We start from the raw sequence: 72,089 nt of genomic DNA, 5'->3' as shown, positions 1-72,089 counted from the left end.
AGTGATTTAAATTATCCAACTACACCATTTAATCAATGAATTCCTCAATTTCATGAATTTAACCAAATTCCCCAATTTCCTTAAATTAATTATACAAATTAATTTATTAATACAACTAGGGTTTTTCCCAAAATTACCAAAGTAACCCCAACATATCAAAATACCAAAACTTCGAACAAAACTTATAAAATGGAGTAGGAAATCCCTACCTCGAAGAAAATAACCCGAATGGAGAAGACGAAGATGAAGACCCAAATTCCAAAGTGCTCCAAACCACCAAACGTTCAAATTAAATGGAAGCCCTCGACTCACACTATCTTTTTAATAAAGGATCTGGGGTAGAAACACACTCTAAATAGATCAAACCTAAGAGAGAAGGTGAGTAGAGGGAGAGAAAAGTCGGACCTAGGGCTTTGGAATCAAAAAGAGGATAAAAAACTGATTAAAAACCCGCTGCTGCCTATTTAAACTGGACAGGCTCGCTCGAGCGAAGACTTGGTCGCTCGAGCGACCAGACACAAGAAAGCCTCGCTCGAGCGAAGAAAATCTCGCTCGAGCCAAGAATGCAATGCTTCAGGTCTGCAACCCAGAAGCACGCTCGAGCGAAGAAAATCTCGCTCGAGCGAAGAAACACTGCTCTCAGGTCTCTACTAGACGCAATCTCTCGCTCGATCGAAGAAAATCTAGATCGAGCCACCAGACACAAAATACAACCCCTGCTCGAGCGACCAAGCCCTCGCTCGAGCGACCAACCCAAAAACCGGACAGCAACACTTGGTTTACGAACCCAACCAACCTGAAACAAACCTGCCCAACACATCCTATAACTCCAAATGAGAAAAAAAAAAAGACGACAACAACAATTATACAATGATAGAATATACGGAACCTAAGTCCGGATACAATAATCAAATGGGAAAAGACCGGGGTCGCTATATGTGTCAATGGAATTACAATCCTTGAGAAATCCTTCACGAACTTTCTGTAATAACCTGCCAATCCCAGAAAGCTACGAATCTCGAACACATTAGCCGGCCTCGGCCAATTTACAACGGCTTCAATTTTACTAGGATCGACCGAAACACCCTCTTCATCAATTACATGACCCAAAAATGAAATAGTAGAAAGCCAAAACTCACACTTGTTAAATTTAGCATACAATTTCCGATCCCTCGAAGTCTGTAAGGTAAGTCTCAAATGCTCCTCGTGTTCAGCTTTACTCTTAGAGTAGATCAATATATCATCGATGAAGACAACCACAAACTCATCTAGATATGGCTTAAAGACTCTGTTCATCAAATCCATAAATGCCGCAGGGGCAATGGTCACTCCAAAAGGCATTACTAAAAACTCGTAGTGGCCATACCTCGTCCGAAAAGCGGTCTTCTCAACATCCTCGGCTTTGACTTTAAGCTGATGGTAGCCCGACCTAAGGTCAATTTTGGAAAAGACTCGTGCTCCTTGCAACTGATCAAACAAATCATCTATCCTTGGTAACGGGTACTTATTCTTAATGGTTACCTTATTCAGTTCCCGGTAATCAATACAAAGACGAAGTGTACCATCCTTCTTCTTAACAAACAAGACGGGTGCTCCCCAGGGTGAAGTGCTCAGCCTAATAAAACCCTTATCTAGCAACTCTTGCAGTTGAAGTTTCAATTCCTTAAGCTCGGCGGGGGCCATCCTATAGGGCGCTTTAGAGATGTGCTGGGTTCCCGACATGATGTCAACAGTAAACTCTACCTCTCTATCAACTAAGTGACCAGGCAAATCATTCAAAAAGACGTCGGGGAATTCATTAACAACTGGGACGTCGGCTAACTCAACACTTCCATTCGATTTACTTAGTACACTACATAAATAACCCTGACACCCTTTTTGGACCAACCTATAGGCTTTCATGGATGAAATTAAGTAAGGTGGGGATACTACCCCTTTTCCCTGAAACGTGACCTCGGCTAGGTTTGGGGGTTTTAACGTGACACTCTTAGAAACACAATTTATGGATGCGTGATTTGCCACTAACCAATCCATCCCCAATATAACATCAAATTGAGTTATGTCCAATGGCATTAAATCAGCTAACAGTTCAACATTCCCAATCACAACAACACATGCTCGATAGATGGATGCAACAGTCATAGATCTCCCAGATAGAGTAGATACAGATAACACATAATCAAGGGGTTCTAGTTTCCAATTAATCTTCTCGGCAAACTTAGCAGAAATGAACGAATGCGTAGAACCCAAATCAATCAATACATATGCATTTTGAGAGCAAATTTGGAGTATACCTGACACCACTGTCTCCGCATTCTGAGTGTCTCCTGGTACCAGTGCAAAAACTCTGCCTTGCCTCATCTGTCTTTTCCCATCGTTATCTTTCTGTAAAGAACCCGAAGTATTTTCCTCTTTCTTACCTTCATCAGCCCTTGTTTTTGGACAGTCCCACACAAAATGACCTATTTCGCCACATTCGTAACAAGCTCCAGACGCCCGACGACAGGCTCCGAAATGTGGCTTCCCACAACTTGAACATACCGGCTTAGTACCACTTTCTTGCCTTGGGTTGCTTAAACTGCCAATGTTCGCTTTCTTCTTGGTACCAAATTGTGCTAGATGATTGTCATAATTTTACGTCTTCCTTTGGCTCTCTCCTGAACTCTGATATCTGCTCAAGTTAGCTTCGGCCAGAATGGCTTTGTCCAGTACTCCAGCGTAAGTCAGCATGTTGAGCATATTAACTCAGTCTTGTATCGGTCCACAAAGCCCACTTTCGAATTTCCTTGCCTTCATATATTCATCATTGACAATGTGGGGCGCATACCTCGCCAACTCGGTAAAGGTACGGTCATATTCAGCTACTGTTCTATTGCCTTGTGTCAAAGTCTGGAATTTGGTAGCCTTGCGATTTTGAACACTTAGGGGAAAGTGCTTGGTGTAAAGCAACTCCAAAAACGGGGTCCAGGTCAAGTCTGGATTGCTTTCCCGAACCATCATCCACCATCTACGAGCGTCATCATCGAGTGTAAAGGCTGCTAAGGTCACCTTCTGGGTGTCGGTGCTGGGAAAGATCTCGAACAGTTTCTCCATTTCCAAAATCCACGCTTTGGCTTTCATCGGCTCTATACCCCCTTGGAATCTCTGTGGTTTCATTTTCTTAAACTCTCTGATCAAAGCTATCGTGCCGTCCTCATATAAAGCTGGTTGTGGGGGCACTTGTGGTACTGGAGGAGGTGGAGGTGGAACTGCATATCGGCCGTTTGTCTGCTCGACCTGAGTTGATGTAGCACTAGCATACTGCTGTCTTGTTTGCCTTAACTCGCGGGCCAAACCTTCAACTAACCTTTCCAGTCTGTCTAATCTGTCCTCGAACTGATCTCGGCCAACTGGAGGTCTACCTCTCCTCATGATGCTATGAGTACGCAAAATGTGGCTTTAAAACAAAATGAACAAATAAACATGTAGGCAAGTAACAATTAAGCATGCCGAGACGATGCACACCTTGTTCACATAGCAAACAATATGATGTAATCCTAACATCCTTCTAGGGGAAATCTTATGCTCTTTAGGACTCAGAGTGTGTGAATAACGTATACTAAGGAACTTGTGCTCGGATACCATTCTGTCACGACCCCAAACCGCCCCTAGTAGGATGGTGCCGTGATGGCCAGTAATCCGAGATTACCGAAGGCCGACTTCCAAAAATCCACACACAGCAGAGTATAAATATCAGGGGCTCACAAGTACGGAAGCAATACATACAAATCAAATTAGTCCATAAGAGCTGTGCGTAAGTCAAATGAAATGGCAAACATCTTCACATAGGTTACAACTTAATTACAAATGAAGCAAAGTAAAAATTACATCTTGATCAAAAGGCTTCTCAAGCCGACGTGTGCAAAATACAAGTACTACAAATTGAGAAGCATAATTTTCAAGACTGCCGACGTAAATACAAGTCAAACCGACAAAATCAAAAAAATCCAAAACAAGCTCGTGAATCACATCTAGGCGTCATCGCCTTCTTGCTCATCACCTACATATATTTAGAGAGGGTGAGCTTGGACACTCAGTGAATGATATAAATAATAAAGGGTTTGCATAAATAATAGCCGAAGTCTTTTCAAAACAATACATGTCAAAACTTTATATAACAAGGGGTGGACCTCGTCCATCTAACAAATCTTCAAAGCTTTAGGGATGCTTACTAGCATCAACATATTACAATTCATGACGTTCAGGCAAACAAACCCACGCGGTAAACCGTCAGTGGAAAAACAAAACAAAGCGAGGGAGATATCTCGAACAAGGGTGCTACAAAAGTTTAGAGTCCTCTAGCACAAAGGACCTATGTTACGAAGGCCCGTAGCCCCCTAACACGAGAGTACTGCGAAAGTTTAGAGTCCTCCAGCACAAGGGACTTTCAAAACGAGATGTGCTGCGAAAATTTAGAGTCCTCCAGCACAAGGGACTTTCAAAACAAGATGTGCTGCGAAAGTTTAGAGTCCTCCAGCACAAGGGACTTTCAAAGCAAGATGTGCAGTTGCATTATAGTCCCCTGGGACTAAGGACTTTCCGAGAAGGTCGTCAAAACAAGATAATGCTTGATATACAAAATAGGGACAATTATTCATGCTTAACAAATACTTTCAAAACAAAGCAAAGCAAAATTTTTATCAAAACATATAACATAGCTTTATTAAAAATATCACTCCCATAGTTCTTCAAATGTCGGGGTCAAGGCAAGTCCCAGTCCTACAAACACATGGCAAAGTCTATTGAATGCACTACTCAAAACAAGTCTAGCATGCATGCAAATGACCTCGGCATTCTTCAAAAACTAAGTCAAATCAAATCAAAACACTGTTTCTTATCTTTGGAAAAACATGCTGGGCAACTACCAGGTCTAGGCTGAGGTCCCACACCTCCTTGCCGAGGTGTGGCCTCGATGGCCACATTCAAGGAAATGAAGTCGGGAAAATCTGGGTTTCCCTCTCTTGAAGAACATGACGAACATGAAGAACATGAACATGAGGAAGATGAATGCGGAGATTAAAACCTGCTATTACAAAATCTAAGATTTCATGCTAAGAATCCGAAATCATGGACCTGGGTACCCAGACTCGAAAATTTTATGAAAACAAACACAAAACATGAACCTTAATGCAAACTTTCGGATCAAACGAGGCTTCTCTTCAAGAACACATGAAAACCATTTTTCTCTTTCTAAAACCAACTTTAAATCAATGCATGACGTGCAGAACAGGCTTGATCGTGCAATGCAGCTAGATGATCAATAAGAACAACAAGAGTAGGTTAAGATTCTAACCTCAAAACTCGAATCTAACGGTTCAAGCTCCAACGATCAGGCTTGGAAGTTCACTCTATTACTCAAAGGCTTCCCTTCCTTCTTCTTAGAGTTTCTCTCACTAAAAGGCAAGATTTGATACAAAAATGATATGTTTCTCTCTACAGTCACTGACTTAATCCCTCTGCTGGGACACGTGGCATTAGCTAGTTGGCTCTACCCGAAAAAGTGACTGACTGATAAGACGAGACCATGACAAAGTGTATACAACAAGCTAGACGGCAAGAGCACTCCGGCAAGTGATGATCTCGGCTAAGGGCAAAGCTTCGGTAAGCAGGGTAACAATGACATCGGCTTGGAAGGACAACACTTGACTAAGCTGTGCCACACCTTGGCCTAATGTGCCACACCTCGATCTAGGTCATACCATTCCAAGAACAAAATCACTAAGTGCAAGGGTCAAGGATCTAGAACGCCTAGATAAAAACATCTCGGCCTAGATGAAGCACAACTCGGCCTAGGCGACGCGCACCTCGGCCTAGATGGTGACATCTCGGCCAATATGCCAGGGTGGAGATGGAGGTCAGCCGAAGGGATTCCACGACAGTTCTAAGTGGAAAAGGTTTCGAAGGTGTCTAGGCTTAAGATGACCTCAGCAACACACCAGGCAAGAACAAAGCATGCAAGCAACATTCGAGTAAAACAAGACAAGATTTGCAAATGCACATATCAAAACAAGATCATACATAAATGTATGCAAGTATGACTAAGTTGAAATGAGGGTTGTTACATCCTACCCCCCTTAAAGAAGTTTGGTCCCCAAACTTGAGTTACCTTGTTCCAAAAACAATTCTGGATGTCAAACTTTCATTTCCTCTTCCATTTCCCATGTAGCATCCGCACCGTAATGTTCCTTCCATTCAACTTTCGCCAATGGTATCGACTTACTTCTCAACTGTTTCACCTGCCTATCGACAATCCGTATCGGCTTCTCTTCGTAGCCTAAATCTTCATTAATTACAATCCTGAAATAGTCGATCACATGCAGCGGATCTCGAATATACTTCTTCAACATCGAAATATGAAACACATTATGGACATGGCTCAATCCTGGCGGCAAAGCAAGTCTGTAGGCAGCGAGGTTAACCTTCTCAAGAATTTCAAAAGGCCCGATTTAACGGGGTGCTAACTTACCCTTCTTCCCAAATCTTATAACTCCTTTCATCGGTGAAATCTTTAGGAATACAAGGTCCCCGACTTCAAATTCCAACTCTCTTCTTCTCTGGTCGGCATAACTTTTCTGCCGACTCTGTGCGGTTTTGATTCTTTGCTGAACGAGCTTAATCTTCTCGGTTGTTACTTGAATTAACTCAGGACCAAGCAGAGCTTTGTCTCCTACCCGGTCCAACATATCGGCGACCTGCACTTTCTTCCATACAATGGTTCATACGGCGCCATGCCAATGCTAGCTTGATAACTGTTGTTGTAAGTAAATTCCACCAATGGAAAATGTACTCCCCAACTTCCTTGGAGATCCAATACACATAGTCTAAGCATATCTTCAAGTGTCTGAATCGTCCTCTCTGTTTGCCCATCAGTCTGGGGATGAAAAGCTGTGCTAAACCTCAACTCGGCTCCGAAAGCTCTTTGTAGGCTCTGCCAAAATCTGGAAACCAACTTCAGATCTCGGTCTGACACAATTGACCTCGGCACTCCATGAAGTCTAACAATCTCATTCACATACAACAAAGCAAGTTTATCGGCGTTGAAGGTGGTCTTAACAGGCAAGAAGTGTGCTGACTTAGTTAGTCTATCCACAATAGCCCAAATCGAATCCATACCCTTTTGTGTCTTTGGCAAACCCACCACAAAGTCCATGGAGATGTGCTCCCATTTCCACTCAGGAATCGGTAAAGGTTGAAGAAGTCCTGCTGGCCTTTGATGTTCTGCTTTCACTTGCTGACAATACAGACACTGCGACACGAACTCGGCTATTTCTCCTTTCATATTCGGCCACCAAAACGTCTGCTTCACATCCTGGTACATATTGGTGTTCCCGGGGTGAACAGCAAACTTGGAACCATGAGCTTCCTGCAAAATTTTCCTTTTCCACTCTGGAATGTCGGCCACACACAATCTTCCCTCAAACTTGAGCACTTGATTTTCTATGGTGTACCCTGATCTCGGCCTTGTGATAATCTCATCGGCCACCTTCTTGAAGAATTCATCCTCCATCTGTCTTGTCTTTACTTCCTCAACAATAGTCGGCTCCACTAAGATCGTGGTTAGACATGCCAGATTTCCAACCATCTTTCTGCTCAAAGCGTCGGCTACGGTGTTAGCTTTACCTGGATGATATTGAATCTGCATATCGTAATCTTTTAACAACTCAAGCCATCTTCTCTGCCTCATATTCAATTCCTTCTGAGTGAACAAGTACTTTAAACTTTTATGATTTGTAAAAACCTGACAAGAAGCTCCATACAAGTAGTGGCGCCAAATCTTCAAAGCAAATACCATGGCTGCTAATTCTAAATCTTGGGTGGGATAGTTCCTTTCATGTGGCTTCAACTGACGAGATGCATATGCTATAACCCTACCTTTTTGCATTAATACACAACCCAGACCCTTATGCGAAGCATCACTGTAAACATGAAACTCTTCATTACCTGATGGTAGTACAAGAACTGGTGCTGCGACTAACCTCGTCTTCAACTCCTGGAAGGCTGCTTCTCTATCCTTAGTCCATTCGTAAGCCACTCCCTTCTTAGTCAGTTGTGTCAATGGAATTGCAATCCTTGAGAAATCCTTCACGAACTTTCTGTAATAACCTGCCAATCCCAGAAAGCTACGAACCTCGGACACATTAGCCGGCCTCGGCCAATTCACAACGGCTTCAATTTTACTAGGATCGACCGAAACACCCTCTTCATCAATTACATGACCCAAAAATGAAATAGTGGAAAGCCAAAACTCACACTTGTTAAATTTAGCATACAATTTCTGATCCCTCAAAGTCTGTAAGGTAAGTCTCAAATGCTCCTCGTGTTCAGCTTTACTCTTAGAGTAGATCAATATATCATCGATGAAGACAACCACAAACTCATCTAGATATGGCTTAAAGACTCTGTTCATCAAATCCATAAATGCCGCAGGGGCATTGGTCACTCCAAAAGGCATTACTAAAAACTCGTAGTGGCCATACCTCGTCCGAAAAGCGGTCTTCTCAACATCCTCGGCTTTGACTTTAAGCTGATGATAGCCCGACCTAAGGTCAATTTTGGAAAAGACTCGTGCTCCTTGCAACTGATCAAACAAATCATCTATCCTTGGTAACGGGTACTTATTCTTAATGGTTACCTTATTCAGTTCCCGGTAATCAATACAAAGACGAAGTGTACCATCCTTCTTCTTAACAAACAAGACGGGTGCTCCCCAGGGTGAAGTGCTCAGCCTAATAAAACCCTTATCTAGCAACTCTTGCAGTTGAAGTTTCAATTCCTTAAGCTCGGCGGGGGCCATCCTATAGGGCGCTTTAGAGATGTGCTGGGTTCCCGACATGATGTCAACAGTAAACTCTACCTCTCTATCAACTAAGTGACCAGGCAAATCATTCGAAAAGACATCGGGGAATTCATTAACAACTGGGACGTCGGCTAACTCAACACTTCCATTCAATTTACTTAGTACACTACACAAATAACCCTGACACCCTTTTTGGACCAACCTATAAGCTTTCATGGATGAAATTAAGTAAGGTGGGGATACTACCCCTTTCGCTGAAACGTGACCTCGGTTAGGTTTGGGGGTTTTAACGTGACACTCTTAGAAACACAATTTATGGATGCGTGATTTGCCACTAACCAATCCATCCCCAATATAACATCAAAATGAGTTATGTCCAATGGCATTAAATCAGCTAACAGTTCAACATTCCCAATCACAACAACACATGCTCGATAGATGGATACAACAGTCATAGATCTCCCAGATGGAGTAGATACAGATACAGATAACACATAATCAAGGGGTTCTAGTTTCCTATTAATCTTCTCGGCAAACTTAGCAGAAATGAACGAATGCGTAGAACCTGAATCAATCAATACAAATGCATTTTGAGAGCAAATTGGGAGTATACCTGACACCACTGTCTCCGCATTTTGAGTGTCTCCTGGTACCAGTGCAAAAACTCTGCCTTGCCTCATCTGTCCTTTCCCAGCGTTACCTTTTTGTACGGAACCCGAAGCATTCTCATCTTTCTTACCTTCATCAGCCCTTGTTTTTGGACAGTCCCTCACAAAATGACCTATTTCGCCACATTCATAACAAGCTCCAGACGCCTGACGACAGGCTCCGAAATGTGGCTTCCCATAACTTGAACATGTCGGCTTAGTACCACTTACCTGCCTTGGATTGCTTGAACTGCCAACGTTCGCTTTCTTCTTGGTACCAAATTGTGCTCGGCGATTGTCATAATTTTGCCTCTTCCTTTGGCTCTCTCCTGAACTCTGATATCAACTCAAGTTAGCTTCGGCCAGAATGGCTTTGTCTAGTACTCTAGTGTAAGTCAGCATATTGAGCATATTAGCTCGGTCTTGTATCGGTCGATGAAGCCCACTTTCGAATATCTTAGCCTTCATATATTCATCATTGACAATGTGGGGCGCATACCTCGCCAACTCGGTAAAGGCACGGTCATATTTAGCTACTGTTCTATTGCCTTGTGTCAAAGTCTGGAATTCGGTAGCCTTGCGATTTCGAACACTTAGGGGAAAGTGCTTGGTGTAAAACAACTCCAAAAACAGGGTCCAGGTCAAGTCTGGATTGCCTTCCCGAACCATCATCCACCATCCGCGAGCGTCATCATCGAGTGTAAAGGCTGCTAAGGTCACCTTCTGGGTGTCGGTGCTGGGAAAGATCTCGAACAGCTTCTCCATTTCCAAAATCCACGCTTCGGCTTTCATCGGCTCTATACCCCCTTGGAATCTCGGTGGTTTCATTTTCTTAAACTCTCTGATCAAAGCTATCGTGCCTTCCCCATATAAATCAGGTTGTGGGGGCACTTGTGGTACTGGAGGAGGTGGAGGTGGAACTGCATTTCGGCCATTTGTCTGCTCGGCCTGAGTCGATGTAACACTAGCGTACTGCTGTCTTGTCTGCCTTAACTTGCGGGCCAAACCTTCAGCTAACCTTTCCAGTCTGTCTAATCTGTCCTCGGACTGATCTCGGCCAACTGGAGGTCTACCTCTCCTCATGATGCTATGAGTACGCAAAATGTGGCTTTAAAACAAAATGAACAAATAAACACGTAGGCAAGTAACAATTAAGCATGCCGAGACGATGCACACCTTGTTCACATAGCAAGCAATATGATGTAATCCTAACATCCTTCTAGGGGAAATCCTATGCTCTTTAGGACTCAGAGTGTGTGAATAACTTATACTAAGGAACTTGTGCTCTGATACCATTCTGTCACGACCCCAAACCGCCCCTAGTAGGATGGTGCCGTGATGGCCAGTAATCCGAGATTACCGAAGTCTGACTTCAAAAAATCCACACACAACAGAGTATAAATATCTGGTGCTCACAAGTACAGAAGCAATACATACAAATCGAATTAGTCCATAAGAGCTGTGCGTAAGTTAAATGAAATGGCAAACATCTTCACATAGGTTACAACTTAATTACAAATGAAGCAAAGTACAAATTACATCTTGATCAAAAGGCTTCTCAAGCTGACGTGTGCAAAATACAAGTACTACAAATCGAGAAGCATAATTTTCAAGACTGCCGACGTAAATAGAAGTCAAGCCGACCAAAGCAAAAAAATCCAAAACAAGCTCGTGAATCACATCTAGGCGTCATCACCTTCTTGCTCATCACCTACATATATATAGAGAGGGTGAGCTTGGATACTAAGTGAATGATATAAATAATAAAGGGTTTGCATGAATAATAGCCGAAGTCTTTTCAAAACAATACATGTCAAAACTTTATATAACAAGGGGTGGACCTCGTCCATCTAACAAATCTTCAAAGCTTCAAGGGATGCTTACTAGCATCAACATATTACAATTCATGACATTCAGGCAAACAAGCCCACGCGGTAAACCGTCAGTGGCAAAACAAAACAAAGCAAGGGAGATATCTCGAACAAGGGTGCTACAAAAGTTTAGAGTCCTCTAGCACAAAGGACCTATGTTACGAAGGCCCGTAGCCCCCTAACATGAGAGTACTGCGAAAGTTTAGAGTCCTCCAACACAAAGGACTTTCAAAACGAGATGTGCTGTGAAAGTTTAGAGTCCTCCAGCACAAGGGACTTTCAAAACAAGATGTGCTGCGAAAGTTTAGAGTCCTCTAGCGCAAGGGACTTTCAAAGCAAGATGTGCAGTTGTATTATAGTCCCCTGGCACTAAGGACTTTCTGAGAAGGTCGTCAAAACAAGATAATGCTTTGATATACAAAATAGGGACAATTATTCATGCTTAACAAATACTTTCAAAACAAAGCAAAGCAAAATCTTTATCAAAGCATATAACATAGCTTTATTAAAATTACCACTCACATAGTTCTTCAAACGTCGGGGTCAAGGCAAGTCCCAGTCCTACAAACACATGGCAAAGTCTATTGAATGCACTACTCAAAACAAGTCTAGTATGCATGCAAATGACCTCGGCATTCTTCAAAAACTAAGTCAAATCAAATCAAAACACTGTTTTCTATCTTTGGAAAAACATGCTGGGCAACTACCAGGTCTAGGCCGAGGTCCCACACCTCCTTGCCGAGGTGTGACCTCGATGGCCACATTCAAGGAAATGAAGTCGGGAAAATCTGGGTTTCCCTCTCTTGAAGAACATGACGAACATGATGAACATGAACATGAGGAAGATGAATACGGAGATTAAAACCTGCTATTACAAAATTTGAGATTTCATGCTAAGAATCCGAAATCATGGACCTGGGTACCCAGACTCGAAGATCTTATGAAAACAAACACAAAACATGAACCTTAATGCAAACTTTCGGATCAAACGAGGCTTCTCTTCAAGAACACATGAAAACCATTTTTCTCTTTCTAAAACCAACTTTAAATCAATGCATGACGTGTAGAACAGGCTTGATCGTGCAATGCAGCTAGATGATCAATAAGAACAATAAGAGTAGGTTAAGATTCTAACCTCAAAACTCGAATCAAACGGTTCAAGTTCCAACGATCAAGTTTGGAAGTTCACTCTCTTACTCAAAGGCTTCCCTTCCTTCTTTCTAGAGTTTCTCTCTCTAAAAGGCAAGATTTGATACAAAAATGATATGTTTCTCTCGACAGTCACTGACTTAATCCCTCTGCTGGGACACGTGGCATTAGCTGGTTGGCTCTACCCAAAAAGGTGACTGACTGATACGGCAAGACCATGACAAAGTGTATACAACAAGCTAGACGGCAAGAGCACTCTGGCAAGTGATGATCTCGGCTAAGGGCAAAGCTTCGGCAAGCAGGGTAACAATGGCATCGGCTTGGAAGGACAACACTTGACTAAGCTGTGCCACACCTTGGCCTAGATGTGCCACACCTCGATCTAGGTCATACCATTCCAGGAACAAAATCACTAAGTGCAAGGATCAAGGATCTAGAACGCCTAGATAAAAACATCTCGGCCTAGATGAAGCACATCTCGGCCTAGGCGACGCGCACCTCGGCCTAGATGGTGACATCTCAGCCATTATGCCAGGGTGGAGATGGAGGTCAACCGAAGGGATTCCACGACAGTTCTAAGTGGAAAAGGTTTCGAAGGTGTCTAGGCTTAAGATGACCTCGGCAACACACCAGCCAAGAACAAAGCATGCAAGCAACATTCGAGCAAAACAAGACAAGATTTGCAAATGCACATATCAAAACAAGATCATACATAAATGTATGCAAGTATGACTAAGTTGAAATGAGGGTTGTTACAGATCCTTGTATGGGGGTAGATATTACAGTGACATCAATGCCGCACCCGAATATGCCATCCACTGAGCCATCGACATCAATGCCTCCACCGCATCCTACCGCACGTCATGCACATCAATCTGACTATTTTGATATGGAACACTTTGGTGAGGGGCCTTCCATGGGCCTGTCCCCTCATGGTCCATCTACAGTAATGCATACACCACAGACTTCCCTACCTGAATATACCAATTACACATCCCAATTTGCCCCTGAGGTAGATCCTCTAATGTCTGAACATACTTCCACACACCATGGCCATATATTGGACCCCTCCTGGTCACCACCCCCATATAGGACAGCGGTTGGTACCCCGGTGACACCCTTAGCACCACTGTCTACTACATGTCTGTCTACTATGATTTCCTCTGCGTCGACATTGACCGCACCCGACCCTTTCACAATACCATCATCTCTTACCCTACCATCATCTCCTACACCACATATAACCTTCCCCTACCATGTTGATCCACTCATTACCCATGACTTCCACATTGACGGGGAGAGGGAGGGCCAGGTCCATGCACCTACCAGAGGGACAGGTAGGGGTAAAGGTTGTGGCGGCCGTCGTGGTGTAAGTAGAGGCCGAGGCCGAGGGCAACACCAAGCAATAGACCATGACAATAATGCAGCGGATGATGGCGTTTCACAGCTTAGTGTCGTATGTGAAGGTTTGCCGGAGGTGGTATCAAATGATTGTACTGCAGCCATTGGTGATGTGCAACCAGCTTCTACAGAAGCGGGCAAGGGAGTCGTACGTGCAGCAGCGCAAGATATACAGAGAGTATATAGTAAGAGACCTAGGAGACAAACCCATGGAAGGGGTTGTGGAACAGGGGGAAAATTAGGACATTAGGAACAACCAACATTGGTAAGTATATTCAAACATTATCTTTAGGTAGTGTTTTCACTTGGATTAGTCTACATTGTTTAAGTTGTGGCTTATTATATAGTTCTGGCTTTTGGCTTATCTTATCTTGTAATTGTGGCTTATTTTCTAAGATTCTAGATGCTGCTGCTGCTGCTATTTTTGTTACTTTTTTTAAGGAAGGGGTAGCTACTTGCTGTGTTGCTGGTTGCTGGTTGCTGGTTGCTTGCTATTTCTTGATTCTGGTTGCTGCCGGTTGTGTGTTGCTGCTGCTGGCTTGATGCTGTCGTGGATGCGTCGTGATGGTGTTCATACAATTGGAACATTTACTTTGTTATTATGTTTGAAATAGTTATTGTGATACTATATGTATTTCCTGGACCTAATTTTGGCCTTCCATGTGGGATGTACATGGTTTATTCTGTAAATAGGTCTTGTTTATATTTGGGTGTACTTAGTGTTGGGTTTGTTCTTGCTCCCCATCTGCTTATGTGCTTACACTACAAGAAATCGCACCTTTGGCGAGCATTTTTGGCGACTAAACAAATTGTAGTCGCCAAGAGTACATTTTTTGGCGACTAAAATTCAAATTTGTTGGCGTTGGTTCAAGATACCGGTACTAAAATTTTTTACTCAATAAATATTACTTATTGGTGACTAAATTTAAATTTGGTCGCCAAATAGTACTTTTGGCGACTAATATTTTCGTCGCTATTCAATAATTTCACTATTGCTAGTCTTTTACTAGTAATGCCATTTTCTCAATTCCAATAGATCAACTTGCAACTCTTTTGGCTAAAGAGAGAAGCCATTCACTGACTTACATTGGATGCATAAAGAAAGGACCTGTGATAACTGACTCTAAACTGAAGTGGTAGGTAGGAAAACTTTTACCCCTCCCTCTCCTTTAAATATATATTTTTTGTGTTTTTTTGTTTATGCAATAATGTATATATTTGATAAAATGTGTATAACTATTCGCAACCTAATTTTTGATTTTTTTTTTTTTTTTGTATTGCAAATATTTCCAGGTATGAGAAATCAGGACATTTGATTGGTAGTGAATACGTCTTGCATGCTTATGGTCCTATCTATGTTCTTTCTGCAGAGGTGGTAGCATCACTGGCAATTGCTAGAAATAACAGGTCTGTCCATAACAATATGTAGTTTATTTTGCATGATCTCTTTATTGTGGTTTCTGTATACATATATATATATATATATATATATTATGTTTGTTTGGTTTTGTTCTAGTTAGTCATGTTATCACATTGACATTCATTTGGTGAAGTAGGTTGGTTTCTTGGATTTTAGGATGTCTAATTAAATGCTAGATGACATTCTATGGAAGAGTTGACATTCTAAGCTTTAAGCAAGGTTTTGTGCTCTTTATACATGGATTCAAGGTTGAGGCTTACGATTCATTATGGTCATGAACATGTCTCAAATTCTCCATGAGAGCAAAATATCTTACCTCTTTAAGTCAAAGGCACAAAATCTATGAGCATATATATTCTAGAGAAAGAGATAACCCGTCCTAATGTGGCCATTCTGAATTTTTCTACCACATATCTGGTGAGGGACTGAGGGTTTGAAACAGAAGGACAAATTGCATAGCATTTGAATTACACGTGCAGTAAAAGATGTGGAAAATTACAATCTTGTTTACTAGAGTCCATTTAAGTACTTTGTAAACCCATTAGTAGGACATTTGTAGCCCTTTCTTCTTTTTATTTTTTATTTTTTGCTACAGGAAAGCTTGGTCTTCCCAATTATGTGCACTTTTTTATAGTGCTTGCTTAGTTATATAGTGCTTGCTTAGTTATTCATTGAACTGGGCAAAACTTTACATAAATTATAGTGCTTGCTTAGTTATTTCGGGTCACAGATGATTGAATAGGAATAGAGCTAACACTTGGTATGATTTTAGCCCCCGTCTGCTCTGATTCTGTTCATATGCATTAACTTTGCCGAAAATGCCTTCAACTTAATCGAAAAGGGGTGTTAAGGGGGCGAAAATACGAAACAGCCCCCGAACTACAGTATGGATGTCACGGTCACCTTCCCCATCATAAATAGGAGCTGTGACAATAGACGAAATTTAATTAGCCCTTGTAGGTTGCGAGTTAGAACCGAAAACGCCTTAAACTTAACCGAAAAAGGGCCTTAAGGGGTCGAAATTACGAAACAGCCCCCGAACTACCATATGGATGTCACGGTCACCTTCCCTGTCATAAATTGGACCTGTGACAATAAACGGATTGTAATTAGCACGTGTAGGTTGGGAGTTAGAGCCGAAAACGCCTTAAACTTAACCGAAAAATGGTGTTAAGGGGGCAAAACTGCGCAACAGCCTCTGAACCACTGTTCAAATGTCACGGCTAGCTTTCCCGTGACAAATAAGACCTGTGACAATAGACGGAATGTAATTAGCACGTGTATACTGGAAGTTAGAGCCGAAAACGCCTTAAACTTAACCGAAAAACGGCGTTAAGAAAGCGAAAATATGAAACAGCCCCGAACTACCGTATGGATGTCACAACCAACTTCCCCATCATAAATAGGAGCTGTGACAATAGACGGAATTTAATTAGCACGTGTAGGTTGGGAGTTAAAGCCGTTAACGCCTTGAACTTGATCGAAAAATGGCGTTAAGGGGGCGAAACAGCCCCCGAACCACATTACGGATGTCACGGCTACATTACCTGTGACAAATAGGACCTGTGACAATAGACGAAATGTAATTAGCATGAGTAGGTTGGGAGTTAGTGCTAAAAATGCATTAAACTTAATCGAAAAATGGCGTTAAGGGTGCGAAAAAGCAAAAAGGGTGTTAAGGGTGCAAAAAAGCTAATTGATAAACTCACTTTGTTGCTGTATAATTGATATTGTGTGTCATATCCTCATAAATCATTATTTGTCTATTTTAGTTGAAATAACAATATGTTAAGCTAAAAGGAATCATTGACTGATTTTTATTTATATAGTCTTGCTATATCAATTGGTATATTCGTTGTGTTATTCATCTAAATTCAACTGAGTTAGTTATCTAATTTTTTCCTTCTCCATAAGCTAAAGTACTTGTTAAATAAATTGAACCATATTCTGTTTAAACAAAAATCAAGCTCTACATTTTTTATTACTTACCTCACTGGTTTTTGTTGCAGATTGATAATGTTGGCATAGATACAGTGATGTTTTTGGGCCAGATTGATGATGTTTGCATGGGCGCAATTTACATTATATTTCTTGTTTATGGAAAACATGTACAGCTGATATGTGTAACACGCGCCCGCATGGGCCTCATGCTACAGTTCGGACTCGATTTGTGTCACGATTCTTAATCTGAACCAAAGAGTCCAAATCTGGCAAATCGTTTTGAGAAACAGATTTTTGAAAAAGTAGTGCCAAACATGGACTGCTTTGCCAGATACAGAGTCGCCACCTAAATATTTTTTTATGGGAGAATTTAGGAAACCCTGACTCGGTGCCGAAGGCCACATGTCCGTCATCACCGGAGTTATCTCGGCTCGAGAGCTTGGGTACGATCGGGGAAGGTCAGCTATGAGCACCCCCTTTCGCCCGGTCCGAAGACCGGCCTCTACTAACCGTGATATCCGTTTTTGAAAACTTTATGTGTTCTTAAACCAATTGTTAGCCTAGAATTACTATGTTATGCGCGCAGCAAACAAGTATAGACCAAATCGCCCAAATTGGAACAAAACATTTCATGTTTGTTTTGAAAATGGTTTGCTACTCGCAAGTAGGCTAAAATGCAGATTTTGCCACTCTCAAGTGGGCTTTTAGAGAAGATGATTTTGCCACTATCTAGTGGGCTTAAAACTCACAGTTTTAATGCATTATTCCAATTTAGGTAATTCAACCTCCATCCACAGGCATTCAAGTAGTTATATCACATAAGCAACTAGCCTCATGGTAATCATACTGTCATGGCAACACTCACACGCATGCGATATGCTAAAGCATAAAAGCTTACCTAGTACTCCGAGCCAAAACAGAAACTAGTCAGTAATCATATGCATGATCCTAGTTCATGTTAAAAATGGCTAATGCAACACATGCAAAGATGCAATCTAAACAGGCTCGGCTAACCCTAAAATGGCATATGAAATGCTACAAGTAACATGTATTCAATTTGGAATTTAAAAACTACAATGTAGTTTGTATGATGTACCGAGCCCGGTGCATGTCAACAAATGCATGAATGCACGCATGCATAGCATAAGGTATGCTAAAATAAATGTGCCCTAATCTACCATCATAAGCAGGTAAATAAAAGGGAAGAAAGAAGTGGAGGTTGGAAGACATGCACACCACGCACACACACTTATTACAGACACGCCCTCACTCGGAGGGACCAAAATAATAATACAGCCCGAATAATTATTACAAAACTTCTACTCTAATCAAAAAAAGGTGCCAAGGGAAGATGGTCGCAGCCCCCGCCTCGGGATGCGTGAATAATGCACGTTCGATCCAACTTGCCCGGAAACTCGTTGCCATAGCACTACTGCCTCTGTTTTCACTGCCTTTTCTTCTCTGAAAACTTGTCAAAGTCCCAGAGAACCTTCTATGAGCATTGCAGAACATCATCGGCTGGGAGGAATGGCCACCGGCCGTGTACAATATCCATCGGCTGGAGATAAAGCTATCGGCACTGAATAAATGGCCGGTCGGCACTAAATGTTGCCGGTCGGCAGAAACTTCCTGCAGAAGACAGTTTTGACAGCAACAAAGGACAGGCAGTGTATGGCATGAAATTTCAAGCAAATGTGTGCACCAACACATCCCTTATCATGCTTTTGACTCAAAGGGGTATGTTCCTTGATTCTCGGACCACCAATTGCGCATTTCGATGCGTGATGGTCCAAGAAACCAAGTATGCGCTTTGATTTCAAATGTCATGCAAACCAAGCAAACACATAAAGCCCAACCTCTATCACATGATCAAGAGGCAAGGCATGCATGCCAATGCAATGCAACCTAGGTATGCAAACAAGAATACAAGCATGCTATGCAACTACATGGCATACACAATGCTAACAACATAACATGCGCAACGCTTTGAAACATGGCATACACAATGCAAGGTGGGCTTACACCAATACAAGTGGACCTCAGCCACACTCACATAGGAGGCCATAAGATGAAAATGAAGTGCCTCGAAATGCGTGCATACGGGCACGCAAATCGAGGTAATGGCATATGCAATGCAATGGCATGGAAAATAATATGCAAACATGCTAATGGGATTTCAGCACTGAAATGTGGGGGAAAACAGCCCCGAAATCAGGCGAAAGTACACCCGATGCATGGAATGGTTCCGAAACATGAATTTTGGCACCCGAAATGGCCTATAGCTATACCAAACATACACAATATGGACATGCAATGAATAAACAGTAGCAAGGCAGCCCCAAAATAAGCATTTTTCCAGTTCAAATCATGGCCAAACAGCAAACATAAATAGGGTAAAACTAGTATGCAAAAATGGCCCTAAATATGAGATTATGAAGCAACTCACAGCTGCTGACTCCAAACAGGTTAGGGTCCTTCAACAACATTGAAGAGGGGCCCAAAATATGCACATTTACAGAACTGTAAAAACCCCAAAAACAAACATAGGTATGTCTAAGCTCTTATGCAAGAAATGGGCCAAAAGGTGGCCAAAGAAGCAAGTATACAAAACATTCATCAAACAGCCAAAGACCCTTAATGAAACATGACAAGGGGGTTAAAATATGGCTGTTTTTAGTTCGGACCAAAGTCCAAAAACAGCAACATCAGGGGCTGCCAAGGCATGCAAAAATGGGACCCAAAAGAGAATATAAAGGCAAGTATAGCATGGAGGTCCCAAACAGTGTTGAACCCTTCTTCAATGTTGAAGAAGGGCTCAAAATAAGCAACTTCACAGTTTATAACATGCCTCAAAACAGATCAAACGCAAGCCAAAAATATTATGCAAAATTATGGCATAAAGAGGGCTAATGAAGGAGTGCTAGCTACTGTCCTCAAACAGCAAGAGGTCCTCAATCAAACATGAAGAGGACCTCAAAATATGGTGGTTTACAGTTTGGGTCGGAGCCCAAAAATGCAAGAAACTATGGCTTAGATATGAAGCAAGAAAAGACTAGAAAAGGGAAGAGGAGGACTCACCCTTGAAGATCAGCAAACCAGCACCTCTTGGACCAAGTTTAGGTGCTCCTAAGCTCTGAAGAACAGCCTCAAGTTGCTGCAACGGAGTAAGGATGCCTTGTGCTATGAGTTGATGAAGAAATGGCCCAAGAACAAGGGTGTTTGATGGTTGAATGGGAGAGATATAGTGAGAGATGAAGAGATATATGTATGTATATATCAGGTATATCTATATATCTCTGGTTTTTTGTTCCAAACATCCAACCTAAACAATAGAGAAGGAGAGGCCCCTTATATAGGCAAGACCAAGCTTCTAAGACAAGCTACAAAGGGTCAAAGGGGTCTAAGGGGAGGTCAAGGCTTATTGGAGAAGCTAGGACAGCTGGTAAGCTTCTTAAGGAAGCCAAGATAAAGGGGTCAAGGCTTCCTCAAGAAGCCTTGAGCAAAGGGTGCAAAAGAGGGGTCAAAGGTGGTCCAATGGTGCAAAATAGCCACATATATGCACGGGGAGTAGGGTCTGTGCATCCCAGCTGGCACAGCTGGCATGCACCATGCTTGAGGGATGAAAAAGGGGCATATTGGCCATGAAAGGAGGTCATCGGCAAAATAAATGGCCGGTCGGCACAATATATTGCCGACCTGTAATTTATAATGGCCGGTCGGATAAATATAGTGCCGGTGGATGGACGGTAAGGTCAAAAAACAGCCGGTTGGTGTCCAGAGTGAAGCCCCGGAAGTTAGCTTTCCAATGGCGCAAACCTTGCATTAAAATTCCTCCTGTGGAAAAATTTATGCCCATTTTGGTGAAGCCACGCAGATTCGATCCAACCGGGATGATGCCGAACTTCAGCTGCTCATATCTCCCCCACCCGGACTTGGCTTTAAGAGATTCTTGAGTGCAAAATGAAGCCCCGGAAGTAAGATTTCCGACGGTGGTGGCCCCATAGCTAAACTCCAAGTGTACAGATAGACAAGCCCAATTCAGCGAGGGCTGCTCGACTCGCTTCTACCCGGATTCATGTCGGACTTCTCCCAAACTAGTTTTCTCCTCCCCTTTCCTCTCTTCTTCAACTCCAAACCCCTAAGTAAGGTGTTTTGAAAGATTTTTTAAAGATTTCATCTCTCTTTCATTAATTTCCACTTTGTCCTTACTCGGTTTATCGAAAAGCGCATTATTTGACAAAATGTGAGCCTCGGAACGTTGTAGAAACTTTATTTCAAAAATGTTTTGAAAGAGAGGGTTTTAAGGTCTAAAAACCATCCAAAATAACTTTGGTCCAAAATGGGGTGTGAAGTTGAGATTTGTCTCTCTTCTTGCCGAAGAAACTGAACCTTTGCCCTGCACACCTGTCTCCACCAAGTAAACCATCAGTAACGCCCAAGTCTTATGGGCTGTCAAAAATGGGGTGTCTACAGTTGCCCCTCTTTGACAGAACTCGGAAGTCATAAGAATGACGAGAGTGAATGTGAAAGCCCAGAGACGACCCATTTTTGACAAGGCCGAAGACTTGGACAAACAAACAAAATACCGATAAATAAATGGTTGTGCCCACAGGCTGCCTACGTATCCCTTTGCAAGGAATCAAACCAGCGTAGTTCAGGGGCAGGATGCAAATGATATGCAGGAAGACTTTGACAATTGGACTTATACGCTACGCGAAGCCGGTTTGTATTCAAAACAATGCAATGTACTAACAAGTACAAGTGAGGTGCGCAAAATAGCGCGGATGTAAACTGCACAAAACGGTGTGATGCGCAAAATAGCACGAATGATAAACTGCACAAAACAGTGCGATGCGCAAAATAGCGCGAATGTAAACTGCACAAAACAGTGCGATGCGCAAAATAGCGCGAATGTAGCTGTGATGAAGCAATTATGCAAAATAAATGCAACATTTTAAGCGAATGCTATGCCAGCAAGTAGACATGAACCAAACTACATCTCATGCAGAAAGGATGTAAGAGAATTATGCAATTCTCACGAACATGTGCGTTAGATACACAAAAGTGAACGAAGTGTGATAGATACACTAAGTGGACAAACATGCGTGATAGATACACAAAAGTGAAGAGAGTGTGATGGATACACTAGGTAAGCGTAGTGTGATGGATACACTAAAGGTGAACACAAAGCGTGATAGATGCACCTAGTGAACAAGTATGATAGATATACTGAAAGCGAACACGAAGTGTGATAGATGCACTTAGTGAGCAAGTATGATAGATATACTAAAATGGAACACAAAGTGTGATAGATGCACTGTGTGAACAGAGTGTGATTGATACACTAAAAGCAAACACAAAGTGTGATAGATGCACAGTGTGAACAAGTATGATAGATATACTGAAAGCGAACACGAAGTGTGATAGATGCACTTAGTGAGCAAGTATGATAGATATACTAAAAGGGAACACAAAGTGTGATAGATGCACTGTGTGAACAGAGTGTGATTGATACACTAAAAGCGAACACAAAGTGTGATAGATGCACAGTGTGAACAAAGTATGATTGATATACTGAAAATGAACACAAAGTGTGATAGATGCACTATGTGAACAGAGTGTGATTGATACACTAAAAGCGAACACAAAGTGTGATAGATGCACTTAGTGAACAAGTATGATAGATATACTGAAAGCGAACACGAAGTGTGATAGATGCACTTAGTGAGCAAGTATGATAGATATACTAAAAGGGAACACAAAGTGTGATAGATGCACTGTGTGAACAGAGTGTGATTGATACACTAAAAGCGAACACAAAGTGTGATAGATGCACAGTGTGAACAAAGTATGATTGATATACTAAAGGTGAACACAAAGTGTGATAGATGCACTATGTGAACAGAGTGTGATTGATACACTAAAAGTGAACACGAAGTGTGATAGATGCACTTAGTGAACAGAGTGTGATTGATACACTAAAGGTGAACACAAAGTGTGATAGATGCACTATGTGAACAGAGTGTGATTGATACACTAAAAGTGAACACGAAGTGTGATAGATGCACTTAGTGAACAGAGTGTGATTGATACACTAAAGGTGAACACGAAGTGTGATAGATGCACTCAGTGAACAAGTATGATTGATATACTAAAGGTGAACACAAAGTGTGATAGATGCACTTAGTGAACAAGTATGATTGATATACTAAATCAATGAAGTGTGATACAGAAAACGAGAATGTGTGTGATAGATATACAAAATGAAAGAAGTGTGATTGATACACTAAGTGAGAGTGCAATAGACACAAAAGCGAATATGTGCGTGATAGATACACAAAATGAGAATGTGTGTGATAGATGCACAAAATGAAATAAATGTGATTGATACACTAAGTGAAGAGAGTGTGATTGATACACTAAATGAGAATGTGGGTGATAGATACTCAAAGCGAGTAAAGTGTGATTGATACACTAAGGCAAATGAAGTGTGATTGATACGCTATATGAATGAGAGCGTAACTGAAGCGTGATTGATACACTAAGTAGATTAGAGTATAATTGAAATTAGAGTGTAACTGATACACTAATTGAATGAAGTGTGATTGATACACTAAGTGAATGAAGTGTGATTGATACACTAAAGTGAGTGTGTGTGATTGATACACAAAAGTGAATGACCTTAAAACGGAACTTCTTTGAATGAACCGTGCATACAATATCGTGCATGACTGAGGAAGAAACTTGATAGGTATAATGCATTACAATGCAAGTGAAGTGAGTGCATAACAATGTAAGTGGAAGAGTGCATAACCTTGAAGCAGGATTGATCTTGCGCCAGAGGTAGAGGTACACTCATATTTCGGAGCATTGACAAGGCCCTGAAGAGGTACGTCCGGAGTACAATCACGGAATTTTCTGAAGTTGACACAAACTCAGATACTTCGATTTTCGCTCTTTTGTCTTTGCTTTGCAGTCTGGAACCATCATAGCTTCAGATAGGTCCTGGTTTCACCGTTCACACTTATCGGGGGTGGACCCTGCAGTTTTATGGAAAAAAGAATCTTGTTTTGCACAAACGTGAAGGATGGCACAGCACTCTGAGCACAAAACGATTTATTTTTGAAATTGAGAGATGAGTTTTCGACCAGGTATTGAGCCTACGACTGAACACAGCGATGAAGACTCAACAACGGAAAACAAAAGGTAAACAACCTAAACACGTCGAGACACGCTCGGAACGACTCAAAGCAAGAATCGAGACAAACAAAACAAAAGACACGACACACAGACGTGCACAGGGAGCCTGTTTCATCGGGTATTATTCCCACCCTTTCTTATTTGTGATTCTCACACCACTCGGCTCTCAAGCTCGGTTTTTCTCTCAAAACCCTTTTCTCGCTTTTTCTCTCAGCGCACATCTCTCTATTCTTTAATCTCTCGTTTTTCATCCCTCCCCTGGGTAGTTGATGGATAAGCTGGAAATTGTGGGCTCTTGCCCCTGGTATTTTACCAGACTCTTGTTCACAACAGTAAGTTTCTCCCATAGAGGGGTTGTGCTACAACTGGGTGTGTAGCAAATCTGCAGCTAACATCGGTTGATGATGCCCTGCTGGGGAGTTTGGACGTGGTTAGATTTGTCCAGATGAGGGAGTGGAATATCTCGCCCCATCCCAGTTCGTGCTTCGTACTTGACTTGATTCCTCGTTGCTTGGAGGATGAGAGAGCTTTTAGCCCTTTGTTGTTGACTTCAGTTGTGCCCTTTTCTGGCAGGTAGAGTGCCCTTCTTGGCAAGTATGTTGAAAATGGGGAAAAGACAGGAAGCCTGACTCAACTGTGCCCCTAGTTCATCATTTTGACCATTTTTTTTTTTTTGGTTTTCTACGAAAACAATTTTGACCAATATGAGAGTTAGATTAACACACTTGTTCGATTTTTGATTTGAAATCATGCAAGTCAGGCTATGAGCACTGAAAATTTTCCTTTTTTGGGTCCAAGAAATGGTCCAATTTTTGGAAAAGATGGAACAATTTTCGAGGAAATTAGTCAACCTCAGTAAAAATTCTCAAAAACTATTTTCGCAAACGGCCAATGCTTAACAAGCACGGAACCCACTCTTGAGACGCACAACCTCGGATTTGGAGGAAAATTGCCCCCTTGTTCGAAGAGAGCTACATGGCAACGGAAAGTTGCCCCTTGTTTGCACGGCACCGCAGCGCATTGAATGGGAACGGAAAGTTGCCCCTTGTCTGAATGGCACCGTACTGTATTGTAATCAGTCCTCAGAGCGACGATTACAACCGAACTCCTGGATACAGAAAAGACAAAGATGACTAGAACCATCACATGGACACAGTTGAATTTGAAGTGTTTTACGGCTGGACTTCAGAATGAAGTTGCCTACGTATCCCAAAGATGGGAATCAAGCCTTACGTAGTTCGGGGTTAAGGTACACTCGGGTATTTAACCTCTCCTTTTTAGGCTCTAACTTTTGCCGAGGCGCCCGATGCGGGTTTTCGACCTTGCGAGCTTTGTTTTTCTTTTCTTTTCAATTCTTTTCATTTCTTTTCTTTTCATTTCTTTTCATTTCATTTCCTTTTTTTTATTTTCTTTTTTGTTCTTTTCTTTGCATTTTTTTTCTTTTTTGTATTTTTCTCTTGCTCTAACTTTTGCCTGGGTCGCCCTTCCGAGTTTTCGGCCCAGCGAGCCTCTCAAAGGGTAAAAGCGTAATTTGGTCCATGCCAAATGGTTGTAGGATTTTGAAGCCATCCGTATCCAGGAGAGTGGCTGTTGATTTGCAAGAGGACTCATCTTCGGCTCTTTGAGCACGTCTGACATCTTTGCCCCTAGTTTGAAGGGTACTTCTGTTCTAGCTTTGCAAGATTCTTCTGATGAGGTCTAATCTTCTTGATCTGACTTTCTTGCCTCTTGTCCGAGGGCTGCTTCGAATCTGGCCACACAGGCCTCATATGGCGGTTGACCATTGAACATTTTGAATTTAAGTCCGAGGTTTGAAAACAAATGGACAGAATCTTAAGGCTGAGAGCGATCCTTGGCTACACAATCTCAAGGGCGATTCCACACAAGTCTTCACAGGACTGCGCAAAACATTTTTCGAAAGTTTTTAAGAAAGCGACAAATCGCTGGCGCTGAAGACAGTGTGGGACCAATCTGGATCAAGCCAGGATCCTTCTTAGTACTCACATTAACAAACATGATCTCATTCATTAAGGGCTTAGCACGCCTCTCTTTCCCTCAGTTTGATCAAATTTTGCAAAATCTAAGGAATTCCTTCCTCTTCATTTTTATCAAAAAGGTTTTGAAAAGCTTAGGTCATTACAATGACTTCAAGGCACAGAAAAGGCACAGCTTCTAGGCAAATATTGCCATCTCGTTTAGAATTTCTAGCACAACTGGCACACGGTAGAAGCAAACACAAGAGTGTGAAAATCACTGCTGTTCATTCAAATCTGTTGGCACAACTGGCTCCCTGGCAGAAACAGACTCAAAAGGACAAACACAAAGCAAAATAATGATATCCGAAGTAACACCCCCGGAATCACCCGACTTTAACAAAACAGGACTGACTCGATATAACAAGACAGACCCGACTAACTCAGTATGAAAAGGCTGACTCAATACAAATTGAGAAGACTGACCCAATACCCAAGTCAGAAAACACAAAAACTAGCATTCGTAAAATGCTCAAAACAGTGCGTGCCAAACGCCACATCTGGAGTAAACTGAGTGCCGCCCACAGGTGGTTCATCCCCTGATCACATATTCGTACTATCCCCCGAGTTCACTGATCCAGTGGTGATAGACTTTACTGAGCTGGTGCGGCAATGACCTTGTTGTCAAACAAATCATGTACATCATGGCGCAGACGAAAGCAGCTATCGGTCTCATGACCGGTTTGTTGGTGGTACGCACAGTACTTAGTCTGGTCATACTTTGCAGGGATAGGATCGGGTAGGGGCCGTTGTTCCAACGGTTTCAGATGTCCTTTCCGGAGTAAGACCTCTAGAGCCTTTGACAAAGGCATATGAAGTGGAGTGAAGACCCTCTTGACTCGAGGTGGATATTTGGTTTTTTGTGAGCTACTTCCGGATGCACCGGTGAATGGGGTAGCTGTTTTTGATGCAGTGGTGGTAACCATGTCTACTTCAGAAGATCTTGCACCTGCATCACCACTAGTGGTCGCATTCGAACTGCGGGAAAACGCCCTCCTGGGCTGCTCCCTCTCCTGGTCAATGAGGCCCTGCTTCATAGCATCCTCAATTTGTACCCCCATCTCATGTAAATCTGAAAAGGTGGGGAAGGGGAGAACAATCATTTTCTGCATTAGTTTGGGTTGGAGGTTGCACACAACCATCCTGATCCGGTCTTTGTCGGAAGGCCTTGTAGCCATCATCGAGGCCTTTGCTCTCCACCTCGCTACAAACTGTGAAAAACCCTCATTTGGCTCTTGGCGGGTGACTTCAAGATCACGAGTTGTGACCTCAATCTGTGCGTTGTACGAGTATTGATCACCAAAGGCCTCAACCATCTCTTCCCAATTCTGTTTCACAGAGTTCTCCAATTTCGCATACCAGATTGCGGCTATCCCAGACAGGGTCCGGCCAAACAATGATAGCTTTTGTAATCTGGTGAGGCCCATCGGCCTTAGTATGTCCGAAAACAGCCGTAAATGTACCATGGGATCCCCAGATCCATCAAAGCGGTCGATGTGCGGCATCTTAAATCTGTCTGGCAGCGTCACAGCCGAGTCTGTATACCCATCTTCAATGTCAGGAATGGATTTCATGCCTTGAGCCTTCTTGAACAACCTTTCGAGCTTGCTCATCTTTAGCGCCGTTGGATCCGTCTCTAACTCAAAATGGGAGTCCGGTAGGTTGATGGGTGTCTTGGATAGCTGGGGTAGAACCGGGGGCGGAGCTGGCCTGACTGGAATATCCGTATCATCCTGGACGTGGGTTGCCTCCCCGAGTATGGGAACTCTTGGTGGGGGAGGAGCCTGGTGCGAAGTAGATACTCCAGTTTGCTGCTCCAATCTGGCAATTGTCTCTGCCTGTTGGGTTATGGCCACAGCCTGTTGTTTGGCGAATTCCGCTTTACGGACAGCGTCTTGCTGCATGGCTTTCATACTATTCTGGAGTTGGCGCACCATCTCTTCCAAACTCGACATATTGTTCTAATCTAACTGAGCAACCGGTATATCTGTGTCGGTAGTAGGCTTGGAAATCTCAGCCCGACTGCTCAAAGATCACTGATCTGGTAGCTGTTGTACAGGTGGTCTGTGCCTGACTAGCCTTCTCTGGCCCTGATTACCCTTGAACTGAGTCTCTGACCTGACAAAGTCTATCAGTACAAATCCAATGAACCTCGGGGGATATTGGAGCCCTCTGAAGCTATAGTTCCACGACTACCTTACAAAAGAGAAAACAGACAGTATCTCAGCTCAATTTCACTGCAACGGATAGCAGAACGACTGTACTCAATACTGATAACTGTTTCCCAAATACTGATGCTGATGCCCACAGGCCTGATACTCAAACTTGCAAACTGTTACATGCATTCCCTGTAGAGGCACACTCTAAAGCACATAGCAAGTAAGAGAGAGCCAAAACACCCCTATGTTGGGGTAGGGTTTCCCTGTCCTATTTTGTCAGGAACTAGGGTTTCACTACGCACACAGCGGTTTCAAACAACCTATAAGTGGGTAAGCAACCTGTCCTAACTTGGAATGGTCACTATGGATCCGAATATGCACTAGGTCGAATGGTCGAAAAGGGTGCCCCGGTAAAACCGGGGTTTGTGTTCCCATACTGTCAGAGCCCATAACCGGTCAGCCTTATGGTCATGCCTTGACAAGACAAGCCTCCGGCAAACCGTTCAGGAATGGCAGATGGCAAACACTGTGTTCCTAGGCGCACCAATGCACATGCAATGCAAAGAAACACATAAGTGTAATCAAAACAGGATATCACGAGTTCGAGTCAAGCTCTCTAAAATCCCCAGCAGAGTCGCCAGAAACTGTAACACACGCCCGCGTGGGCCTCATGCTACAGTTCGGACTCGATTTGTGTCACGGTTCTTAATCTGAACCAAAGAGTCCAAATCTGGCAAATCGTTTTGAGAAACAGATTTTTGAAAAAGTAGTGCCAAACATGGACTGCTTTGCTAGATACAGAGTCGCCACCTAAATATTTTTTTATGGGAGAATTTAGGAAACCCTGACTCGGTGCCGAAGGCCACATGTCCGTCATCACCGGAGTTGTCTCGGCTCGGGAGCTTGGGTACGATCGGGGAAGGTCAGCTATGAGCACCCCCTTTCGCCCGGTCTGAAGACCGGCCTCTACTAACCGTGATATCCGTTTTTGAAAACTTTATGTGTTCTTAAACCAATTGTTAGCCTAGAATTACTATGTTATGCGCGCAGCAAACAAGTATAGACCAAATCGCCCAAATTGGAACAAAACATTTCATGTTTGTTTTGAAAATGGTTTGCTACTCGCAAGTAGGCTAAAATGCAGATTTTGCCACTCTCAAGTGGGCTTTTAGAGAAGATGATTTTGCCACTATCTAGTGGGCTTAAAACTCACAGTTTTAATGCATTATTCCAATTTAGGTAATTCAACCTCCATCCACAGGCATTCAAGTAGTTATATCACATAAGCAGCTAGCCTCATGGTAATCATACTGTCATGGCAACACTCACACGCATGCGATATGCTAAAGCATAAAAGCTTACCTAGTACTCCAAGCCAAAACAGAAACTAGTCAGTAATCATATGCATGATCCTAGTTCATGTTAAAAATGGCTAATGCAACACATGCAAAGATGCAATCTAAACAGGCTCGGCTAACCCTAAAATGGCATATGAAATGCTACAAGTAACATGTATTCAATTTGGAATTTGAAAACTACAATGTAGTTTGTATGATGTACCGAGCCCGGTGCATGTCAACAAATGCATGAATGCACGCATGCATAGCATAAGGTATGCTAAAATAAATGTGCCCTAATCTACCATCATAAGCAGGTAAATAAAAGGGAAGAAAGAAGTGGAGGTTGGAAGACATGCACACCACGCACACACACTTATTACAGACACGCCCTCACTCGGAGGGACCAAAATAATAATACAGCCCGAATAATTATTACAAAACTTCTAGTCTAATCAAAAAAAGGTGCCAAGGGAAGATGGTCGCAGCCCCCGCCTCGGGATGCGTGAATAATGCACGTTCGATCCAACTTGCCCGGAAACTCGTTGCCATAGCACTACTGCCTCTGTTTTCACTGCCTTTTCTTCTCTGAAAACTTGTCAAAGTCCCAGAGAACCTTCTATGAGCATTGCAGAACATCATCGGCTGGGAGGAATGGCCACCGGCCGTGTACAATATCCATCGGCTGGAGATAAAGCTATCGGCACTGAATAAATGGCCGGTCGGCACTAAATGTTGCCGGTCGGCAGAAACTTCCTGCAGAAGACAGTTTTGACAGCAACAAAGGACAGGCAGTGTATGGCATGAAATTTCAAGCAAATGTGTGTACCAACACATCCCTTATCATGCTTTTGACTCAAAGGGGTATGTTCCTTGATTCTCGAACCACCAATTGCGCATTTCGATGCGTGATGGTCCAAGAAACCAAGTATGCGCTTTGATTTCAAATGTCATGTAAACCAAGCAAACACATAAAGCCCAACCTCTATCACATGATCAAGAGGCAAGGCATGCATGCCAATGCAATGCAACCTAGGTATGCAAACAAGAATACAAGCATGCTATGCAACTACATGGCATACACAATGCTAACAACATAACATGCGCAACGCTTTGAAACATGGCATACACAATGCAAGATGGGCTTACACCAATACAAGTGGACCTCAGCCACACTCACATAGGAGGCCATAAGATGAAAATGAAGTGCCTCGAAATGCGTGCATACGGGCACGCAAACCGAGGCAATGGCATATGCAATGCAATGGCATGGAAAATAATATGCAAACATGCTAATGGGATTTCAGCACTGAAATGTGGGGGAAAACAGCCCCGAAATCAGGCGAAAGTACACCCGATGCATGGAATGGTCCCGAAACATGAATTTTGGCACCCGAAATGGCCTATAGCTATACCAAACATACACAATATGGACATGCAATGAATAGAAAGTAGCAAGGCAGCCCCAAAATAAGCATTTTTCCAGTTCAAAGCATGGCCAAACAGCAAACATAAATAGGGCAAAACTAGTATGCAAAAATGGCCCTAAATATGAGATTATGAAGCAACTCACAGCTTCTGACTCCAAACAGGTTAGGGCCCTTCAACAACATTGAAGAGGGGCCCAAAATATGCACATTTACAGAACTGTAAAAACCCCAAAAACAAACATAGGTATGTCTAAGCTCTTATGCAAGAAATGGGCCAAAAGGTGGCCAAAGAAGCAAGTATACAAAACATTCATCAAAAAGCCAAAGACCCTTAATAAAACATGACAAGGGGGTCAAAATATGGCTGTTTTTAGTTCGGACCAAAGTCCAAAAACAGCAACATCAGGGGCTGCCAAGGCATGCAAAAATGGGACCCAAAAGAGAATATAAAGGCAAGTATAGCATGGAAGTCCCAAACAGTGTTGAGCCCTTCTTCAATGTTGAAGAAGGGCTCAAAAGAAGCAACTTCACAGTTTATAACATGCCTCAAAACAGATCAAACGCAAGCCAAAAATATTATGAAAAATTATGGCATAAAGAGGGCTAATGAAGGAAGTGCTAGCTACTGTCCTCAAACAGCAAGAGGTCCTCAATCAAACATGAAGAGGACCTCAAAATATGATGATTTACAATTTGGGTCGGAGCCCAAAAATGCAAGCAACTATGGCTTAGATATGAAGCAGGAAAAGACTAGAAAAGGGAAGAGGAGGACTCACCCTTGAAGACCAGCAAACCAGCACCTCTTGGACCAAGTTTAGGTGCTCCTAAGCTCTGAAGAACAGCCTCAAGTTGCTGCAATGGAGTAAGGATGCCTTGTGCTATGAGTTGATGAAGAAATGGCCCAAGAACAAGGGTGTTTGATGGTTGAATGGGAGAGATATAGTGAGAGATGAAGAGATATATGTATGTATATATTAGGTATATCTATATATCTCTGGTTTTTTGTTCCAAACATCCAACCTAAACAATGGAGGAGGAGAGGCCCCTTATATAGGCAAGACCAAGCTTCTAAGACAAGCTACAAAGGGTCAAAGGGGTCTAAGGGGAGGTCAAGGCTTATTGGAGAAGCTAGGACAGCTGGTAAGCTTCTTAAGGAAGCCAAGATAAAGGGGTCAAGGCTTCATCAAGAAGCCTTGAGCAAAGGGTGCAAAAGAGGGGTCAAAGGTGGTCCAATGGTGCAAAATAGCCACATATATGCACGGGGAGTAGGGTCTGTGCATCCCAGCTGGCACAGCTGGCATGCACCATGCTTGAGGGATGAAAAAGGGGCATATCGGCCATGAAAGGAGGTCATCGGCAAAATAAATGGCCGGTCGGCACAATATATTGCCGACCTGTCATTTATAATGGCCGGTCGGATAAATATAGTACCGGTGGATGGACGGTAAGGTCAAAAAACAGCCGGTTGGTGTCCAGAGTGAAGCCCCGGAAGTTAGCTTTCCAATGGCGCAAACCTTGCATTAACATTCCTCCTGTGGAAAAAGTTATGCCCATTTTTGTGAAGCCGCGCAGATTCGATCCAACCGGGATGATGTCGAACTTCAGCTGCTCATATCTCCCCCACCCGGACTTGGCTTTAAGAGATTCTTGAGTGAAAAATGAAGCCCCGGAAGTAAGCTTTCCGACGGTGGTGGCCCCATAGCTAAACTCTAAGTGTACAGATAGACAAGCCCGATTCAGCGAGGGCTGCTCGACTCGCTTCTACCCGGATTCATGCCGGACTTCTCCCAAACTAGTTTTCTCCTCCCCTTTCCTCTCTTCTTCAACTCCAAACCTCTAAGTAAGGTGTTTTGAAAGATTTTTTAAAGATTTCATCTCTCTTTCATTAATTTCCACTTTGTCCTTACTCGGTTTATCGAAAAGCGCATTATTTGACAAAATGTGAGCCTCGGAACGTTGTAGAAACTTTATTTCAAAAATGTTTTGAAAGAGAGGATTTTAAGGTCTAAAAACCATCCAAAATAACTTTGGTCCAAAATGGGGTGTGAAGTTGAGATTTGTCTCTCTTCTTGCCGAAGAAACTGAACCTTTGCCCTGCACACCTGTCTCCACCAAGTAAACCATCAGTAACGCCCAAGTCTTATGGGCTGTCAAAAATGGGGTGTCTACAATATGTTTTGTTATTAAGTTTTTTTTTTTTTTTTAGTTTGAATTCTAATTGTTGGTTCGGATAGTATATGTATTTGTTAGATTATACTATGTTCATGGATTCTTATTTTCTTTGATATGTACGGTTAATAGTTAAGTTGTGTATATGGTTGAAAATTGAATGCTACAGGTTGTGGAGAAATATTTTTATTGAATGGTTGAGAATTGAATGAATGAATGGATTGATGAATAATTTTGTATATGCACAGGTTACAGGTGACACAAAAAGTATTATAACTTGTAGTGTTATTTGGTGTTAGAACAAGTGTGTTGTTTTTTCTTAATGGGTTGAGCTTCCAAAAAAAACTCCGCGTTAATGTTTTCTTGTATTGGGTTGTTGTTATATGCACAGGTTACAGGTGAATATAATATTTTTACTCACCAAACATACAAATAGATTTGTATACATTTTTTTTTTTGTTGTTGAGGAGTGCTCTTTCCCTTGCAATTCTTTATTAGTTCATCACTTTCTTTATTGAATTGCAATGAGTTACTGAATGTTCTGGATTAATGAATGGACTCTCTCAGATTTCTTTAATGCTTTGAAATTTTCATGTTTGGTCTTTCAATTTTCAATCATTAGATTAAACATTAAGCTTTTAATGTTTGGTTTAGAAATAAGTGTAATATAGTGTGTATAGTTATGTATCTTGATATATAACTGTTAAATTTCTAGAGATTATGTGGCATGTTTGTTATGAATAATAGGAATGTATGTTGAATTAAAAAAAAAATACTTAAGGTTTGTGTTAAAAATTTGTGTTAATATACAACTCCATTTTTTGTACCCATTTTATAGACTCAATGATGTGTAAAGAAATTTTGTGTACCCACTTTATTTAGTTTTTTTAATTTTGTTTATGAATTTTTTTTTTTTAAAAAACAAATTTACTTGTTAGATGATTACGACGACTTTTGAAAAAACTTAAACTTATTTTAAAAATTTGTGTTAATAATTTTTTTTTATGATTTTTATGAGAGTATTACTAGGTTTGTGTTAATAATTTGTGTTACATGTCATGAAAATTTAATATCAAAGAGAGAGAGACAAAGTGTGAAAACAAAATTAAGGTTTGTCTTTTCAAATTTGTAGACAGCAGGAGTGTCATGAAAATTTACCCCCACCAATTATCCCACAAAATGAAATTAAAATAGAAATATAATATCATGAATCCAAGTAAACACAAAATCACAACAATGCTGCATTGCATAACAACAATATATTGTACAAGTTCACATTAGAAAGATACAAAACTTAATGCACCATCTATTCCAATAGAACATGGAAAATGTTAGGGTGAGGAAAACAAATGCATTTTGACAGATAAAACAGAATTTGTTAGCTGGAGAAACAATCTCAAAGCCAAGTGGTTGGTCCAGTTGGGGGACTAATAAAGTTAAGACAGACGAACTGTCGCCTTCAACAGCACGCAAAACAGAACAGGTAGCTCAGTCAAAAGCTTCCCTTAACTGGGGCTCCTCAAATAATGATCCTCTTCTTAAAGAATTTCAATCTCCATCAGGAAAGAAGAAAGAGTCACTTTTCAATTCTTGGAAGTCCAGTCAAAATGATGACTCTAGTAAGGAATGGGGGGTTAACAGAAAACTAAACTTGGGGGATGGACAAACATTACCCAAAAACAAGTGGTTGGTCCAGTTGGGGGACTAATAAAGTTCAGACAGACGAATTACCGCCTTCAACAACACAGAAAACAGAACAAGTAACTCAATCAAAAGCTTCCCTTAACTGGGGCTCCTCAAATAGTGACCTCTACGTAAAGAATTTCAATCTCCATCAGGAAAGAAGAAAGAGTCACCTTCCAATTCCTGGAAGTCCAGTCAAAATGATGACTCTAGTAAGGAAATGGGGGTTGACAGAAAACTAAACTTGGGGGCTGGACAAACATTACCCAAAAACAAGTGGTTGGTCCAGTTGGGGGACTAATAAAGTTCAGACAGACGAACTACCGCCTTCAACAACACAGAAAACAGAACAGGTAACTCAATCAAAAGCTTCCCTTAACTGGGGCTCCTCAAATAGTGACCTCTACGTAAAGAATTTCAATCTCCATCAGGAAAGAAGAAAGATTCACCTTCCAATTCCTGAAAGTCCAATCAAAATGATGACTCTAGTAAGGAATGGGGGATTGACAGAAAACTAAACTTGGGGACTGGACAAACATTACCCAAAAACAAGTGGTTGGTCCAGTTAGGGGACTAATAAAGTTCAGACATACGAACTATCGCCTTTAACAACACAGAAAACAGAACAGGTAACTCAATCAAAAGCTTTCCATAATTGGGGCTCCTCAAATAGTGACCTCTACATAAAGAATTTCAATCTCCATCAGGAAAGAAGAAAGAGTCACCTTCCAATTCCTGGAAGTCCAGTCAAAATGATGACTCTAGTAAGGAATGGGGGGTTGATAGAAAACTAAACTTAGGGGCTGGACAAACATTACCCAAAAACAAGTGGTTGGTCCAGTTGGGGGACTAATAATGTTCAGACAGATGAACTACCGCCTTCAACAACACAGAAAACAGGACATGTAGCTCAATCAAAAGCTTCCCTTAACTGGGGCTCCTCAAATAGTGACCTCTACGTAAAGAATTTCAATCTCCATCAGGAAAGAAGAAAGAGTCACCTTCCAATTGTGAGAAAAAATAAAATTTCATATATATTTTTGTAAAAAATTGTTAGCCTATTTAACAAACTAGTTCTATTATTTTATAGAACTCTATCTATCTAAACAAACACACAATTTTTTTTCCCTTTTCTTTTACTTTTCTGTATGATTGCATTTACTTTCTTTTTTCATGTATTTTCTATTATATCCAAACAAAATGTTGCAGCAATGCATATTTTTTTTTCTTTTCTTAAATCTTCTAAGCAAATGGCAAAGAATTTCTTTTCTTAAATCTTCTAACCAGAAGCAAGCAACAGAGAATTGATAGTGATTGAGTGAAATAATGTCTTAAACAATGTTGTATGTTATGTCGTGTCTTCGTTACTGGAGTGTAAGACAATGTTGTTGTTCATCTAGCATACGGACGTATTTCAACTATTTGTTATATGAACCTGAAGTTTATGAAATCACTACATTTATAAGTACACAAATCCATTCATTGAACTATTTGTAGAATTACAAGAACTATTCAAAAACAATTGAAATATCTCCCTTCATTGATAAGTCGTGGATAAGCATTACAAATCCATTACAAGATAAATGGTTTGGTCATTCATCCAAACAATTTCATTCATTATCATCATCATCTGGCATCTCAATATTAGATTCATACATAACATGCATGCTCCAGGCGAAGTACTGGTGTGCATCATCCATTAACCCATCTTCGGCACGCTCATTTGCGGTCTTCATTAGTGAGGACCTTTGCAAACGTTGGGTCATGCGATTAACTTCATCGCGGATACGATGCAATGCCCTTTGCAACAACTGTGGAGTGTCAGTTGGCATACACATGGCTAACCGGCGAGGAAATTTAATATTAACTTCACGACATAGCTCAACGAGAATGTTTGCTCGAGTTATGCGAAATCCCCACTCAACTCTCATGGTATTGACGGTGGCATGTGAGTAACGCAAATTTGGATTTAATGGGTATTGAAATTCATCTCCATCTGCAACCTAATAGCGACCCATTGCTAAATATAGATCAACCACCATATATCTCATGATGATATCGCTCGAAATAGCTGTAAAATTTTTGTTGTGGTATGATGCGATATTTATACCATATATACACATGGTAGCTGTATGTATGAAATTATTGTAAACAACTATGCATCAGAGTTGTCACGTCAACTTTTATGACCTGAACAACTATGTATCAACTTGATAGGAGTTGTCACTTCGACTTTTATTTATTACTCAGTGCATATCTGAAGGTTTTAAGCAAAGTTCAAATCTCCTTGGAAATTTAATTTAATTTTTCCGCTTACAAATATAATTCAATTTATTTTGCCTTGACAACATATTTAATTTCATTTTTTACCTTACATATTTCATTTAATTTAATTGGAGAAATTTGACCAATTTAATTTGAAGTTAATTATGTGTTGATTTAAGTCGGTGTTGTTCTTGTCTGTAACACTTTCAAGTTCTGTACATCGAAAAACCCATTCATTCTAACTCTACTACAAATTAATCTTCAATACATTCTAACTGTATAATATTTCATCTTCAACGTTTATGAATCTATTTGGGGCTGCATAGGGTGGCTTTTTAAACATAAAGGGTCTAATTGTTTTGTTATTTTGTTCTGACACCCCCTCAAAAATTTTATGAATTGCATAATTCACATGGGCACAGTAGGTATGGTACGATAATAAATTGTAGCTCGGTGCAGCGATACATATAACATTTCTGAGTGATGCTCGCCAGTGACTTGAACAGACGTAATAATTTGGATGCTTTGTTTTTTCCTCAGATGCTATGTGACTTTGTGCAGCGATGCAGTGATACATGTGACTTTGTGCAGTGATACAGTGATGCATGAGACTTTGTGTAGTGATGCAGTGATGCACTTTATGCAGTAATGCATATGACTTTCTGACTTTGCCGTGCTTGTATACTTTGTGACTTTTTCCCTCACATTACGTGATGCATGTGACTTTGTGCAGTGCAACTTACATGCTTTGTTTTTTCTTCACATTTCAGAATTCATCTAAGTCACATTAATATGACCACATGGCAATAGTGTTGATAAACAATTATGTGATGGACTGAAGGAGTGAAGTGTAATTTACCGAATATAAAAAGAAGCAGAAAATGCAAAGAGGAGAAAATGGGATGACTGTGAAGTTCATTAAGTGAAAATATGATAAAATATAGGCTGCAAAGTTCCAATCGTGTTTACATATTAGGTGAACATTTTATTATTTTGGTGAAAAAAACAACGATAGTTTTGCAGGTCGAAGTGAGTTGGACGGTTGTGTATTTACTTGTACTCTGTTTCATAGTTGTTTATGAGCAATATTACTTTAAAACAAAGAAAATTAAAGCCGTTGTTTCATTTTATGATTTCATTTATAATTTTTTGAAAACACCAATTTGTACTGAAATCGTCAATCCCAAGTGACTACTTACTATATTAAAAAAGTAAGCATGAAAAAATAGTTTCATGTGGCGATGTGACAACTCACTGCATTTGTTTTATTTGACAACTCACTGCTCGAATATGAAGGGATTGCATTGTGATCCTCTGGCCTACAATTATGATTTTATCTGACAACCACGTCCGTGACTACATCACAGGTACACAAAGTCACGGGTACTCAGGATTGCATGAAATGAATAACATAAAATAATATCACGAGTATCACTTCTTCCATAGTGCCCCAGCATGCATTATCATCACTAGATCATCTCTAGTTAACCCCCACTATAATGTCTGTAAATAGCAATACTGCCAGTATGATGTTTGTTCAAGTCATAACAATAGTAATATATCTACAATTACTATTATTATTTGTTTGTTTATTTTATGAACAATGTCTTCAAGAGGTGCAGGAAGTTCACGCCGGCAAAGAAATCCGAAAGTGTGGCTGCTACCTCCATTTACTTATGACTACAAGAGCGAAAACTACTCGAGTCCGAAGGATTATTATACTGGTATCCGAGCATAATAGGCGTTCAGGGTAACGGAGCAAGAAGGATTGTTTAATGATCTACGTAACTTTGGGGCACCGGTACCTCTTCGTCGTTCATTGACCATGGCTAGACGAAATGTGAGTGACTATGAAAAAGTAATTAGCAGAATTAAGAAGGAGAACAACAGAATGTTGATGCGGAGATGTCGACATTTCATGCTTCAGCTAGCCACCGAAATGGCAGAAGCAAGCAACAAAGATTTGACAGTAATTGAGTGAAATAATGTCTTAAACAATGAAAAACATCTCTCTGACTACTACATGTCAGATGAGAAATGAGAAATCAAACACCTTTATCTTTCATATATGTTTGTATGTTGTGTCGTATCTTCGTTACTGGAGTGTAGGACAATGTTGTTGTTCATCTAATGTACGGATGTATTTCAAGTATTTGTTTTATGAACCTGAAGTTTATGAAATAACTACATTTATAACTACACATTTATTCGTTCATGACTTTCTTTATTGAATTGTAATGAGTTAATGAATGTTCTAGATTAATGAATGAATTAATGTATGTTGAATTATGTGAATACTTAAAACACATAAAACAGAACAGGTAGCTCGGTGAAAAGCTTCCCTTAACTTGGGCTCGTGAAATAGGGATCCTCTACGTAAAGAATTTCAATCTCCATCAGGAAAGAAGAAAGAGTCACCTTCCAATTCTTGGAAGTCCAGTAAAAATGATGACTCTGGTAAGGAATGGGGGGTTGACAGAAAACTAAACTTCGGGGGCTGGACAAACAAGCTCAAAGCTAAGTGGTTGGTCCAGTTGGGGGACTAATAAAGTTCAGACAAACGAATTACCGCCTTCAACAACACATAAAACAGAACAAGTAGCTCGGTGAAAAGCTTCCCTTAAATGGGGCTCGTGAAATAGGGATCCTCTACGTAAAGAATTTCAATCTCCATCAGAAAAGAAGAAAGAGTCGCCTTCCAATTCCTGGAAGTCTAGTCAAAATGATGACTCTGGTAAAGAATGGGGGGTTGACAAAAAACTAAACTTGGGGGGCAGGACAAACAAGTTCAAAGCCAAGTAGTTGGTCCAGTTGGGGGACTAAGTTTAAAACCCAATTGGTTTTACTTGATTTGCTTGTCAAAATCACTATTTACAATTAATTATACCCAAACAGATTGTTTTCCGTACCTTTTTAAAGAAATTGACGATTCTCTTAGTATAGAATAGCAATCAACGCAAGGCCAAAAATGTAAGAAACTAGACTTGTAACCAATTTTAATGACGCTGATTTGATATTTTTCGAATTTGTACCCAAAGAGAACAACACTTCCGAAATTACTGTGTAACACCAGTTTTCTGGACAGATTTGAATGCACCAGTTTTTTGGACAGATTTGAATGCACCATGATATTCACAAACATTGGTGGCCAAGTACTCCTACCTAACCCATGTTTCACTCACAAGATCCACCATTATTTTAGAGTTTATTTCAAAAGTTGAGATTGTAAGGGTGTGTTTGGTTTGTATTTGTAGAGTAGTTTTTGAGATAAAAAATACAAAAACTTGTTTGGTTTGTCTTTTTTCAAAAATGATTTTGAAAAATTGTTTTGGGGACAGAGTTTTAAAAAAAGTGATTGATTTGATGTGTATGAGAGAGAGTGATTTTGAAAAGTAGGTAATCAAACAAAATTTTGAGATTGTTTTTTGGAAAAATTTGTTTGGTATGATTATTCTTGAAAATTTGTTTGTAGATAATTTTTCCCAAAAAATTTTCTGAAAATCAAACCAAACAAGGCCTAAATGTTTTCCAAAATATTACAAATTGAATATTCAAAAGTTGATTTTAAAATAATTCCAAATGACAACAAAAATTCAAATAGTCATACTTTTCAATGAAATACAAATAGTTGGTCGTAACAACGAATGATGCATAGCCAAGTGAAACACAACATTGCCTACATAAGCTTCCTTTTTTATTACAGTGACAATTCAGAAGTCACATGGCAACAATGAATTCACTGATTTACCTTACAGTGAGCATGCCCTTATTTTGTCCATATATGCAGATGGATTGTCAAGTCATGTGACTTGGTACACAGGCTTTGGTTTCTCGATTTTTTGCTCGATTTTTTTATTACAGTGACAACTCATCTGTTATTGATATATGTGAGATTCTCCAGTCAGAAAGTCACATGGAAACAGTAAATTTATTGATTTACCTTACAGTGAGCATGCCCTTATTTTGTCTGTATATGCAGATGGATTGTCAAGTCATGTGACTTGGTGCACAGGCTTTGGTTTTCTCGATTTTTTGCTCGATTGTTTTATTACAGTGACAAACTCATCTCTTATTGATATATGTGGGATTCTCAATTCAAAAAGTCACATGGCAACAGTGAATTCACTGATTTACCTTACAGTGAGCATGCCCTTATTTTGTCGGTATATGCAGATGGATTGTCAAGTCACGTGACTTGGTACACAGTATTTGTTTTTCTCTGTTTTTTCATTCTAGTGACAACTCATACCTTGTTCGTATATGTGGGATTGTCATGCAGAGGCATATTTCTAAAGCCGTTCATAACCAACTATATAAACGACTAAAGGTGAAAACACAACCTTACAACTCATTTTGCCCTACGAAATTATCATTCATTTGTTTTCAAAAATTAGCATGGCTACACGATTCATGGGAGGGGGTGGAAATCGCAGAGGTGGTAGGAACTTGCAAAGGGGTGACAGTTCACGACGAGAAGGGGGAAAGGGACGTGGCGATGCTGAAGACGATTCATGGAAGGGGGTGGGAATACCTGTTTTAGATTATGCTTGTGGTTATCGTGATAGATTTGGGAAGCGACATTTTTTGATGCCCAAGTATTATCCAGTTCGAGGAGGTTCATGTATGGATCCATCAGATAATCAAACATGATATGGTTTAGCAGACGCTAGACTTCTGAAGTGGCCCGCACTATTTATAGAGTGAGTGCAAATGGAAAGATTATGTCGGGAAAATCGACTGAAGGTGCCAAAAGCACGTTCTGTTGAGATCCAAAAGGAAGATCCTGATAATGTTGATCGACTATGTGAAAGACTACAACGTGAGATTTCTCAAATGCGCTGTAGGTTAGCCCGCGATATGCAGCTATACATAGTTAAGAAGGATGCCCAGAAGAACAGAACAGAACCAAATGTTGCGGCTATCAAGGGTATCATGGAGGATCCTGAACTTGTCTCTGACGCTGAGCTTTCGGATTATTCAGACTCTGAGCCACCTGCCGATTTAAGCGCAAATTAGGTGTTAATGTCTACACTTCAGCAATATTAGGTCATGCATTAATATGTAATGTCTGTGTTAGACTAAGTGTTTCCGTAATGAGTTTGTCAGATTGTCTGCCTAATATTTGTTTGTCTAACAGTTATGTTTATGTATTGTGTGTTCAGTTCAGGGTGTCTAGAATGTATGTATTGTGTGTTCAGTTCATAGTGTCCAGAATGTATTTTTGTGGGAGACTTATGTCTGTACTACCTATGTAACTGAAAACTATTACATTTCCAACTTCAGTTATGTTGTTTTCATACATGTATGAGTATTTAGTAAATTAGTGACTTCGTATATTATGTATTAAGTTTTATTACAAAAATGTTGACAAAATTTATTTTAGGAGAAACACACATTCTCTTAACTTGTTCATCTTCTCAATCATGAGAACCCAATAATGTAACCATTATTCATTGAATATAACAAATAATGTTCTCATTCTTACAAAAAACTACACTACCAATTTTCGACCCCAAACAGTGAAAGCGCTTTCAATGTTCATCAAATTTTCAGCCCCAAACAGTGAAAGCGTGATTTGTAATAGCGCTTTAGCCTAGTTTGGGAATTCCGTCCAAACTAGGCTTAGTTTGGGAATTAAGATGATAAATTGGCTTAATATGGGAAAACCCCCAAAATATAGTGCACATTAAAAAAATAAATAAATATTTAAAACATAAAATATTTATTCCCACTCTAGGGTGGGTTTTGAAAAGACTTTGAAAATTTGGAAATTTTTGAAAAGTGATTTTGGAACTTTTTTTCAAAAAATTTGAACTAAACAAAATTTTAAAAAAATTTCTCAAAAATTATATCTTGAGATACAAACCAAACAAGCCCTAGGTTTGAGTTTTATGAATTAAGGTTTTTGAAAACTGAGTTTTTTGTTTTTAGTGAATATTTTTAAAATTTTAAGCATTTTTTTTTTTACTTTTTTAGATTCATTTTACTTAGATTTGTCTAAAAAGCAAAATATTTGTAAAAAAAAATTAAAAAATTAATAAATATACAAAAATATGAAAATGTACTGAATTTTTATTTTTTATTTTTTTTGTATTTTTGGTATTTAGTGTATTTATGCCAGGTATGTTTAAAAACTTAAAATATTAAAAAATTCAACAAAAACAAAAAAAAATACGAAAAATAAGAAAATAAAATTTTCTAAAAAATGTTTTAGAAAACTCAAACCAAGCATTACGTTTTAATTTTTATTTTTATTTGTGCTGTACTTTTCTAAAGAAACCCATCTTTGAATGCATTGGAATTGCTGCTCTCTTACTCATCTTTTGATTCCCAAGTCCAACCTTCCCACATGAGAAAAAATAATTAATTTTTTTTTTTCTGAAAACGGGTTTTGTAAATACGTTTTCTAAAACGATTTTTCTAAAACCGTTTTTTATTAAAAATATTTTTGGTCAAAAAATATTTATGTTGAAAATATAAATTAAAAAAAAATTAATGTAAAAACGACTTTTCTAAAACCGTTTTTTAAAAAAAAAACATTTTTGGTCAAAAAATATTTATGTTGAAAATATAAATTAAAAAAAAATTAATGTAAAAATGACTTTTCTAAAACCGTTTTTTATTAAAAATATTTTTGGTCAAAAAATATTTAAGTTGAAAATATAAATTAAAAAAAATTAATGTAAAACCGGCTTTTGTAAATACGTTTTCTAAAACGACTTTTCTAACACCGTTTTTTATTAAAAATATTTTTGGTCAAAAAATATTTAAGTCGAAAATATAAATTAAAAAAAATTAATGTAAAAACGGCTTTTGTAAATACGTTTTATTAAAAATATTTTTGGTCAAAAAAAAATTTAAGTTGAAAATATATAAATTAAAAAAAATTAATGTAAAAACGACTTTTGTAAATGCGTTTTCTAAAACGACTTTTCGAATACCATTTTTTATTAAAAATATTTTTGATCAAAAAATATTTATGTTGAAAATATAAATTAAAAAAATTAATGTAAAAACAATTTCACCAAAACTGTTTTTAATTAATTCAAAATTAATTAAAACTGACTTTTGTAAAGTCATTTTCTGTGTTCAAATATTTTAATTACAAAACGCGGTTTTTGAAAAGTCGTTTTCTAAAAAATGTCCAAAAAATAACATAGTCAGGGAAATCAGCCAAAAAACCCCTCTCTCTCTCTCTCTCTCTCTTCCTCCAGATCTACTTTCTCTCTCTGTGTCTACTTTTCTCTCTCTCTTCAAACCCCCGACCTCCGCCGTCTCCATTGAGAAAGAGAGCACATTGTGAGTTAAATCAGTGGGGGAAGTGCGAGTCAGAGATCGGGGTGTAATCATAGCCGTAAAAGGAGGATGAGTAAAGGAGAGAGAAGACTAGGGTGGCGATGGCAATGCCAACGAGGATGAAAATGAGTCATTGCTCTCAAAGCATGTAGCGAATCGAATGAATCACAAAGACCCATGGCTTGTGCAACTTCGACGGGTACGTATCGGACGTGGGTTGGGTCTCGTGACCCCTGAAATCAACTCCGACCCCATTTCTCTCTCTAGATATGTATGTACGTATATATGGGGGTTCAATCGACGATTAGGGTTTACAAAGATGAAGTTAGAAGTAGCGGCGGTGGCGATTTGATGAATCTGTGATCTGTGATCGATGGGGAGAGAAGAATGGTGGTGGTGCATTTGGGATGAATCTGTGATCGACAGGAAGAAAATAACCCACTTGAGATATCACAAACCCTAACCTCAAACAGAGAAGATGAAGATAATAGAGAAGATGAAAAGAGAGAGAGTGGTGTTATCGGTTCACATAGTAGATCTCACATTTTCTTGTTCTTTTTCTTTTTCATTCGTACAGATAGAGGGGGGGAGCAAATGTTATGTTGTGTTGTGGATCTATTGTTTGATTTTCAAGCCTTAAGTGTCTGGAAATTTGATTCGATGAGTGAGATTGGCGCTGTCGCTAGCGAGGAAACAGCGAGAGAGGTCTGCGTTTTCTCGTAGGACTTGAGATTTGTTGTCGGGGAGAGAGAGAGAGAGAGAGCACAGAGATGGAAGAGAGAGAGAGGCAGAGCACAGAGAGAGTGAGAGGAAAGAGAGATAGAATGTATGTGTTTATATATATATATATATATATGGGTAAATTACATTTATCTATAGTATTGAAATTTGAAAATAATTATAGATGATGAATAATGATACATCTATCTAAATTAAAGTGTTCTAATGAGCTCTAATGACCTGGAAGTCAAAAAAAAAAAAAAAAAAAATACAAGACACAAACATCAATATCACAATGGATTCGCACTCCATTAGAGCTATTAAAGCTCTAAAATATTTTTGTATGGATGATATCAGCATAATCTATTTGAATTTGGACGGATGGGTAATAGGAGGCCTTTGTATATTAGGCCAAGTTTGGCATCCTCAAAAAAAGTCAAAACTCAATTCATACCCAACCCATATTTCATAAAAAATTAAAAAGTGCACTTATTTAGGACATTCCAAACAACCCCTAAGGGAGGTCTATGTTATTTTTAAAACCATATGGAAGGTACCTGTAAGTAAGGCAAAACTCAGGGAGGTCAGTGTAATTTATCCTTGTTTTTATATTTGCTTTACTTTATCAGGACGAGTTGTTCATGGCAGAGAGATAATGGTTCAGTTCGCTAAGTATGGGCCGAATGTTGAGAAAATGTGAGTCATCTATTGTGATTAGTGTTGTGTTTCATTTTATGTATGTACTGGAATGGGTAATTGACTGTCAATTTGTTGATTATTGATTTATGAGTCATCAAGGGATGAGTTGATATGCAAATGCTATGCCTTTGTTACTTCAAGGTTTATGCGTTTTGAATTTAGAATATACTGTGTTTCAATTTGGTCATGGTAGTGATAAATTTCAATTGTATATGTTGGCTTCATTAACAGGTCCACAGAGGACCCTGCTACTTGCGCACTATTTATTCTAGCTCTATATGTTATGAAATATGGCGAAGTTTCTTCTATTGTACTTTATTTGTTCGACTTGGATTTTATTGAAATGGCATACTGTTTCATCTCTTTCCTTTTCTTTTTTATTTTTTGAGAATGATATAGGAAATGAAGTGGTCGTCTTCAAAAATAGTCCCATTATATGGCATTTGGGTCAAAGAAGTTGGCGAACATTTGGGAGATGTGGTAATTGATTATTCTCATTTATGTGGCTATATCTAATTTAGTATACGTGATTTTATTTTGTTGGAATATTTGTCTTTTGAGCAACTATGACACCCATGTGTCTGCTCATCTATGGTCATTTACCACCACCACCACCTCCACTATTTTACATCCACATTATTGAGGGTGTAGGTATGGCAACTGATTGTGTTTTGCATACTATTTTACATCTATATTATTTGACGACTAGGAAACTGATCATGTTTTGCATGGAGTTGTGCTCTTCCAACCTCTTCCAATACAGAGCTGCCCCTCTTCAAACTTGTCTTGAAGTTGTCATAGGGTGGGGCGGCGGAAGATTACAGAAGAGTTGGGTTGGGACAGATATCCCAACAGGTTGTGAGAAGTCCTAAACTGGGATGGAAGTGTATGACCATACATCTTATACATAACTGATGTTAGCAGTTAAAATACGGCTTAATTTACATCCACACTATTGAGGAAAAATAATTTTCATTCCACATGGCAAACAACCTTCGACATGGATTGGACAGCACAGCAACAGTTGTCTACTTAAATCCTTAATAGCAGGAAACTCCTGGCTCCTGCTTCTGCCGTTGCTCCCACTCCCGCTCTCAATCTGAAACTTTTTATTTATATAATATATATATACATTTATGCTCAAACTCCCATAATGGGTACTAATCGAGTGTTGTTTTTAGGGGTAACCATTGGTTCAGTGGTTAAAATCTCAGCCTATTAATCTTGAGATTATGGATTCAAGTCTTAGGGAATTCAAGTCTTCTACATCTTAATAAATCATGAATTATTATAATTAAGAAGTTCGAACATTTCTTGAGAGGGGACTTTTTTCACTTGTGAGTTATTTTTTTTTTTTTTATGCCTTAAATTTTCAATCTTGTTTGGTTTCTGTCTTTTCTCTCCACTCTCTTCTTTGACATCCCCGATAAAAGATTCAGGAGTATATTTCTATGTTATTCTATTGACTGTTTAATTGCATGTTTGTTTGTTATTTTTTGTTTAATTGCAGATATGATGATGAGAGGCATAGTCGGAGCCGTTCTTATGAAAGGTATTTAGTGTTCTCTCTCTCTCTCTCTCCATATTGCTCTTCATTGAATTTTGGACATTTTATCTGATGCCATATGGATATTTTGAAGTGTCTCCCCTGCTCGTCGTACCCCTAATCCTCGGAGGAGCCCCTCTCCTCGCAGGACACCTCCATCTAGAGGTGGGAGTCCTGATGGACGCAATCACAAAGAATGCTCACCTACTCTAAAAAGTGTTTCTTTGTGTGGTAGACCTGCTGATTCTCAGAGCCCTTCCCGACATTCCAATGCTGCTGTAAGTAATATTCCTCAAATCTAAGGTTGATTGCATCCAGACTTTTGTGGCTTAACTGGATATTGGGATTTCTGTTTTGTAGGAATAGGGAGTGATATAGTATGTGATGAATCTTCAGCTCGTATTCTACTCGTCGTGCTGTGTAGTTGAAACTGCTTTGGGGGAGGACATCTTGAGATTTTCAATGTTATTATCAAATCATTGAATGCTAGAATTGATTGCTCAGGGCTGATATATAAGGTTGACTATTTTGTTGTACTTGATGCATCCTTAAGTTTTGATGGTACTGTTGCACTCCAGTTGTCATGGGTTGGCTGCATTTTTAATATTTCTTTGTTCTTTTACCTTGTTTTTAAATCATATTTAATTCTGTTTGCATCTTTGTTAATATCTATTCAGATAACTGACCTTTTTTAGTTGTGATGGACCGTGTACTGGCCTTCTATATTGTGTCTGGGAAAAGTGAATGTGGTTGACTTGCTGATGATGTAGCAGCTGTTGATGCTGTGTTTATTTTTCGGTTGGTTGATATCATTCTTGCTGCTTGCGAAGTACATTGTTTTTTACAAATTTTCTCTGATGATGTCATCATTGGTGAGGTATAAAACTTGCATGCCACTGAAGTCCCATTGAACTCTTGACTTTTGACCTGACCGTCCTTACTTTTGCTGACTGTAAATCTTGGGTCCGAAAGGCAGTTTAGCTGATGCAGTTAAACTGTTGGACCAGATATATCATAGTGCCGATTTTAATATGAACCTGCTTGAGCTGGATATTGTAGCATGAGGTTGGGCATGGTGACATAGTTACATACTTTTTACCAATGTTTGGTTAGACTTCCCCTCATTTATTCTTGGCTATTAGACTGTTACCAATTGATGTGGCATGTATCAATGTGTTTTCGTACATGCACCGATGACTATGGTTTTGAGCTGATACCAGTTGCATATTGTGACAGCACATGAGGTCGTGAATGTATATGTGAAGTGATAGCCGATATCTTCATACATCGGTTGTTGCTGCACTTCTTGCTGATAGCTTTTGAACCTGGTCTTACCATTTTTCGTGTTGATAAGTGATGCTTGGTTTGGTAGCTGTTGTGCTCCAGTGGCTGTGCTTTGTTTCATTGCCTTCCAGTACATCTTGCTGACGCTGAATTTTAAGTTTTGGTTTCTTAGTCCATTGCATTGCTCTTGAAGGTATTTTTTTGCAGTCATCCAATATTTTGTCAACTTTGTTGCCTGTTTCATGCATATTTGGATTATGTATCTGTTTATTTTTTAATTGCATTTTGTTGAATCTGATAACACTTCAATTTGTGAGGATGCTTTTTAGCTATGGCAATTTTATATCATTACAATAATGATTAACTTATCCAATAAAATATTCAGCAAGGCTCATGGTTGCCTTTGTAGTGAAGGTTGAAATGCTGAAGTTTTTCACTGGGTTAAACCTTAACAACTCTCTATAGCCATTGTTTTATTGGCTTTCGGGCTAGCATTATTGTCTGTGCTTTCCTCCCCTTTCATCCTAGTAGCTGTTGACATGAAAACTGGTGTTCAATTATTATTATTTTTCACTTGGGTAATACTTGTTGCAGGGGAAATCATTTCCGGGGGAGATATCACCAAAAAATGTTTGTGTTTACGCGAGGAACTCCTATTAAGGGGGAGGGAAAGGGTTATGACCATTTATGAGTGAATTTACTAAAATAGCTTTGTGGACTTCTATCAACCAGCTGTCTATTTGGCCGGTCATCTATCAATATTTTGTAGTGCAAAATTAGCTGTTCATCTCTGTTTTTGTTATTCTCTTAATACTGGTCCTTTGATTGCTGCTTGAGGGAAATATGCGAAGCCTCTTCTCAAATGAAAGGTTGTGATGAGAACCGGTACCAATCTCATCTCTCTTCACAGCTAAGATGAGGAGCAAAGCAGAAACAAGCCATTCAACTAAGGCTGCAAACGAGCCGAGCTCGGCTCGTTTACTTATCGAGCTCGTTTATTGAGCTCGAGCTCGGCTCGATAAAGAATTAGGCTCGAGCTTGGCTCGAAAATTTTTTTTCAATATTATTTATATTATTTAAATAGATATATTTAAATAAAAAATATTATTTATATTATTTAATACATAAAAAATGTATTTATATTATATTAAATAATATATTTATTATATAATTTAAATAAAGATAAAAGAGCCGAGCTTAACGAGTTGAGCTCGGCTCGTTTACTAAATGAGCCAAATATTCGAGCTCGAGCTCGGCTTGTTTAATAAACGAGCCGAGCCGAGCTTGTTCATGAACAGCTCGGTTCATTTGCAGCCCTACATTCAACAGGGTTGCAATTTCTTCTCTTTATTCAAATTTTATTTTATTGTACCTGTCTGAGATCCAAGTTGGAAGGTCACTCATTGAACTGCCTTTTTCTAGGAGCAAATATTCTAGGGTCCATTCCTGCATCCCTTTATTGCTTGTGAAATCCTAGTCTTTTCTACACCTTGAGAACAATATATCTTGTGATGTTCTTGATCTTGAAGCAATTGGATATGACAAGCAGTAGGTTTTTTGTCAAAAACCTTGCTGAACTGCTATGCTCCCAAAACCACCAACTGGTTTCACCTGAAACACAATATAAAACTTTAACTTGTTTGAGGAGTCAATTTTATGAGAATCTATTGTCTAGGTTTATCCTCTCTTCTTTCTTTTTTATTATTTATTTTTAAATCAAATTTGACAAATCTCATTCTGCTTGTGTGATTAAACTCTCTTATCAGAAATCTGATCAGTCCATGCCAGCTTGATTTATCGAGCAATCCTTTGGGTGATGCCATCTCTGCCTTTTAGTCTATTTAGGTATCTTGAATCTTTATTTTAGTTAAATTGACTTGTTCAGTGAGCCTAATGTATGTGTTGTTTTCTTTTTTTTCTCTTTTGTACGGTTGCTTTTCTATGATGCAGTGTTATTCCACCCCCGCATCATGTAAGTAATTTTCCAAACCCATTAAATAAAAATTAAAGCGGACCTATGAGATTTGTGTAATGTAAGACTTGTACTAAGTTTCTGTATGGCTTTAATTATAGTTGTTGTGACAGTCAAAGCCCTATTGACTGTTTGAAACTTGAATTTGGTGAGATTTATGGAAAGAAATTAAAATTAAAAAAAAAAAAAAAAAGTAGCTTGTAGAAAATTTACATTTTCCCTCTATTTTGTTTTGCCATCTCAAAAAAAAATTTTATTTTTTATTTTTTTGCAATTTCAAGATTTAGACCGGCTGAAGTTTTTATAAAATTTGCGGACTTGAATTGATTTGGTGAAATTTGAATAATCCAAAGTAAATTTTAGGTAAAGTTGGGGGTGAACTCTTTGAACTTTTTGTGTTTAAGATAGTTGTGGTGATTGGAAAGGGTTGACATTGAAGTGTTGGCTAAAATTACAAGAAAATATTTTAAAAAATATTTAGCATCTTTTTGGATATTTGGTATGACAAATGTTTTTTTGTGATAAATGGAAAACAAGCTCATTAAGAAAGAAAATGTTTCAATTTTTAAAAGTGAAAAATATTTTGCAGACTAAAGCTTTTTCACCACCACCACCACCACAACCTCTATGATTCGCCATCACTAGTATTGCCATTACCATCCTGCCATCTCCGCTATCCGACCATTATCACATTATCATCACTACTACCACAACCACGACCACACTTGTACTATCACTACTACAGTGATAGTGCGTTCATAAGAAAATGTTATGGAAAATGTTTGGCACTACTTGACCATTATCATATTATCATCACTATTACCACCACTATAACCACACTAATACTACCACTACTTTAGTTGTAGTACGTTCATAAGGAAATGACATGAAAAATGTTTTTAGGGTGCGAAGTGCAGATTTAATGTGCTCTAAATCTGTTATTAAAATATTCATTGAGTATGTTAATAATATAATTTTTTTTTTTCATAAAAATCATACACATTCTTTTTGTTTTGAAGTAAAATGTTTTTATCAAAAATATTTTATTCATTTTTTATTGTTTAGTTGAACAAAAAGTAAGAAATATTTTTGAAGAAAAATATTTTATGATTTTTGAAGAAAAATATTTTTGCATCATTTCTTCAAAAATAACTTGCTTTTAAAAAATTTATTAGTCAATTTTTATAAAGTTGACTCTCACTTATTACATTGTCAACATATTTAGTATTTTTAAATAAATATCTTAACTCGTTAACAAGTCATAAATGATAGTTATTAAATTAAAATTTCTTATTTAGGCAATAAAATATTTTTTATTTCAAGTGTCTTCTGTGTAAAATCAATTTATAAGAAAAATATTACCATGTTTATTTTTGAAAGACTCAATAACAGTAGTTGTGGAGGGAAAAAATATGGGCCTTGGCCTAAATCCAATTATGCTAGCCTAAAGTCAAAAAGTGGTAAGTCCAAATCCATCCCTTAGAACCCAAGAAGGACAGCTGACAACAATTTAGCGTCCAATCACGGCGAGCGAGGAGACAAGCAAATACAAAAGATAATATTCTAGAAGGCAAATCTATAAAATAAAAGAGGCGTCAAATTAAGCATCATTCAACAGTGACGAGTATAGAATAGACAAGACTAAGACATAGGTTAGATCTAGTAAGAGGCAGTGTCATTCGATCAATTTAATCCTACGAACGTAATGCTCGATGAATTGGCCACTAACATCTAACATCATTCAAGCCGTCCATGCACCAAAGATCCAACGATCAAGGACAAGGCACACTTGGCAAGTTACACGACCAAAGCCAGGTATGGGCAGAACCCTTCAATCAAAACAAGATCCGACGAATAATATTTGAGCCAGAATAGCTATAAACGGGTAAGCTAACAAAGTACAAAGGAATGAGTAATGAATCCAATCTAACCCAATTAGGGCTGTGCAAAATACCGCTCAATCTACTAAAACTACACTGATCTGCATCAATCTGCACCGCTCTATTCACTAACTGCGGATTAAATTTTAAAATTTATAATCCATGTTCTAAACCGCTCCTCTCCACTATAGTTAATACGTATATATATATATTTAACCTCTAATAGTAGTTATATATATGAAATATATTATGTAAAATTACTTTGCGTTGTATGTATAAAAAATATTATGCAAATTAGTATTATATATTATTCAAATGTTTGATAATTGGTTAGAATATTTTTCAATCCGTCAATCCATCCAAAAACGCCCAAACCGTGATTTGTCAAACTGTTAATATGCCAATCCGTCACTCGATTTGTAATTTTACTCTTAAACCACCCAACCGCAATGCGCACACTACTAAACCCAATCATGCTCAATCTTAATCAATTTCTACTTCAGAAATATTTCATTTCTTATATTTATATGCTATGGTTGATTAGTGTACTGACTTGATCATCAGAGAATCCTTTCGACCAATCCTCGTCAGGAGTGATCACTAAGGTTTGATTTCTCTTTACAGAATGCAAAGGATTAGACATATTATCTCACTTTCTTTGTGAAAATAATTTCACCTTCCACATTGGTGAAGTAGGACTCATTAATACCATGTTTATTTTAAAAGGCTGATGTGGTCATAGTCGGTTGGGACAATCAAGGGCCTCACTAACAGATTAACAAAATCGCCCAGGGGACTCGGTATTAGCAAAGGAAGCCGTTGGGATTATAGAGTAAATGATGATGTTATCTTGTTGTTTTACACTCAGCTCATGGTTTGAATCTCAGTACGGAAAATTTTATACTAGTTTATATAAATGTTTTAGTTGAAATTGCACGTTTATGTCACTGTTTCTAATTAGTGGAATTTGCATCAAGTAATTCATCATATTTCGGAGCTTCAATATATATATATATATATATTAAAATTTTCCACTCGAATCATGATGAATCATGAAACATGTGTCAACATAATCTTTTTAATTGGAGTGGAAAACATGGGTCAACACAATCTTTTAATTATGGTGGAAGTGGACAACCTGCCAGTGATGAAAGTTTGATGGCTTTATTTAGGTGTTTAGAGTTTACTTTCTTATTGACTTATTTTTATTTTTAGTGAATATTTTTTATAAATTTTTAAAACTAACTGAAAAATTTAAAAGACAAAAAATAAGCTAATAATAGTAACTATTTTGGCATTTATAATTTTTTTAATAAAATTTTTTAATTTTTTTAAAACTTTTTAAATTCACCTACACAAAATACTAAGGTGCCGTTTGGTAACACTTACGTTTTCTGTTTTCTGTTTATATTTACAAAAATTTTAAAAACTCAAATAAAAACTTGTTTGGTAAAATTTTTGATTTATAAATCAGTGGTCTCAGTTTATAAATTTGGCCAAAAAATGAAAACACAAAAAATGTGTTTCCGTTTTGAGTTTTAAGTTTTTTTTTTTTTTATCACCCAACACTAGCCACCACCCGCCACCATTTTCCACCACCGTCTTCCGGCACCACCACCCACCTCCACCACCACTTGCCACCACCACTCACCACCCACCAGCCACCACCCACCTACCACCCACTCGCCACCACCACCCACCCCTCGCCGCCGCCGCCGCCGTCGCCGCCACCACCACCACCACCACCATCACCTACCACCCACCCGCCACCCACCTGCCACTACCACCCACCACCTACTTGCTACCACCTACCACCCGCCACCGTTACCCACCCAACCACCACAACCACCACCACCACCACCACCCACCACCACCACCACCCGCCATCTGCCACCCACTTGCCACCATTACCCACCACTTGTCACTACCACCGCCACAACCACCCACTCGCTACCACCTACCACCGTCACCTACCCACCCAACCGCCACCACCTGCCATCCGCCACCCACCTGCCACCACCACCCACCACCACCACCACCACCCACTCGCCACCGTCACCCACCATCACCACCGCCACCACCATCCACTCGCTACCACCTACCACCGTCACCTACCCACCCAACCGCCACCACCTGCCATCCGCCACCCACCTGCCACCACCACCCACCACCACCACCACCACCCACTCGCCACCGTCACCCACCATCACCACCCACCCGCCATCCGCCACCTATCTGCCACCACCACCCGCCATTACCACCATCACCACCCACTCGCTACCACCCACTACCCGCCACCGTCACCCACTTACCCACCATCACCCACCCACCCACTATCCGCCACTCACTTGCCACCACCACCAACCACCCGTCACCACCACCACCACCACCACCCACTCGCTATCACCCACCACCCACCACCCGCCACCGTCACCCACCCACCCACCAGCACCACCCGCCACCAGCACCACCTGCCACAACCACCACCCGCCCGCTACCACTCCCCACCACCCGCCATCCGCCACCCACCTGCCACCACCACCAACCACCACCACCACCACCACCACCACCCGCCACCATCACCCACCCAACCACCACCACCACCACCCACCCGCCACTACCCACCACCACCAGCTACCCACCACCCACCGTCACCACTTTCCACCACCGTCTTCCGCCGCCACTTGCCACCACTTGCCATTTCTCACTCTTTTTTATATTTTAAATTTTTTTAAAACATTTTGTCAATTACCAAACGCGTTTGTAGTTTATGTTTTTTTAAAAATAAACAAAAACCAGTTTATAAAATTTTTATAAATATAAACTGAAAACGTAAACGTTACCAAACACACCCTAAGTAAACTTCCATTTCTTTTGTCCGCTGATAATTTGGTTGTATTTTTTTTTTTTTTCTTTGTTTGTTTTTTGAACTAGTTCTGTTAAATTATATTCCAAGATAGCTATGCTGTAGTAATCACACTAAAATTTCATCAAAATTTTCCCCGTCTCAAAAGAAGAAAAAAAAAAAATCACATCAATTTTTTTTCTCTTTTTATAATTACATTGTTTGCTGATAAAAAAGAAGCTAAAAAACACCATCGTTGTGGTACATTTGATAGGTCATTTAGATTTGTTGGTTGGCATTGAGTAGTCCAAATTTGGTAGCTGTGCAACAAGAGTATTTATAAATTTTATATAGTTAATTTCATTTAACGAAACAAACAAGAACTAGTCAGATAGACATGAATATATATATATATATATATATATATATATAATCCTTCACTTAATTCTATTACGCTAACAATCTACTCACTTCACCATACTATTAACTTTAAAAACAAACAAAGCCCACAAGACAAGTGAAGTCGTGGCTGTTATCTGCCCCCAAAAAAGAGTCATTGGCTGTTGGAAGTGTGACTTTTGGTCAGTCTTAAAATTCCAAAAAATGTTATATCTCCGAATGTTTGATAATAGGTTTGTTTTTTGGCATTTTGGATTAAAATAATACTAAAAGAAAAAAAAATTAAAATAGTCAATAAGATAAAATATTAATCAAATTCATAATTATTTTATTTTTTTCTCTCACAAATATCATATCTAATAATAATAAGGGAGCTTTTTTGATAAATCCATTTTCTAAGAGCTTTATTCCATCCAACCCATATTCTTTTTGACTATTCCATTAGGTCCAATTTGAGATAAGAAGACCAAAATACCCTTTTCATCTACTTATGTTCCATTTAGTTCACATTATTTTCTTATATTTCAATAAGTCCTATGGGCGACATAATTACCAAAATACCCTTAATGTGAATGTTCACACCGTCAACGTAAATGTTCATATCGTCAATGTGTAGGGGCCCGGCCCATGTCTATCCTCGTGGGTGCCCGGAAAAATTCGAGTCGGGCCGGCCGGCCCACAGGCCAAAAAAATAGGCCCGGCTCGGCCTGTTGATAATATGAATATTTACATTGACAAGTTAACATTCACATTGATAGGAGTGTAAAATTGGCCTGCGGCCCGTGAGCGGCCCGAAACCAGCCCGCCGCCCGGGGCGGGCCCGGACCGGCCCGTTCACAATGTGAATATTCACATTGACATATTAACATTAACAATAACATTGACAAGAGTGTAAAATTGGCCCATGACCCGTGGGCAGCCCGAAGTCCGGACACGGGTCGGGGCGGGCCCGGCCCGGCCCGGCCTGTTAGCAATGTGAATATTCACATTGATATGTTAACATTCACATTGATAGGAGCGTAAAATTAGCCCGCGGCCTGTGGCCGGCCCGAAACCCGCCCGCGACTCGTGGGCTGCCCTGGGCGGGCCCGGCCCGACCCGTTGATAATGTAAATATTCACATTGACATGTTAACATTCACATTGATAAGAGTATAAAATTAGCCCGCGCCCCGTGGGTGCTCGAAACTAGCCCACGGCCCGTGGACAGCCCGGGATGGGCTCGGCCCGGCCTGTTGACAATGTGAATATTCACATTGACATGTTAACATTCACATTGATAAGAGTGTAAAATTGACTCGCGTCCCATGGGCGGCACGAAGCCCGTGGACGGCGCGGGGCGAGCCCGGTCCGGCCTGTTGACAATGTGAATATTCACATTGACATATTAACATTCACATTTATAGGAGTGTAAAATTGGCCCGTGGCCCGTGGGCGGCCCGAAACCCGCTCGCTGCCCAGGGCGGGCTCGGCCCGGCTCGTTGACAATGTGAATATTCACATTGACATATTAACATTAACATTGATAAGAGTGTAAAATTGGCCCGTGACCCGTGAGCAGCCCGAAGCCCGGCCCCGGGCCGAGCGGGCCCGGCCCGTTGACAACGTGAATATTCACATTGACATATTAACATTCGCATTGATAAGAGTGTAACATTAGCCCGTGCCCCGTGGCTGCCCGAAATACGCCCACGGCCCGTGGGCGGCCCGAGGCGGGCCCGGCCCGGCCTGTTGACAATGTGAATATTCACATTGACATGTTAACATTCACATTGATAAGAGTGTAAAATTGACTCGCGTCCCACGGGCGGCCTGAAGCCCGTGGGCAGCCCGGGTTTGGGTCCGGGCCTACCCCGGGCCGCGGGCGAGCTTCGGGCGGCGGACAAATTTTACACTCCTATCAATGTTAATGTTAACATGTCAATGTGAATATTCACATTGTCACGGGTCGGGCCAAGCCCGCCTCGGGCTGCGATCAGGCTTCGAGCCGCCCACCGGTTGCGGGCCAATTTTACACTCCTATCAATGTGAATTTTAACATGTCAATGTGAATATTCACATTGCCAACGAGCCGGGCCCGCCCCGGCCTTAGGTCAGGCTTCGGGCTGCACATGGGTCACGGGCCAATTGTACACACTTATCAATGTGAATGTTAACATGTCAATGTGAATATTCACATTGTCAACAGGCCGTGCCGGGCCCGCCCCGGGCCATCCACCGGCCGTGGGCAGGTTTCGGGCAGCCACGGGGCGCAGGCTAATTTTACACTCCTATCAATGTGCATGTTAACATGTCAATATGAATATTTACATTGTCACGAGTCGGGCCAAGCCCGTCTCGGGCTGCGGTCAGGCTTCGGGCCGCCCACGGGCTGTGTGCCAATTTTACACTCTTATCAATGTGAATGTTAACATGTCAATGTGAATATTCACATTGTCAACAGGCCGGGCTGGGTCGGGCCCGCTCCGGACAGCGGGCGGGCTTTTGACCGTCCATGGGCCGCGGGCCAATTTTATATTCTTATCAATGTGAATGTTAACATGTCAATGTGAATATTCACATTGTCAACAGGCCGGACCGGGCCCGCCCCGGGCCGCCCATGGGCCGCGGGCGGGTTTCGCGCCACCACAGGACGGGGGCCAATTTTACACTCCTATTAATGTGAATGTTAACATGTCAATGTGAATATTCACATTGTCAACGGGCCGGGCCGGGCCAGCCCCAGGCCGCGGGCGGGCTTTTGGCCGCCTATGGGCCGCGACCCAATTTTATACTCTTATCAATGCGAATGTTAACATGTCAATGTGAATATTCACATTGTCAATGGGCCGGACCGGGCCCGCCCCGGGCCGCTCATGGACCGCGGGCGAGTTTCGCGCCGTCACGGGATGGGGGCCAATTTTACACTCCTATTAATGTGAATGTTAACATGTCAATGTGAATATTCACATTGACAACGGGCCGGGCCGGGCCCGCCCCGGGCCGCAGGCGGGCTTTTGGCCGCCCATGGGCCGCGGCCCAATTTTATACTCTTATCAATGCGAATGTTAACATGTCAATGTGAATATTCACATTGTCAATGGGCCGGACCGGGCCCGCCCCGGGCCGCTCATGGACCGCGGGCGAGTTTCGCGCCGTCACGGGATGGGGGCCAATTTTACACTCCTATTAATGTGAATGTTAACATGTCAATGTGAATATTCACATTGTCAACGGGCCGGGCCGGGCCGGGTCGGGCCCGCCCTGGGCTGCTGTCCAGTTTTATACTCTTATCAATGTGAATGTTAACATGTCAATGTGAACATTCACATTGTCAACAGGCCAGGCCGGGCCTGCCCACGGGCCGTGGGCGGGTTTTGGGCAGCCATGAGGCGCGGGCTAATTTTATACTCCTATCAATGTGAATGTTAACATGTCAATGTGAATATTCACGTTGTCAACGGGGCGGGCCGGGCCTGCCCCGGGTCGCGGGCGGGCTTTTGGCCGCCCATGGGCCGCGACCCAATTTTATGTTCTTATCAATGTGAATGTTAACATGTCAATGTGAATATTCACATTGTCGACGGGCCGGACCGGGACCGCCCCGGGCCGGCCATGGGTCGCGGGCGGGTTTCGCGCCGCCACAGGACGAGGGTCAATTTTACACTTCTATTAATGTGAATGTTAATATGTCAATGTGAATATTCACATTGTCAACGGCCCGGGCCCGCCCCGGCTCGCGGCCGGGTTTCGGGCCGCCCACGGGCCAATTTTACATTCCTACTAATGTGAATTTTAAAATATGAATGTTCACATCATTAAATTGCTAATCGTTCAAAAAATATTTATAAGGGTATCAAAATTAAATATAAGGGCATAAGTGTCCAAGAAAATAGTGTAAATCAAGAAAATGGACTTTATGGAATAAAACTATACATACATGGGACTAAATGGGTTAAAAAATTCCTTCATGGACTTCTTGGGTTAAAACACTTCTAAATTGGACTTATCAATAAAAATCCCTAATAATAAATTACATCCCTCTTCCTAAACATAATTATTTTAACCTATTAAAATAATCAAAAACTAAAATAGCCTACTAAAATATCAATTCCCCAAACACCTCTATTATTTGATAATCTAGAACATTGCTCTATACAATTTGTTATTTGATAATTTTAATTATTTTTTTCAAAAATTCAACAAAAAAATATTAAATCTTATTATTTCAACCCATCAATATCAAGTTGGAACAAAATTCAAACTATTAAGCCAACTTGCACCTTGTCTTATCAATTGACTTCAGCAATAAAAAAAAAAAAAAAAAAACATAGACCCATGGCGGAGTCTACACGTTCTCTCCATTACTTTGGTCAATTTTGGGAAAGTGGTCAAATTAGTAAAACAAAAATCAAAAAATTATTTAAAAAATTAAATATGAAAGTCAAAAATTTCTTCCATTCTCTTTATTTTTTGGACATTTTTTTCATAAAAATTTAAAAATTATTCTCAAATACTTTAATTCTTTTAACTCATATTTTAGCAAAAAAGATAAAATTAAAAAATAAAAATTTAAAAACAATGAATGTTATGTTCCTTAGGGGTGGATAAACATAAGGAGTAATGCTTAATAACTCGAATATGAAGTTAACTCAAATGGCTCGAAATTTACTTTGCCGGTAATCTGAGCAAACGTTAGGATAGACATCTGGCCGGTCGTTCGGCGAGAAGATTGACAGCCGCGGTCAACAAAGGTGACAACCGCAGTAGACAATCCTTCACCCAATCGTTTGGGCAGATGTCCGGCTGGTCATCTGGGCAAACGACCGGCTAACACCCATTCAGACCATTTGAGCCTCCTCCAATTCAAGCTACCACGCTTTTTCCAAACATAAGACTAGACCAGTACCATATACAGTTATATTAAACTTGGTATGTTCTAACGTCGAGTCTAACTCAGTCATCTCAAGCTCAATCTTACAAAAATGTCTAAATCTCAAATCTACCCACTTCAGTCAATAAATATTTCATCTTGAAAGACTATTATATTATTTAAACCCTTTTAATAATTATATGAATTTGAAACATTAACAAAATTTAATTGCAAAATAAATATAATCCTTTAAGAAATGTTTTAATTTAAACTCTAGAAAGAAAAAAAATACATATATGCACTTTTCTTTATCTTTTAGGCCTTGTTTGGCAAGTGGCTGTTTTAGCCTAAAAGTCAAAAAATTACTAAAAAAATTAAAAAGCCAACAATTTATACCAAAAATTCAAAGATTCCATTTTCTCTCTACTTTTTGTAAAAAGCTAAAATATCACCCCAAGCATACTAAATTTTTTTTTATCTCATATTATAGCTAAAAAGTCAAAAAATTACTAAAATAACTTGTTCCCAAACGATGTCTTATTATATAAATAAACATACCGAGCTAAAACTCTTTATCTCAAATCTAACCTAAAAATTAATTAAACTAAAAATTTAAATATTTTTTTAAGCCCTAAAAATATCAAGTTGGGCTTGGTGGGCCATCAGCCCATGGCCGCCCCTAGTGTTACCCTTTCTATAATACATTTTTTAAAGAAAAAAATTAAGACCTCGCTAATGATAGCCCCAGGAGGTATCAATAAAGAACATAAAATATCAAAATATTTATAATTTTAATACACTTTTCACATATTCATAACACTTACATATATATTTATAGGGACCAGTTTGCCGGTGTTGTTTGGGCCCATGACGCCCACCACAAGTCCCACAATCGGTACCATTCATTTTTTAGACCATGATCTATTAACCATTCATGTGGAAAAAAGATTAGATCGATATGATAATTATAACTATATTAGGGATTATTTAGAATGTCCTAAATAAGTGTACTTTTTGTCCTTTTAGACTAAAAAATTAAAGAAAAAAATATGAATGTTTAGGTTAACTTTTTAACTTTTTATAAAAAAATGTGTATTAAAAAATTGTATAAATGTATAGAAAAATTAAGATTGAGAGTTGTACAGCCGTAATTTTTGACTTTTGGTAAATAGTGATAACTTTTTAACTTTTTGAGTACCTTTTTGATTTTTTTTCAACTTGCCAAACTTAATCTTAATTTATGATATTTATTTAAAAAAATAAATTAAAACCAAGGACACTTTAGCTTAATTTCAAACTCTGGGTGCGGATTTCTTTCCACAGGCACATGATTCTTTTGCAGAAAATAATGTGTTGACTTGGTCAATCCAAAATTTCCAGTCTCACATAGCACTTTCTCCTAGTAGTTTTATATGATTAAGAGTCATTGACTTGACTGGAGACTCCACTATGTAGCTACAAGATAAACAAAGACCGTTGCCCAAGTTTATACGCCAGATTTAGTGTGCAATTCGGGCAGGATGGATCAAATTGATAGATTGTCTAACTTAACTCAAATTATGTTGAGAGTTGTTCAAGTTTATTCATGCACAACTCAAACAAATTTTCTTTCATGTTCCATGTTTGTAGTTTTTGAGAATTTTTTTTTCACCCTTTTTATTTTTAAAAAGTGCAATGAATTGGTTAAAGACAACTCAATACGCAACACAATAAAAAGCAACCTGAGCTAGAGTTAAAATTTTGAAATAAACTCAATGTTCAGGCTTGGATAAGGGAATTAATAAAGGTTGGATTCGAGCCAGACTAGAGCAAATCCATCTGCACTTGGGTACGGGCTTGTACAAACCTTTAATCCAACAAATATCCCTAGCACAATGAAGAAAAACACTTCAACCAAAGTTCACATATAACAAAATACAAAATGCCCTATTTGCAATAGAACATTCATGTCTTGTACTAGCTGCTTTAACCATTAGCATTTATTCCCAGAAAGCGTCAGAATCTAGTGGAGTTAAGTCCAGTCGAGTAGAATATTGCAATTAAAAGCAACAATTTGCAGAGCACTTCCCCAAAGCTAGTGATGGAATGGAAGAGAAGGAAAACTGTCTTCAGTAAATAGGAGCAATAGACTTCCAAAACAGCTTAATAAAAAAATAAAAAAAAATAAAAAAAAAACAGATAAAGAAGACGAATAAGAAAAAAGAAACATATAACAAAGGACTGACCTCCTAACTCTAGAACAGGCTCTTGCGCTAAGAAATAACCCAAAACCTGCTTGTTTAGAGAATCAAACTGTTATTATCTGGTTTTTTTGTTTTTAATTTTATGACTGATAGAAATGGAAACTCTTAACATTCTACACAAAAACTGCTTTCAAAAATATTCAAATTGCTATTGAGAAGAATTGAACCAGGAACCATGTGTAAGTTATGCATGTACTGAAGCCACAATGGCAAAACGCTTCTTGTTATTACATATGCTCTTTTTTTAACTTATTCTATTGCACATTGGAACAAAAAGACTTCCATTTTCAAAGTCTACTACAACAATAGACCAGTGGAAAAATGTGTACATAAATTAGAGCCTTGATTACCCATTAGTTCATCAAAGGGAAAAACAATGGGACTGTTAGAGAGACAACTCTGCCTTGTTTCCTTAGTCCTGTTTGTGACACTCTTTTCTTCAACCATTAATGTTACTTCTGCTTCTGTTAAAGAAGCTAATGCTCTCATCACATGGAAAGCCACCCTGCAAAGCACAAACCATTCCCTGCTAACTTCATGGGTCCTTCCACCTCATGATACCATCTCAACAAGTGCCAGCCCATGCAGCTGGTTTGGAGTTACTTGCAACTTCGATGGAAGCGTCAATAGGTTGAACCTCACAAATTCAAGTCTAAATGGTACGCTCGACAACTTTACGTTTTCATCATTTCCCAATCTTGCATATATCGATCTCAGCATGAATAACCTCTTTGGTGTCATCCCACCTCTAATTGGCTCCCTCTCAAAACTCATCTATCTTGATTTGTCCGTCAACCAGTTCTCGGGAAACATCCCACCAGCAATCGGCCTGTTAACAAATCTTGACACTCTCCACCTAGTCGAAAATCAATTGAATGGCTCAATTCCTCAAGAGATAGGCCAATTAAAGTCTCTTACTGAGCTTGCTTTGTACACCAATAGTCTTTCTGGATCCATTCCTGCTTCTTTAGGAAATTTGAGAAACTTGGCTCGTCTATATCTCTATGAGAATGATCTTTCTGGTCCCATTCCTCCCGAAATGGGAAACCTTGTCAATCTTGTCGAGCTTTACATGGATACCAACAATTTCACTGGTCCCATCCCTTCCACTCTTGGAAAATTGAATAAGCTAACTGTGCTGCACTTGTACAACAATCACCTATCCGGTTCCATTCCACAAGAGATAGGAAAGTTGAAATCACTCCAGGACCTAAGCTTTGAAATCAACAATCTTACTGGCTCAATTCCAACATCTTTTGGTGATTTGAGCTCCCTAACACTCCTACATCTTTGGAATAATCAACTCTCTGGTTCAATTCCTAAAGAACTAGGAAATTTGAAGTTCCTCACCGATTTGGAATTGAGCGAAAATCAACTCAGTGGTCCTATTCCTGCTTCATTAGGCAATTTGTCTACGTTAGAAATTCTTTTCCTTCGTTCCAACCAACTTTCCGGTCCCATTCCACTTGAATTTGGCAATTTGACAAACTTGCTTGTACTAGAAATGGATGACAACCAATTTTCTGGCAATCTCCCAGAGCTTTGCCAAGGTGGTAAACTTGTAAACTTCACTGTGAACCACAACCAGCTCACAGGTACAATTCCCCAAAGTTTGAAAAACTGTTCAAGCTTAGCCAGAGCTCGCTTTGATGAAAACCAATTCATTGGAAATATATCCGAAGATTTGGGTGCTTATCCAAACCTAGTCTACATGGATTTGAGTTCCAACAATTTTTCTGGTGAATTATCAGAAATTTGGGGAACGTTTCCAAATTTGACACTCCTAAACTTGGCGAGGAACAATATCACCGGTAGCATTCCACCGGGGCTTGGAAATTCAATACAACTACATCGACTTGATCTGTCTTCAAATTGTTTAGTTGGGGAGATTCCGAAGGAATTCGGGAAGTTGACTTCTCTGGAGAAGTTGCTTTTATTTGATAACCAGCTTTCGGGTGGTATACCTCAAGAACTAGAATCACTAACTGGGCTTTCATATCTTGATTTGTCCACAAATAGATTCAATGGATCAATACCGGGTATTCTGGGCAACTATCTTAAGCTGTTTTACTTGAATTTGAGCAACAACATGTTCAGCCAGAAAATTCCAATACAGATTGGTAAGTTATTTCAACTAACTGAGATGGATCTAAGTAGTAATAATCTCACAGGGGAAATACCATTGGAAATCACAAATTTGCAGAGTTTGGAGAATTTAAACCTCTCCCACAATAATCTCTATGGTCTCATTCCAAAGGGTTTTGAAAATATGCGTGGCTTGGCATTTATTGATATATCATACAATCAGTTGCAAGGTTCTATTCCCATGAGCAGCGCCTTCATGAATGCATCAATAGAAGCACTGCAAGGGAACAAAGGTCTGTGTGGAAATGTCAAAGGCCTGCAGCCTTGCAAAATTCCTTCTGCATTGCCCAAACACACTCTAGCAAAGAGGACACTTGTTCTTATAATCATGCTCCCTCTTGGCGGAGCACTTTTACTTCTAGGTGCATTCACCGGACTTCTCATTATCTTCGATCCAAGAAAGAGAAGGTCACAAGTTGAAGAGGGTGACACCCAACCCCCGAATGAAGATCTGTTATCGATATCAATATTTGATGGAAGAGCAATGTACAATGACATTGTGAAAGCTACCAAGGATTTCGATGCCACATATTGCATTGGAAAGGGAGGATATGGAACTGTCTACAAGGCGAAGCTACCATCAGCTAATATAGTAGCTGTGAAGAAACTTCATCCATTTTCTGAGAAGGCTGATAGGAAAGGTTTCTTAAATGAGGTAAGGGCATTGACAGAAATTAGGCATCGAAACATAGTGAAGCTTTTCGGGTTCTGTTCGTATGCTCGGCACTCTTTTCTAGTTTATGAGTTCCTTGAAAGGGATAGCTTGGCTGCAATTTTCAGCAGAGATGAAGAAGCTAAAAAGTTGGATTGGCATATACGGGTCAAAATTATTAAGGGTATTGCAAGCGCTTTGTCATACATGCACCATGATTGCACACCGCCAATTGTTCACCGAGACATTTCTAGCAGCAATGTTGTGATTGATGAGGAGTACGAGCCTCGTATTTTAGACTTTGGCACCGCCAAGCTTTTGAAGCTAGATTCCTCTAACTGGAGTGCACTTGCAGGCACATACGGATATGTTGCACCAGGTAAACACAATTTTATGCTTTTGTAAATTGATGTAGAATCTAAAATGTAAGAAAACAAGTGCTTGATCATGTGTGTGTGGTTGGGTTTTTTTTTTTTGGTGTGTGTTTGTGTGCAGAGCTTGCTTACACAATGAAGGTAACTGAAAAGTGTGACGTTTATAGCTTTGGTGTGTTGGCATTGGAGGTGATCAAAGGAAAGCATCTGGGAGACTTCATCACCTCTCTGTCGACCTCAGCTATCGAGAAAATAGAGTTAAAGGATGTGTTAGACCAACGCCTTTCACCTCCCTCCCCTGAAGTTGAGGAAGTAGTGATGTATAGTGTAAAATTGGCAATTGCATGTTTGCATGACAATCCACAATCTAGGCCAACCATGCACATTGTTTCTCAATTGTTATCCACCCGAATGTAGAGCCTCACCTATGTGCACATAATTGTTGCCCATGAAAATGCACAGAATTGATCCCTTTCTATTCTGCATATTTTTTTGTGCACTAATTTTGTGCTAAACTCGAGCCTTAAAGACAGTGCAAAGCTATTTTGTTTAGTAAGGATATGTTAGATATTAGGTAAAACCCAATTGTCTCTATTACCTACTGAAATATACTTTTCATATAGGGATTTTTATTGTAAGAATAAATATTGAAGATTGAAAATCAATAAAAGGACAAATGTACCCTTGGGGCTTTTGTGTGCCATGTGTAAGGTAGTAGCCGAACCACACGCATATGGTGTGGCTTCTCTCTTCATTGTCATTTTATTAATTTCATTTTGTGTTGCTTCTATTTTTATTTTTCTCGAATATATGCTTACCTTGTAGCACCAAAAATTGTTGGCTTCTTTTCTATTGATTTGAAAGAGCAATGTTGATGGGATGCTATTTTCCATTGAATAATTACATATGAATTACCAAAATGGTTCAAATTTGATGTTGGTGGCAGTGATGAGTTTGTGGCGGTGATTCTGGGTTTGATGGTGATTTGAGAATTCGTGGTGGTGGTGGTGGTGGTGGTGGTGGTTGGCGGGGAAGGAGGTGGTGGTTTATGATGGAAGCTGTAAAAGAGAGGGGAGAAGGAAGAGATTAACATGTTAGGAAGGGTTCATGAAAAACTTGATTCGCCTTTTCTATTACAAATAACATCATAAATTTCATTGAATGATGTATTGCAAATTTGTCATTATAAATCTAAATCTTTGTTTTTATTTGTTTTTGTTTTGTTTTGGATGGTGAATCTAAATATCAATTTTAGTAAATGAATTTTAACAAATTGTATTTAAAAAAATGATATACAAACTCACTTTCTAAACCCATTTTTTAGACCCAATGATGTGTAAGTGATACAATTAGTTGATGATTAGAAAAAGATATGAAAGAGAGTGTTGCCTTTAATATCCTAATTAATTGCCACATCACTAGACTTAAAAATTAAGTTTAATTTTGAATAGCAATACTGTTAATATAAAAATTGAAGATTGTAATAAGATTATTAGAAGCAGCTACAGCAATACACAAGTATTCTTATATCATTTGTTAAAAGGAAATTTAATATTCTTCTTTTCCATTTATAAGGAATCTCAAAAATCTAAATACCAGTGTGTTTGGTTTGAGTTTTTTGGATTAAGTTTTTTAAAAACTAAGTTAATTGGTTTTCGTATTTTTTTGTTTTTAGTGAATATTTTTAACATTTTAAACATTTTTTTTACTTTTTTAGATGCACCTTACTTAGATGTATCTAAAAAGTAAAAAAATTGTGAAAAAATATTTTAAAAAATTAATAAATACACAAAAATACAAAAAATGTACATAATTTTCGTATTTTTTTTGTATTTTTAGTATTTAGTGAATTTTTAAAAAAAAAATTTCACAAATTTTTTACTTTTTAGATATAATTATGTTAGGCATGTCTAAAAAGTAAAAAAAAAATTCTTAAAATATTAAAAAAATTCAGTAAAAACAAAAAAACACAGAAAATAAGAAAGTAGAATTTTCTGAAAACTGTTTTTAGAAAAATGGAACCAAGCATAGTGATTATTTTACAAGTATAAATTACCCATCTACAAAAACTGTAAATTTAATAATCTCAAGTCTTTTTAAAGTAGGGGTAGCCAATTGATAATTTCAAACATGTAGAGATTTATCACAAGAATATTATACCTGGCTACAAGGTTGAGATTGTGAACGTGGTTTGGGCAATTTCATTCAAAGTGTCAAAAAGACGTCATGATCATAATAAATTGGTGAGCTTCTCTTGTAGCGTGGCAGCTTCTAGGCACACATTCTGCAAATGGAGGATCCAAATGCATAAATTAATAACGGCCATAAATTATTTTTTATGTATTAATGTGATATTTATTATATTATTATAATTAATTTTATTTTAAATATTTGAATTTTATCATTATATGTCTAGTAGTAAGTAAAAAACAAAAGACAAATGCTTTGTTTTGATTTTAAAGATATGGTTCACTAAATATATTGGTGAGAAATGTAAATTATTGCTTTAATTTTTTTTATTTTTTTATTTTTTATCTCTACCTTCCTTCTCTATTCTCATACACTAATATCAATTGTCCCCCATCGCCACCACTACCGATGGCGCCGAAAAGTCGCCAAAAAATTGCCAGTGTTGGAAAAGTCACCGACGACTAGTGGCAACCACAAACAGACATAGATAGGTGAACATTGATAGAGAAGGCACTCCAGATAATCACAAGAATAGAGTCATAGCCTAGACTATGGTATACTATGCTACATAGGATCATAAACCATAACAGACTTAGAGTTCGTTAGTTAGGTTGTTACGCATGGCTTCTGATATGTATATATACAGTTGTAAATGCACTCAATGGAAGTAATCAAGAATTTACTTTCTCAATATTTCTTCATGGTATTAGAGTTGTGAAGCTCAGACAAGCATATCTTCAATGGCATCTCCGATGGCAATTCCATCATCTTCTTCTGCAATCCCTTCGAATCTCAACAAGCTGATTTCTAATCTGAGTTCTCTTGTGACTGTAAAACTGGATAATACAAACTTCATCATCTGGAGCAGTCAAATGAAGAACATTCTTCATGCCACCGGTTTGCTGAAATTCGTTGATGGATATTATTCATGTCCAGCAGATTGTATCCGAAATTCCTCTGGTTTGGAGGTGAACAATCCCAAAGCACTTCAATGGAGACTGATTGATGCACCTTTGATAAGTTGCATCACGGCCACTCTCTCCTCTGCTATCTTCACCACTGTTCTTCATCTTCGGACGAGTTCAGAAATTTGGCTTGCATTGGACAAACGATTTACAACTTTATCAAGATCACATATCCATCAATTTAAGAACAAGTTAACCTCCATCTCAAAGAATTCTAACTCAATGGAGGTATATCTGAGCAACATTAAATCTCTTGTTGATCAACTTAGCATTGCTTCCTCGTTCATTGAAGATGAAGACAGTGTTCTTATCACTTTGAATGGATTACCTGCGGAATATGATTCCTTCAAAACTGCAATTCAAGCAAGATCCAAGAAAATATCCATGGATGATCTTTCGTCTTTACTTTGTTCGGAAGAAATTCATATTGAAGGAAAAATCAAGCGATCCTCTGCTCTTACTGTTGCATATGCAGCAATGAAGGAATCTCCATCATCCAAAGGTTTCAATTCTTATCACAATAATCAGGTTCTTCTCGACATGAATCAAGAGGTACTTATCGAGGTTCATACCAATCTGGTTCTGGCAGATCTTCACATTTCAGAGGCAGATCTCCGAATCATGGCAGGACAGGCAGATCTCATTTTGATTCTGTTTGCCAAATCTGTGGTAAACCTAACCACTCTGCCTTCAACTGTTGGCATCGACTGGATTTTGAATTTCAGCCTCAGTCATCCTCTCAGCCTCCTCCTCATTCTCATTCCAAAGTTTATGTTGCCTCTATGACTGATGATAATGCATCTCAGAACTCTACTCCTTGGTTTCTGGATTCCGCTGCCTCTGATCATGTCACCAATGATCTTCATCATCTGAACTCCTATCAACCTTACTCTGGTCCTGACCAAGGTACTATTGGCAATGGTGAATCTCTCCCCATTCACCACACTGGGAAAGGTATTTTGCCTACTCCACGTCATTCTTTCAAACTTAATAAAGTTCTTCATGTTCCTACTATTTCATCTAATCTTCTTTCTGTACAACAATTAGCCAAAGACAACAATTGTTCTATTATTTTTAACCACTCTTCATTTGCCATTCAGGACAAAGCTTCTAAAGCTATGCCAATGGTTTGTATCATTTTACTTCTTCACCTCATGCTTTGCCCTTGACTCCATCCACTGCTGCTGCATTTTCTACTGGTTCATCACCATCTGCTGAACTTTGGCATAAAAGACTAGGGCATCCATCTTTTTCCAAGCTTCAAACACTAAAGTCTCATTTGTCTATTAGTTTACATAGAGATCCCTTGAGTTGTATTGATTGCTCAGTTTCCAAATGTCATAGGCTTCCATTTAAACTTTCAAACTCCACTGTTAATAATCCATTGTCCTTCATTCACAGTGATGTTTGGGGTCCATTTCATGGATCATCTACTGGTTACAAATTTTATGTGTTGTTTGTTGATGATTTTAGTAGATTCACATGGATTTATCCTCTTTTTAATAAAAGTGAGGTGTTTTCCAAGTTTATGATTTTTAAAGCCTTTGTTGAAAAACAATTTGGCTTTCCCCTTCAAATTTTCCCAACTGATGGTGGAGGTGAATTTGTCAACATTCCATGCTTAATTTTATGAATCTCCACGGCATCCTTCATCAACACTCTTGTCCTCATACTCCTCCTCAAAATGGAGTTGCAGAAAGGAAGCATTTGCACATTACTAAGACAGCTATCTCTCTTATTCATCACTCTTCTTTACCTCTTACCTACTGGTTTAATGCTATAGCAACTGCCATATACCTCACTAACCGACTTCCCAGTGCTTCTCTCTCTCTCACTGCTCTCCTTTTGAACTTCTTTTTAAAATCAAACCTGACTATACCCATCTTAAAGTCTTTGGGTGCTTGTGTTTTCCTTGGTTAAAACCATACTCTCCTCATAAATTAGCTCCCAAATCCACTCCTTGCATTTTTCTTGGCTATCATCAGATGTCTCAATCCTCAAACAGGTAAGATTTCAGGAACATCATTTTCCCTTTGCTGCCTCTTCCACTCAGCCTACTTCCCCTCCTTCTTTATCTGTCTTACAAACCTTTTTCTGGCATCCTTCCCTTGTTGCTTCCCGGTCTGGTGCTAGGCCTGCAGCTCCTCCATCTGCGGCTAGGCCTGCTGCTCCTAAACAAGCACCCAGCCCTGCTGCTGTTACTCAGTCTGCAGCTCGACCTGCCGCCCCTCAGTCTGCTCCTAGGCCTGCTGCCCCGCCAGCTCTTCTTCCTACACCTCAGTCTATATCATCTTCTTCTATTCCTATTGGTTCTATCACCCCCCCCCCCCCCCCCCCCTTTCCAATACACAACCTATGCAGACTCGGCCCAAGTCTAAACCTGTTTGTTATACTGCACACCATCCCATCCCCTCAGATGTTGAGCCATCTTCTTACTCCTTGGCTCTTACCTCTCCCGTTTGGTTTCAAGCTATGTTGGATAGGCAC

At 39.5% G+C, this 72,089-nt stretch overlaps 1 protein-coding gene and 2 long non-coding RNA genes across 7 annotated transcripts in view; 2 read left to right on the top strand and 1 right to left on the bottom strand.

Annotated features, from left to right (window-relative positions):
• Positions 1 to 44,703: 44,703 nt before the first annotated feature.
• On the top strand, positions 44,704 to 49,873 carry LOC114287930 (uncharacterized). Of its 2 annotated transcripts, XR_014364850.1 has the most exons (6): positions 44,704 to 45,036; positions 46,656 to 46,736; positions 47,767 to 47,808; positions 47,897 to 48,080; positions 48,163 to 48,320; positions 49,039 to 49,464. It is a non-coding gene; the product is annotated as an uncharacterized LOC114287930 (long non-coding RNA). The 2 variants fall into 2 exon arrangements; XR_014364849.1 differs by having other exon boundaries at positions 48,163 to 49,873.
• Positions 49,874 to 62,743: 12,870 nt separating this feature from the next.
• LOC114272664 (uncharacterized) overlaps positions 62,744 to 72,089 on the bottom strand; it is a 20,332-nt gene continuing 10,986 nt past the window's right edge. The window contains exons 3-5 of one of the 4 annotated variants that reach the window (XR_014364845.1): positions 68,608 to 68,731; positions 63,259 to 63,304; positions 62,744 to 63,107 (exon numbers count right to left, since the gene is read on the bottom strand). This is a non-coding gene — a long non-coding RNA (uncharacterized LOC114272664). The remainder of the gene's footprint in view (positions 63,108 to 63,258; positions 63,305 to 68,607; positions 68,732 to 72,089) is intronic. The other 3 variants (XR_014364847.1, XR_014364846.1, XR_014364848.1) reach the window with 3 other exon arrangements.
• LOC114273174 (uncharacterized) lies at positions 63,338 to 67,150 on the top strand. The gene is made up of 2 exons (XM_028214944.2): positions 63,338 to 66,452; positions 66,569 to 67,150. The coding sequence occupies exons 1-2, from the start codon at positions 63,653 to 63,655 to the stop codon at positions 66,862 to 66,864; spliced, it is 3,096 nt and encodes a 1,031-aa protein (XP_028070745.2). The 5' UTR covers positions 63,338 to 63,652; the 3' UTR covers positions 66,865 to 67,150.

This window comes from Camellia sinensis, chromosome 3 (genome assembly GCF_055761805.1).
Source record: "Camellia sinensis isolate YWXY chromosome 3, ASM5576180v1, whole genome shotgun sequence".
Classification (NCBI taxonomy): Eukaryota; Viridiplantae; Streptophyta; class Magnoliopsida; order Ericales; family Theaceae; genus Camellia; species Camellia sinensis.
This window is presented reverse-complemented; position numbering and strand designations above follow the sequence as displayed.

Coding starts and splice junctions, on each gene's coding strand:
- LOC114273174 (XM_028214944.2), top strand. CDS start 63,653: ATGGGACTGTTAGAGAGACAACTCTGCCTTGTTTCCTTAGTCCTGTTT. Junction 66,453..66,568: donor ATACGGATATGTTGCACCAG/GTAAACACAATT, acceptor GTTTGTGTGCAG/AGCTTGCTTACACAATGAAG.